Here is a 68,281-nt window from a genome sequence, read left to right as displayed (position 1 = left end):
CTCACTATGTACTCTGACAGAGAAATTCTCACAATGCATAGTCATTATCTGTTTACCCAGTCTTCTAGCTCTCTCTAGTGTATATGATCCCCAGACAGGGATTTAGTCTGCTTTACCTTGGAACTCATCAAATTTGACACAGAATGTTATGGGCATACTTACTTATTGAATGAATGAAGGCAAAGTTCAGAAATGGAAAGAGTACTGAGCTCTAAAAAAGTTTGCTGTGATCAAATGCATATTAGAAAAATAAAATATAGAGAAAAATGTTAAATAAGATACTGAAATTTTGTGTGTTGGAGTGTTTCATTTTCTTTGAGTATCTGTAAGCTCTTTTAGGAATGTTTCAAAAATTATTTTTCAGCTTAAAATACTTTTTGTTTATTCTTGATTTTATTCATTCAAAAGTTATTTATTGCAAACTATATATTAAACAACAGCATACTATCAGTACATTGGCTAAAAAGTTCATTTGGGCTCTTTTTGGCCAACTCAATATTAATTCAGGTTTATATAATGCTATTATTAACATATTATTATACTAAAGTTACCTGAAAATATTAATAAAGTACATAATATTCTGCTACTTAAGATAATAGTGAAAGCCACTGTGCATTAGGGCTTATGAAGAACTTGGCTAGTTCAGGTTAACTGTCTTGTTTATTATAGCTGTGTATGGCATAGATTTGATATCCTATATTAATTATTTTGAATTAAGTTGAAAACATAAATCTAGTGGGTTTGTAAAAAAGGTACACTCTTTCCTTAAAGGCTCTTTATATCAATTTTTTTGAATTTTCTTTTTTAAACCAAATCTAAGCACAAACTATATTAACCAAATAGATGAAAAAATTAGTGTTTTTGAATGAATATAAATATTTCAACATAAGCAAATTAGTACTTCATTTATAAGGAAAATGTGGACATTATCCTCTCATTGTGGATATAGGTACCATGATTAAATCATATTTGTTGATTAATAACTTATATGGGTCAGGAAGTTAACAGTAAGTGGTAAATGAAACTCTCTGATGCAGACATTCACTTAAAATTTTTTGAAAACATCAGAAGATTGGTTCAAGATGGTGGACTAGAAGGACAGGTGTGCATCTCCTCCTGCAAGAGCACCAAAATCACAACTAGTTGTTGAATGATCATCAACAGGAGGATGCTGGAACCCACCAAAAAAAGATACTCCACATCCAAAGACAAAGGAAAAGCCACAGTGAGATAATAGCAGGGGTGTAATCATGCTAAAATCAAACCCCATACTTGCTGAGTGGGTAACCCACAAGCTGGAGAACAATAATGCCAAAGAGTTCTCCCACTGGTATGAAGGTTCTGAGCCCCATGTCAGCTTCCCAGCCTGGAGGTCCAGCAAAGAGACTAGGAATCCCCAGGAAATCTGACTTTGAAGGTTAGTGGGATCTGATTACAGGATTCCCACAGGACTAGGGGAAACAGATTCCATTCTTGGAGGGCACAAACAAAATGTTGCATGCACCAAGACCCAGGGGAAAGGAGCAGTGACCCCACAGGGGACTGAATCAGATCTACCTGCTAGTGTGGGCGGGTCCCCTATGGAGGTGTGGGTCAGCAGTGGCCTGCTACAGGGATGGGGCCACTGGTGGTAGCAGTCTGGGGAGGTACCCCTTGGTATGAGTCTTCTTGGAGGTCATCATTAGCCCTACCATTCAGCCTGTAGACTCCAAGCCTGGGTTGCCACAGGCCAAGCAACTCACAGTAGACAACCGGATTAGTTTTACTGTGTGTGGCCTGCCCACATGAGCAAGACACAGGTTTTCCCATCAACAGTCTCTCCTAACAGGAAACTTGCACAAGCCTCTTAGCCTCATTCACCAGAGAGTGCACAGAAGAAGTCAGAAGTACAGCTCCACGGTCTCCAGAACAAAAACCACAATCACAGATGTTAATCAAAATGAAAAAGCAGAGTTATAGCCTAAACAAAGGAACAAAATAAAACCCTAGAAGAAAGCAACCAAATGCAGTAGAGATAGGCAAACTTCCAGAAAAAATTCAGTATAATGATGGTGAAGATGATCCAAGATCTTGGAAAAAAATGGAGAAAATGTAAGAAATGTTTACCAAAGACCTAGAAGAACTAAAGAACAAATAAACAGAGATGAACAATGCACTAGAAGGAACCAATAGCAAAATAACTGAGGTAGAGGAATGGATAAGTGACCTGGTAGACAACATGGTGGAAATCGCTGCTGCAAAACAATAGAAAAAAGAATGAAAAGAAATGAAGACAGCCTAAGAGACCTCTAGGACATCATTAAATGCACCAACATTCTCATTATACGGGTCTCAGAAGGAGAAGAGAGAGAGAAAGAATCCAAGAAAATATTTGAAGAGATAATAGCTGAAAATCTTCATCACATAAGGAAAAGAAACAGTTAACCAAGTCCAGGAAGCACAGAAAGTCCCAGGTAGGCTAAACTCAAGGAAGAGCACACATAGTAGACAAACTGACAAAAACTAAAAGCAAAGATAAAATATTAAAAACAACAAGGAAAAAATGACAACATACAAGAGAACTCCTATAAGGTTATCAGCTGATTTCTCAACAGGAACTCTACAAGCCAGAAGGGAAGGGAAGTAAAAGTTGCTCAGTCAAGTCTGACTCTTTGTGACCCAATGGACTACACAGTCTATGGAATTCTCCAGGCCAGAAAACTGGAGAGGGTAGCCTTTCCCTTCTCCAGGGGATCTTCCCAACCCAGGGATTGAACCCAGGTCTCCTGCATTGCAGGCAGATTCTTTACCAGCTGAGCCACCAGGGAAGCCCAAAGAATGGAATGGCACCATATGTTTAAAGTGATGAGAGAGAATAACCTACAGTCAAGAATACTCTATCTAACAAGGCTATCATTCAGATCTGATGGAGAAATCAAAAGCTTTACAGACAAGCAAAAGTTAAGAGAATTCAGCACCACTAAATTGGTTTTACATTCAATGCTAAAGGAACTTATCTAGGCAGGAAACACAAGAGAAGGAAAAGACCTACAAAACAAAACAAAACAAAAACAACTAAGAAAATGGTAATAGGATCATACACATTGATAAGTGGATTATGTGCACCAATCAAAAGACATAGACTGGCTGGGTGGATACAAAAACAAGACCCCATATACATTGTTTACAAGAGATCCATCTCAGACCTAGGAATACTTACAGACTGAAAGTAAGAATATGGGAGAAGGTATTACACATTAATGGAAATCAAAAGAAAGCTGGAGTAGAAATACTCATATCAAACAAAATAGACTTCAAAACAAAGACTATTGTAAGAGATAAAGTCAGTTCAGCTGCTCAGTTTTGTCCAACTCTTTTTGACCCCATGACTTTCAGCACACCAGGTATACCTGTCCACCACGAACTCCCAGAGCCTACTCAAACTCACGTCCATCATGTTGGTGATGTCATCCAACCATCTCATCCTCTGTCATCCCCTTCTCCTCCTGCCTTCAATCTTTCCCAGCATCAGAGTCTTTTCCAATGAGTCGGTTCTTCACATCAGGTGGCCAAAATATTGGAGTTTCAGCTTCAGCATCAGTCCTTCCAATGAATATTCAGGACTGATTTCCTTTAGGATTTCTTGGTTTGATCTCCTTGCAGTCCAAGGGACTCTTAAGAGTCTTCTCCAGGACACTATATAATGATCAAGGGTTCAATCTAAGAAGAAGATATAACAATTATAAATATATATGCACCCAAAATAGGAGCACCTCAACATGTAAGGCAAATACTAAAACATAAAAGGAGAAATTGACAGAAATACAGTAATACAGGCAGACTTTAACACCTCAATTTCATCAGTATAGAGATCATCCAGACAGAAAATTAATAAGGAAGCACAGGCCTTAAATGACACTTTAGAGCAGATGAACTTAGCATTCCATCCCACAGCAGAATACACATTCATCTCAAGTGCACAAGGGACATTCCCCAGGATCGACCATATCCTGGGCAACAAGGTGAGCCATGGTAAATTTAAGAAAATTGAAATCATATCAAGCATCTTTTCTGGTCACAACATTACGAGATTAGAAATAAAGTACAAGAAAAAAAAAGCTATAGAAACACAAATACATGACAGCTAAACAATATACTACTAAACAACCAATGGATCACTGAGGAAATCAGAGGAAATTAAAAAATACCTAGAGACAAGTGAAAATGAAAGCAAAATGGTCCAAAACCTATAAGATACAACAAAAACAGTTCTAAGAGGGAAGCTTATAAAAATACAATCATTCCTCAAGAAACAAGAAAAATCTCAAGCAAACAACCTAAACTTACACTAAAAATAACTAGAAAAACAGAAGAAAAAACAAGACATGACGTTAGTAGAAGGAAAGAATTCATAAAGAGCAGAAATAAACGAAAGAGAGATAAAGAAAACAACTGGAAAGATCAATGAAATGAAAAGTCGGATCTCTGAAAAGATAAACAAAATTGATAAACCTTTAGCCAGACTCATCAATAGAAGAAAAAGGACTGAAATCAATAAAATTAGAAATGAGAAAGAAGTTACAACTGACTCCACAGAAATACAAAGGATCATGAGACTACTATGAGCAAGTGTATGTCAATAAAATGGTCAGCCTAGAAGAAATGGACATATTCTTAGAAAAGTACAATCTTCAAAGGTTGAACCATGGAGAAATAGAAAATATCAACAGATGAATCACAAGGACTGAAATTGAAACTGTGTTTAACAATGAGCAAAAGTCCCAGACCTGATGGTTTCACAGGTAAATTCTATCAAATATTTGGAGAAGATCTTTCCTTTTGGAAGTGTTCCAAAAAATTTCTTTCAAACTCATTCAATGAAGCCACCATCACTCAGATGCTAAAACCAGACAAAGATACCACACACACACACACACACACACACACACACACAAAAAAAAAAAAAAAAAAGAGAGAGAGAGAGAGAGAAGAAGAATATTACTGGCCAATATCACTGAGGAACATAGATGCAAAAATTCTCAACAAAATACTAGCAATCCAAATTCAGTACATTAAAATGATCATACACCATGATCAAGTGAGGCTCATCTCAGAGATTCAAGGATTTTTCAATATCCACAAATCAAACAACGTGATCCACCACATCAAGAAATTGAAGAATAAAAACTATATGATCATCTCAATATAAGCAGTAAAAGTGTTGTAACCAAATCCACCACCTTTTTATGATTAAAACTCTCCAGAAAGTGGGCATAGAAGGAACATACCTCAATATAATAAAGGCCATATATAACAAATGCAAAGCTAACATCATACTCAATGGTGAAATGCTGAAAGCATGTGCTCTAAGATCAGGAACAAGACAAAGATGTCCACTCTCACAACTTTTATTCAGCATAATTTTAGAAGTCCTAGCTATAGCAATCAGAGAAGAAAAGAAATAAATGGGAATCCAAATTAGAAAAGAAGAATTTAAACTGTCACTATTTGCAGATGACAAGATACTGTAAGTATAAGATCCTAAAGATGCTATGAGAAAACTACTAGAACTCATCAATGAATTTGGTAAAGCTGCAGGTTAAAAAAATTAATACACAGAAATTTGATGCATTTCTATACACTAACAATGAATGATCAGGAGGAGAAATTTAAGAGAATTTAAGTAAACTCCATTTACTGTCACAAAAAGAATAAAAAGGAGGCAAAAGACTTGTACTCTGAAAAATATAAGATGCTGATGAAAGAAATTGAGGAAGACACAGATGAAAAGATATATACGTTTCTGGATTGGAAGAATCAATGTTTTCAAAATAACTACACTACTCAAGGCAATCTACAGATTCAGTGCAATCCCCTGTCAAATTACCAATTTTATTTTTCACAGAAGAGCAACAACAAAATCTCAAAATGTGTATGGAGACACAAAATATCCTGACAAGCCAAAGCAAACTTTAGGGAAAAAAAAAAAAAACTAGTTGGGGGAACTAGGCTTTCTGATTTCAGACTATACTGCAAACCTATAGTCATTTAAACAGTATGATACTGGCACAAAAATAGATATAGAACAAGATAGAAACCCCAGAAATAAACCTACACATCTATGTTCAATTAATCTATGATAAAGAAGGCAAGATTATACAATGTTGGAAAGACAGTCTCTTCAGCAAATGGTGCTGGGAAATCTGTACAGCTCCATGTAAAAAAATTAAATTAGATAATTCTTTAATACCATATACAAAAAAAATAGCTCAAAAAAGATTAAAGATCTAAATGTGAGACTGCACAAAATAAAACTCCTTGAGGAAAACAGAACACTCTCTGAATAAATTGCAGCAATATTTTTTTTTTTGATACATGTCCCAGAATGATGGAAATAAAAACAAAAACAAATGGGACTTACTTAAACTCAAAAGCTTTTGCACAGTAAAGGAAACAATAAACAAAATGAAAAGACAACCCACTGGTTGGGAGAAAATATTTGCAGATGATGTGACCAACAAGGGATTAGTCCCCCAAATTTACAAACAGCTCATGATACTTAGCAGCATCAAAACAAACAACCCCATCAAAAAAAACAGAGGACATAAATAGATATTTCTCCAAAAAGATATTCAGATGGTCAAGAGGCACATGAAAATGAAAATGTTCAACACTGCTATTTATTAGAGAAATATGAATCAAAACTACAATGAAATATCACCTCATACCAGCCAGAATGGCTACCATCCAAAAATGCACAAACAATAAATGCTGGAGGAGATGTGGAGAGAAGGGAACTCTCCTACACTGTTAGTGGGAATGTAAATTGGTATAACCACTATGGAGAACAGTATGTAGGTTCTTTAAAAAGCTAAAAATAGAGTTACCATACGTTCATATGCAGGGTCCCACAATCCCACTCCTGAGCATATATCCAGAGAAAAACGTGATCTGAAGGGATACAGACATCCCAATGTTTATTGAAGCACTGCTTACAATAGCAAGACATGGAAGCAACCTAGATGTCCACTGACAGAGGAATGGATAAAGATATGGTATACATATACAATTGAATATTAATCAACCATTAAAAGAATAAACTAATGCCATTTGCAGCAACATGGGCCTAGAGATTACCATAGTGAGTGAAATAATTCAGACAGAGAAGGAAAAATAGCATATGACACCCCTTATAAGTGGAATCTGAAAAGAAATTATACAAATGAATGTACAAAACAGAAAGACACTCTTAGAGAACAATCTCATGGTTGTAGGGGGGAAAGCATGAGGGAAAGGGATGGTGAGTTGGTATGGACGTGTACTCACTGCTATATTTAAAATGAATAACCAACAACAACCCACTTACTGTATAGCACATGGAACACTGCTCAACGTAATGTAGCAGCTTGGATGGAAGGGGCGTTTGGGGGAGAATACATACATGCATGTGAGAAGCCGAGCCCCTTAACTGTTCACCTGAAACTGTCACAGCATTGATAATCAACTATAATCCAATACAAAGTAAAAAGTTAAAAAAGAATTTCTTGAAAACATCGAAGTTAAGCAAATGTTGATCAAACTAAATTTCTCAAACTAGTAAAGCATAAACTGAACACTGTATTTAAAAAGTTGCATTGCACATATTGTTAAAAGCATGAACTGGTTTTTTAAAAAACTAAATTTAGTATTTCTTGCTATGCACATTTAGTGTTTCAACATATTGATTTATTAAACTTGTATCCACTGTGATTTCTTTATAAATAATTGTTGAAGTGAAAGAAAATTCAGAGGTGGTGGAAAATATTGAGAACAAGTTTAATTTACTAGTCAATGAATAATAAATTTAGAATTAAATTAGGATTAAGCTTCTTCTAAATTAAAAAAAAATAGTAGAAATCCTTGTTATTTTAAAGTCTTTAAAGAAGTGTCTTTTTCTTTTGTTTATTTTGTTAAGGATTACCTATGTTAGCTAAGTGCTGTTATTTTTGGTTACTTTTTCAGCACACAGCCTTCTTAGATCATTTTGTTGACTGATTTAATTTTTCTAGAATATCCACTGAGTACATACACAAAGCATTTACATTAAAGAAGCACTTGGGATGGCTTTTCAGCTCTGTGGACAAGGAACGCCTTCTGCCCAGGCCCTTGGTGACCATCTACCAAGGCCCTTGGTGGCCATCTACATAGAGTGCCATCTACCACGGACCGAATGCGATCCCAGGCAATCTTCCAAGTATTCCATCTGCATAACTTCGTTCAGTACTCACAGCAACGCTGTTAGCCAGGGCACGTCTGTTCAGTCACTCAGGGTCTGACTCTTTGCTACCCCATGTACGGCAGCACGGCAGGCTTTCCTGTCCATCACCAACACCCAGGAGCTTGCTCAAACTCATGTCGACCCACCCTGTCGTTGATGCCATGCCACCATCTCATCATCTGTGGTCCCATTTCTCCTCCTGCCTTCCATCTTTCCCAGCATCAGAGTCTTTTCCAATGAGTCGGTTCTTCACATCAGGTGTCCAAAATATTGGAGTTTCAGCTTCAGCATCAGTCCTTCCAATGAATATTCAGGACTGATATCCTTTAGGATGGACTGTTTTGATCACCTTGCAGTTCAAGGGACTCTCAAGAGTCTTCTCCAACACCACAGTTCAAAAGCATCAATTCTTTGGCGCTCAGCTTTCTTTATGGCTATTAAGGTTACTATTAATATTATTGTCTTCTTCTTCTTTTTAATACAGAAGCGGAAACTAAGGTATACAAGATCTTAACTTGCAGGAGATCACATGGACAGAGAGAGGTGCGCCAGGATTCCAACGTGCAGTTTGATTCCTGAGCCTGCCAACGTCATGATCTTGCCTTTCTGTCCCATCCGTCAGTGCGTTAGTCCATCAGTACACTACTCCGATTCACAGAACTTCATGTCTGTGACAACTGTGGCAAAACAAGGGATATGCTTTGCGCTGATGAAGCCCGTCACGCCACTGGCAGGCGCCAACTCTCGGTGCGCAGGCGCCAACTCTCAGGGAGCCGGACGGGTCCTGTCTCCTAGGTAACAACTGAAGCACAGGCGACAGGTAAAACACCCTTCTCCGCAGACCCAGAGGGCTGACGTCATTTCCTTCCTCTGGGCGGTGGCCTCAGTGACACGTAGGGCTGTAGGGCGGTGTTAGGTACCCGAGGCCTGGGGCGGGAGAAGTCACTTCCTCCCAGAGATCTTGTATCCTAGCAACCGCCCCCGTCTCTGTCCTTAGTCCCGCCTCCTCGCTCCCTGAGAAGCCAGGTCTCTGAAAGCAGCCAGGCGCAGGCCAAGTAGGGCCAGCCGCTGGGTTCTCGGGTCGCGCGCGGGCTTCCCTCCGCAGGAACGCCAGGTGAGTACAGAAGGCGGAACTTGCGGGTCTCGGAGAACTGGGGCCGGGGGCACGCTCGGCTGTGCTCTGGCCTGGCTAGTGGCGGCTGCTGGGTCGGCCGCGATGGGCCGAGCGGTCAGGCGCAGGGCGTCAGCTTGTAGGGCCTGAGCGGTCCCCGCGCGCTGCGCAGGGCAGCGGGCGGCCCGGCAGTCTCCTCCTGGAGCAACTGGAAACCTTCACGGGACCGTTTGACACTGATTTTGAAAAGCTTCATTTTGTTTTATCTAATTGTATTAACACTTTTGTGAGAGGGACGAGTGAAAGAAAAAAGAAAATTTAAATGATGCTCTTAGATGATCCTTTATGCTGACTGTAGTCTTCTTTTAAAAAGTATGGCTTTTAAGTAAAAGTAGACTTTTCATTTTTAAAATAAAAGTAGCCTTTTAAATAAGTATGGCTCTTTTGGAGGCAGTATTATACTTTTGAATGGAAGAGAGGTGGAAAAGTTTCTGTTTTAATTGGTAACAAGCCATTGCGCTCATTATTCAAGTGAGTGCAATCATTGTAAAACTTATTTAGGATAATAAAATAGTTATAAAACTATTTTAGGATAACTTAAGTTTGAATTTTCTTTTCTCTTTGAAAACCAGTTTGTTGGTAGAATTTGCTATTTATTTTCAAGAACTCTGTTTAAGTGAACATGCAGTTCAATGATGCTTTTCTTATTTTTGTTTGACTTTTCTGGGGGTCAGGGAAGCATTAAATGTAGTAATACAAATTCTCAAACATGCAAAAATGTCTGACTTGTTTTTTGTGTGTTTCAGCCATCATCAGAGGTTGAATTATTCCTATCATTTGTTAGCCATTTTATAAAGGTAGAGAATTAAAACACACTATGTCTGATGAAGTTTTTAGCACAACTTTGGCATATACAAAGAGTCCAAAAGTCACCAAAAGAACTACTTTCCAGGTAATTTTATTTTGAATGATTTTACAAGGTAATTCCTGTATTAGGAATATTGGACTTGAAAGTAATCCTAGAGCAGCCCTGTATAGAGCAGGAGTAAATCTTATGCTACTTTTGAGATTTTGCAGATGATTGTATTTGGGCTCTAGTATTACCAGCCCTTCTGTGTGGCTTTAAGACTACCAAACTAAATACTAGGTTCTTACTATAGTAAAAGTTAAATTAGCTTTTGAAAGTTAAATAGCAACTTCTAATTGCCATTTTCATATAAAGATTTTTTTTTTCTGGTTTAGCATAGTAACATTTAAGCTTTCTGTGTCCAGTTACTACAATTTTGAACTGAGCTTCTCCATTTATGGTATTGATTACATCTGTTAATAGCAATATGCTGAAACAAAAGATCATAAAGAATACCAGTTTCTTCCAAAATATCAGTTTATAATGAACCTGGTCCAAATAGAGTCCCTCCGTTAATTTTCTTGGTGTTGTCTGTCTTGTTTAATTTAACTGTAACTTCCATGAAAAAAGGGGTCGTCTGTGATGTTCTGTGTTGCCTCTTAGAGTTTGGGTGCATGGCATAAAGAAGGCTTGCAGTAAATATTTGTTAGATGAATGAAATCTGAGCTGTAAAGCAGTTATTAATCAAGCATTATTTGTTTCAATAATTAATTCTACATATGAGAGTACACATTTGGGTGGAGATTGATTTTAATTATCTCATTTCAGGACGAGCTAATAAAAGCAATTACAGCTCGCTCAGCCAGACAAAGAAGTTCTGAATACTCAGATGACTTTGACAGTGATGAGATTGGTATGTGAGAACTTGGGAAAAGAAATTTCTTCTTTTTGCTTCCTTAGTGATGTATAGCCCAAACCTGGGAAAAAAAAAAAAAAAATCACCATTCTAAATTCCAGTGAATTCACTGGTTTTAGGTCTCCAACTTTTTAGTGAATAAAAAGTCACTCTTAATTTTCAAGAAGTTGTATGATTGTCCTGGTTTCTGAATGTGTATACAAAAATAAAAATTAACTGATAGCAGATTTGCTTGTCAGTGGTAAATTACATTGGAGATGATGAATTCATCTTTAAGGTTAACCCTATGAGACCTACAGTGAAGTAATAATTAGGGACCATAGAACTGAACTTTGTGTACATCAGAATCACTTTTATAATGCTTTTTATAAATCAAGGGTTTTTGACTGTGAAAGGGAATCAGTTTTAAAAACCCAGTATATCATTACTGTATGATTAATTTGGTTTCTTTGGTTATGTAAGATATTAACAATTCACATCTCAAGAAAAACATACAAAATTCTGAACTTGAAATTCAGTGTTTTATTCTTTGATATTCAGTGACTAACTCTCAATGTTCTCTGTAAAAGTTACCAGAACAATAGTTAAATCATTACTGTATAGTTAAGTTATCATTCTTTATTATTCTTCTCATAATAAAATCTAATACTCTGGTATGGATGGAATAGCAGTTCCAAAATTTTAATGGTAAAACATTATTAGTTAATTCTTCCATTTACAAATATTCTTGATTTTATATGATGAAGTTTTTTAAAAACATTAATAAATAAGTTTTGCAGTCCAAAATCTAAATGTCTATGACTGATTGTTATTTTGAAGAATCTTTGAATGACTTCTCTCAGAGCAAACACAGTGCTTGACTTGATACACTATTCTTACTCAATAAGTATGTTTTAAATAAATGAAATTGAAATTTTTATTTTATAGACTGCCTAAGTTAGCAGTTTTCTTAGGGTTCCAAATCTATTCACGGTTGTAAGTTAATTTCTCGTCTTTAAGGTATTGTTTTTGATTGTTGTAACCTTCAAAACTTTAAAATGTACTGTTGAAAATATTTTTCTCTTCTATTTTTCAGTTTCCTTAGGTGATTTTTCTGACACCTCAGTAGATGAAAATTCAATTAAGAAAAAAACAAATAATTTTCACATATCAGATGATGAAGAAAATAATTCTCCAAAACTGTGTTTTTTGAAAACCAAGAAATCAAGCCATGATGTGAGGAAACATGAGCCAGTAGTCTCTATCAAAAACGATGACACTGCACTTGATGATGGTGAAGGCGTAGCTGTAAATCCCTTATCTGAATCTCAAAATGAACAACAGGAAGTTGAAAAAGAGAAAATTAAAATGGAAACTAAACCTAGAATTCTTCCAATCAAAAGTACACCTTCAGGTAATTTGTTGGTTTGGTTTGGTCTAGTCGCTAACTTGTTGGACTCTGCAGTCCCATGGATTATAGCCCGCCAGGCTCCTCTGTCCCTGGAATTCTCAGGGCAAGAACCCACTGGAGTGGGTTGCCAGTCCCTTCTCCAAGGGATCTTCCTAACCCAGGGATTGAAGCCAGGTCTCCTGCGTTATAGGCAGATTCTTTATGATGTGAACCACCAAGGAAGCCCATAAATTGGAGACCTGTCTGTGTAGAGGTTGGGTACCTGTGTGTGTACTAAGTTGCTTCATCTGTGTCTGACTTTTTGTGACTCTATGGACCATAGCCCACCAGGCTTCTCTGTCCATGGGATTCTCCAGGCAAGAATACTGGGTGAGTTACCATGCCATCCTCCAGGAGATCTTCCCAACCCAGGGATCGAACCCATGTCTCTTATGTCTCCTGTATTGGCAGGCAGGTTCTTTACCACTAGTGCGACCCTGGAAACCCAGAACCATAGAGGAAAGCTGTAATTCTCAGGAAAGTCTGGACGCTTAAATAATAAGAACAACAACACCTCTCCCTCCCCTCCTCCAAACCCCATTTCAAATATACAAATGTCAAACAAGTATTCTGGCAAATGGCTGCATGGAAATGATTGTTTTAAGGACTGCCCCAGTGCTGCTCTAACCCTAATGTCTGGAGCATGAGATTGATTAGAAAAGATTCCATTGTAGTTACACTGCTTAAAACAGAATTGAAGGTAATAGACCTAAGTGAGGCTGGATGTGGATGACTGAAAGTTCTTTGGCCTCCTATCAGGCACCAGCAGAGATGCAAGACTGAACGCAGGAGGTGGAAGAACTTTGAGCATCCACATCCAGCCTCACTTAAACCTGTGAGTTTGCTTTTAGCAGTGTAACTACAGTGGAATCCTTTCTAATCCAGCTCACACTCCAGATGTTAGGGTTAGAGCGCAGCATTGGGGCTAGTCCTTAAAGAATCATTTCCATACAGCCATTTGCTAGACTATCTGTGTGACATTTGTATATTTGAAATTGGGGTGGGGGAGAAAGGTGGTGTTACTCTTATCTTTTAAGCCTCCAGACTTTCCTTAAGAAAGGAGAATCTCCATTTGGTGTCTCTGTTCCCCAGGAAAATTCACTAAAACTCAGTTTTCTGTGGGGGAGATCCTGGTGTGACCATTATAGTAGTTTCTCCACAATTCTACTGAGCTCTGGACATAGCAGAGCAGAGATGGAGTGAAGCAGGTACCAACTGCCATGAGATCCCCTGGGCTGCCATGCAGGAACAAGGGCATAGAAGGTGAAGGATTTGGAATCTTCCAGTCTTTTTCTGTTTTATGGAACACAATAGTAGTTGATACTAACCTTCACAAAAACCTCTTTCCTTTATATCATCATTAAATACAATACTGGTAAGTATTTCATTCTTTATATATTAGATAGCACTAATAACCTCAGGCAAAGCTTTATTTCAGATAGGGACCCACTCCATTTTCCACCCCTGACAATTCTATCCACTTTTAAATGAGGAGAAGATATGAATCAGCAATGATACTAAGGAGAAAGCCACTGTATGTTAATTATGTATGACCTTAGCAATAGGGTAAGCCTGGCTGGATGGCATCACCAACTCGATGGACATGAGTTTGAGTAAACTCCAGGAGTTGGTGATGGACAGGGAGGCCTGGCGTGCTGTGATTCATGGGGTCGCAAAGAGTCAGACACGACTGAGCTACTGAACTGAACTGACCTACTGTCCTCATGGGAATTCCCTGGTGGCTCAGACAGTAATGCGTCTGTCCACAGTGCGGGAGACCTGGGTTTGATCCCTGGGTCGGGAAGGTCCCCTGGAGAAGGAAATGGTAACCCACTCCAGTACTCTTGCCTAGAAAATTCCATGGATGGAGAAGCCTGGTGGGCTACAGCCTATGGAGTCACAGAGAGTTAGACACGACTGAGCGGCTTCACTTCACTTTACTGTCCTCATGAGGAGGAGAGGAAACTTTCTCTCCCTTCCTACAGAATTGTTTGAACAATGTACCCAGGTGTCACAGTGGTAAAGAATCCAGCTGCCAATGCAGGAGACACAGGAGAGGTGGGTTTGACCCCTGGGTTAGAGAGATCCCCTGGGAGGAGGAAATGGCAACCCACTCCAGTATTCTTGCCTGGAAAGTTCCATGGACAGAGGAGCCTGGCAGGCGGGCTGTAGTCCCATGGGGTTGCAAAGAGTCAGACATGACAGCACACACATCACACTGAAGTATGTCTCAAGCTATAAACTTCTACAAAAGTGTAAGCACAAGGTCTAAGGAAATAGAATTTACTTGCTAAAATGTACCTTACCAGTGTACTGAGTAAAATAAAAAATGGAGAGAAGGGAAACACAATCAAACAGTGAATAATCCAATAAATCACCATTTCCCACAGTAGTTTCCACACTTTGTTCATTGTATTAAGGGGAAAACACAGTTATAGAAATTTTAAACTGATTTCTTTACGACAGAACTTCTTGCAACCATTAGTAAAGACATGCACAGTGAATCTTCATGAAAGATAGAGCATGTAGTATTCTTTAGTCCTAGATGAGTTTGAAAACTATTTTTATAGATTGTTTATCCTATTTGTCCTGATTCTGAAAAGCTTTTCATTAGGTGATAAGAAACTGTGAGCATACCACAGAAGCTAAAAGTTAGTCTGATATAGATATAAGTATATACTTAGAACTTTATGGTAATCAGCAATAATTCATCTAATTCCTTTTTAAAAACCTGTGACAAATTAAAATGAAAAGAGAAATGCTGTACTTTGACCACAAGATGGCCCCAGGATTATGAATGTGCAGTACTGAATTTTTGAACAATCATTAACCATTTGCAAATCAGTATATGTAGGATAAAAATAATTACTGAAATAAGTAATCATTCATATTTGATAATGAAATGACATTTTGATAATGTATAGACATTTTTTTCTCTTTCTGAAAACTTGATGCTTCTGGAAGTGAAATTTTGGTATAAAATATTTGAAATCATTATTCCAAGCTTACTCAAGTTGAAGGAAAAAGTTGAGTCTGCTGGTTAGTGCATGGCATGTAGAATTTCTTAAGTATTTGAATATATAAATGAATAATTTATTCATTAAAGAAGTAATGTGGTTAACAAATTTAGCTCTATCCTCTAAATTTTTAGACTTTTTTCTTTATCACGTTTACAACAATATTTTTAACATCATGAGATATTGCTGAATATCATTTAATGCTTTATAAAAATATTAGAACCTGAAAGTTTCTTTTGTTCTCGCTTGTCTGCTGTTCAGTTCAGTTCAGTCGCTCAGTCGTGTCCAACTCTTTGCAACCCATGGACTGCAGCACTCCAGGCTTCCCTGTCAATCACCAACTCCCGACAAGACCCAGTTTCTCCCTCAGTCAGTCAGTCTGTCCCATCAGGAAGCGTCCATAAGCCTCTTATCCTTATCCATCAGAGGGCAAACAGAATGAACACCACAATCACAGAACACTAACCAAACTGGTCACCAGGACCACAGCCTTGTCTAGCTCAATGAAACTGTGAGCCATGCCCTGTGGGGCCAACCAAGACGAATGGGTCATGGCGGAGAGTTCTGGCAAAACATGGTCCACTGGAGAAGGGAATGGCAAACCACGTCAGTATTCTTGCCTTGAGAACCCCATGAACAGTATGAAGAGGCAAAAAGATGGGACACTGAAAGATGAACTCCCCAGGTCAGTAGGTGCCCAGTATGCTACTGGAGATCAGTGGAGAAATAACTCCAGAACGAATGAAGAGATGGAATCAAAGCAAAAACAACACCCAGTTGTGGATGTGACCGGTGATAGAAGTAACGTCTGATATTGTAAAGAGCAATATTGCATAGGAACCTGGAACGTTAGGTCCATGTATCAAGGCAAATTGGAAGTGGTCAAACAGGAGATGGCAAGAGTGAGCATTGACATTTTAGGAATCAGTGAACTAAAATGAACTGGAATGAGCAGATTTAATTTCAATGACCATTATATCTACTACTGTGGGCAAGAATCCCTTAGAAGAAATGGAGTAGTCATCATAGTCAACAAAAGAGTCCAAAATGCAGTACTTGGATGTAATCTCAAAAATGACAGAATGATCTCTGTTCATTTCCAAGGCAACCATTCAATATCTCAGTAATCCAAACCTATGCTCCAACCGGTAATGCTGAAGAAGCTGAAGTTAAATGGTTCTGTGAAGACCTACAAGACCTTTTAGAACTAACACCCAAAAAAGATGTCCTCTTCATTATAGGGGACTGAAATGCAAAAGTACGAAGTCAAGACCTAACTGGATGAACAGGCATATTTGGCTTTGGAGTACAAAATGAAGCAGGGCAAAGGCTAATAGAGTTTTGCCAAGAGAATGCTCTGGTCATAGCAAACACCCTTTTCCGACAGCACAAGAGAAGACTCTACACATGTACATTACCAGATGGTCAATAGCAAAACCAGATTGATTATATTCTTTGCAGTCAAAGATGGAGAAGGCCTATACAGTCAGCAAAAACAAGACCGGGAGCTGACTATGGCTCAGATCATGAACTCCATGTTGCCAAATTCAGACTTATATTGTGTGCTGTAAAAAGTACAACAATCAAACGCTTTCATTTTATCAGGTAATGGTCACATAGATGGTGATTGTAGAAAGTAACTTTTACAGTGTATGCTGTTTTTAACTTTAAAACAGGAGCACCTTGACTCCATTAGCATTAGAGCCAGGGTGCTTCTGCTTTAATTCCACAAACTAGAGTTTATAACCATGGGTACATGAGCTCTTTGTTCCTCATTTTATTTATCTGTGAAAGGGGACATTAGTTGAACCACCACAAGGGGTTTGAGGCAATTAAATGAGTTTATGTATCTGAAGGGTTTAGAGCAATCTGGCATAAATTAAGCAAGCTCTAAATGCTTTTACTATTCACTTTATTATTCAGCATTTGTTCATAGGAAGATCATTTTATTTACCCACACATATTTGTTGTTTGTATGATACGTCTCACTGTTACAAGCACTGTGATGGTAACTACAACTGCAGCATGAGAGATGTAGTACCAGTCCTCCAATACTGTCTTAGTCATTTGGGCTGCTGTAATCAAATACTTCCCAAATACTACTGGGGCTTCCCAGGTGGTGCTAATGGTAAAGAACCCACCTGCCAATGCAGGAGATGCAGGTTCAGTCCCTGGGTTGGGAGGATCTTCTGGAGGAGGAAATGGCAATCCATTCCGGTATTCTTGCCAGGAAAACCCCAAGGACAGTGAGGCCTGGAGGGCCACAGTCCATGGGTTCTCAAAGAGTCAGACCTGACTGAAGTAGCTTAGCGGCACAGCACAACCAGAAGCTTCAAACTGGGCGAATTATAACCGATAAACATCAGTTTCTCACAGCTCTGGAATATGAAAGCCTGAGGTCACAGGGCTCATATGGTTGGATAGGGTCATTTTCCATGTTGCAGGCTACCCATTGTATCTTTACATGGTGAAAAGGGCGAGGGAACTTTCTAGAATATTGTTTTTAGGGCACTCATTCCATTCTTGAAGGTCTGCCTTTATGACATAATCACCTCCCAAAGGTCCTACTTCCTAATATATCAGTTTTGGGGTTAAGATTTCAATGTAAGAATGGTAGTTATGAGTGGCTGGAGGGAGAGGGAAATGGGACTTGCTAGTCAAAAGGTGTAAAGTTTCAGTTAGCAAGATGAACAAGTTCTAGAGTTCTGCTGTATGGCTTTGTGCCTTTAGGTAATAATACTGTATTCTGCGCTTAAAATTTTGTTCAGAGAATGGATCTCCTGTTAAGTGTTATTACAGTAAAAAAGACTCAAAACCTTTTATCAAGCTTTATATAATATTCTGCTTAAACTGAGATTTCAAAGACAAGCAAGCATTTGTCAGGAGAAGCCAGAAGTGGACATCCTCGGCTAAGGAAGAACTAGGGTAAAAGTTTGGTGGCAAGAGAGATGTGGCCCAACTGCAGAAGGACAGTGAGCCCAGCATATCAGGACAGATTACCAAGGGAGTATGCCGGTGACGAGGCAGCACGGGTAGCCACGGACAAGACTATGAAAGCTTTTATGTTGTTCAGAGGCAATGAGCTTGCAGGACTGGGTGATGGGGAGCCCCTGAAGGACTTTGTGGAGGGGGGTGATGTGATCTGATTTGTGCTTTATAAACGTTGCTGAGGCACTATCTAGGCAAGACTGGATAAGGAACTGACAGTGGGGATGTAGAAAGTGGGATAAATGAGAGATATTTAGGGGTAGAGTCAATACGGTATCATGATGCTTTGGATTTTGAGGGAAGAATCTAGGATAACTCTTAGATTTTAAATTGGACATTTGGCCAGAATTTAGGACATACCTAAAATTAGCAGTGAAACATTTATAGTGGTTCCAATTAGGTCTGACTGTAGAATCTTCAAGCAGGATTTATAACCTCAATTCCAGGTAAAAAAGAGAAAAGTATTCAATTTTGCAGCTTTGTCAGAAGAATACATTGGTAGGGCAGTGGAGAAATGGATATATATGTATATAAGGTGAAATTTAGGGAAAATCTCATGTAAAAAACTTGTATATTATGTTTTGAGGGCTGGAAGTATACCAGCATTAGAATGTTGTTTTAAACTTAGAAGTAGTGGAAACAGTAACTGAGGAATTTTAATAACTGCTGGAGAGGTTTTATGGACTCAGAACAGCAGCTCAGAAGTTGTCGAGTTCTCCATTCCTCTTTCCAGGGACGTTGGCTCTTCTACCCCTGTACCGACATCATCTTCATACTTGTTACAGCACTTACCTTTGTCTTATAATTTTATTTGTTTGCAGTCATCTTCCTCCCCAACCTCTAAAATCCTAGGACAGGGCCATTGCCAGTGTCTTGGTTCTGAGATCTGTTCATGTGAATGATGTGAACAGGGCCTGGCAGCAGACACTCAATAAAGGTTTGATGTATGAACTGCCTCATTTTATAAAGGCTGAAATCAAGACATGGTTTTGTTTGTTTAAAAAAATAATAATACTATGAGAGTTGATAAAATAGTTCACTACTCACAAGAGTAAGTATACTAGTTACTTTCAGAATGGCAGCCATTAAAAAAATTTTTTTTGACCTATTTTTACTTTCTGGAGCTCTTTGTAGAGAAGTGTGTGGGCTTCTTGTCCAGGACAGAGAGGCAAGGTGCTTGGAAACAGAAGGAAGTTGGGTGGCACCTGGGGTGTAGGAGAAGCCATGATCATCTTAAAAAAATATACTTTTTTACTGTATTAAATGTATTAAAGCATTGTATTTTTCTGCAGAAAATAATAGCAGCCTTGAAGCAGACAACCATTTTAAGCCTTCACCTCGACCAAGGAGCATGTTGAAAAAGCACAGCCATGGGGAGAGGAAAGATAGCCTAGGAGATGATAAAGAAACTGTCCCACACAAAGAATTAGAGGCAAATTCCACACCTTCGCTCCTCCCGAGGCTGAATGGCAGACAACCAGAAGCTGAGAAGAATGCATTCTCTGAAAACCTTGATCCTGAGGTTAGCACTGTTGCTGAATTGTGTTTTGAGTTCAGATTTTTGCATCTGGTTATAAGAGAAAGAGAGACTATTTGTGTACATGCATGTGTGTGTTTGTGTGTGTTTTACATGTTTTCTTCAGCAAATGACAAGGAACTTAAATTCTTTAAATATACTCTATTGGGTCTAAAATTGCATTGTAAGATAGAGCAAAAATGCAGAATTATTTCATGTACTGCTAAGAAAGAAGAAACCTGCTAATTAAGCTATAACACACCAGTCATTGTAAGATGCATCCAATATCAGAGAAAGTAAAATGTGAAAAAACAGTGCAGTCCTTTTGAATCTATGCAGCACTTTAATTGCAAGTATTTATTTACACGTATTTTAATTGTATAATTTATGGCCAGTGTCATTTTATTCATTTGGTTTTAATCACTCAACAAATGCATATTAAATGTTCACAGCAGTGTCCTATCTTTTTTGGGATACCACAATGGGAGTAGATATGATCCTTCAGGAGTTCATCAGGAGTTTACTGTGTATTGTCATTAGGGAAGAACACTTGGCCTTCTGTGTTAAATTTCACTATAGCTAGGAAACTTCCACCTCACATTTCAGAAGTGATAAGTATGGGAAGAACATTCCTGCTCCACAGTCTGCTTAAGCAGATCAGAGAAAACTAAACAGTACCTGGCTAAGCTTCTTTCTTCTGACTGCTCTGTGGTTCAGATGTGAGTAAGAGCGGTGGTACAAAGGAAGAAGAGGAAGTCCTTTGTATCGCAGCTAAATGAATGGATCTCTCCAGTTCAGACCAGAGGTGTGATTACAGTAGGTTCTTGTTCCACTATTGTCCTGTAGGTTAGCTTTACCAGTAAAGCAGCAATTTGATACAAACCTCTCTAACTTCAGTGTGCTATGTCCTAATTTGTTATAAAAATCAGAAGAGATGGTCTTATCAAAGCCAAACAATTATTATATATTGAATAAGATCATCTGACCACGTGGATATTGTGGTAGTTCACTGTAGCTATTACAACAAATTGCCACAAACTAGACTTAACACAACACAAGTTTTTTCAGTTCTGGAGGTCAGAAGTCCAAAATCAAAGTGTGGACAGGGTCATATATTCTCTGAAGACTCTAGAGAGAAATCCTTCCTTGCTTCTTCCAGCCTCTGGTGGTTGCCAGAACCCTTTGGTGGTCCTTGGCTGTCTGCTGCATCACTCTGATCCCTTTCTCCATCATCACATGGCCTTTTGTCCTTGGTCTCTGTGTCTTCCCTCACTTTCCTCTAACAAAAGACACCAGTCATTTGATTTAGGGTCCATCCTAGGCTAGTGTATCCTCATCTTAATTAATTCCACCTGAGATTCAGGATAGACATGAATTTTGAGGGACATTATTCAAACTGGTAGTGATGCCTAACTAAATCCTCTTTGTAATGCATGTTATGTCCCTTGATTAAAGAAAAAAGTATTCCTAAAGTTTTTAAAGTAACATTATATTATGACAGAAAGTTTAATTGAAAAATATCTACTCATAATCCCACCAGTTAATAACAACAATGTTCATTATTCTAATTCCCTTTGGGACTATTTTTCCTATACTTATTTTATCATATTTGTCATCTTAGCATTCATAATGTTTTGTATTATGCTTTTTTTTTTTTAAATCTCTTAGCACTGAGCACATGAAGTGTTTCTGGGTTGCTAGGTGATCTTGAGACTACATTCACCTTAACGATGATAACATAACCCATAATGTAGATCTATTGTTTTATTGTTGGGTATATTAGATACTTTTGTTTTTAATAATTTAAAATTTCCTTATTCCTCATTATAAAATTTTCCTGAGCATGCTGTGAATCTTCTTTAAGCCCGCCTTTTCAGGGATTTCCATTAATTTTTTGTCCTACCTTTCTCTCTCCTGTATCCATAATCTTTGCCTCTGGAAGGGTCTGTTATCATCCACATTCAGCTATGCTTATGTCCCTTAAACTGTGTGTGAATTCTTACATGACCCTGCACCTCTCTACTGCCTTACTTTCCCTCAAGTGTCACAGCTAGATGTGGAAAGGATGACACTTTTTTTTTTGCTCTAGCCTCACTTCCTACCTTTGCTTCGTGTGTGTGTTTGTATGATGATACATATCTATAGTTTTCTGTTAAATTAACTCAGTATTTCTGGGATAAAATCTGGTCAGTCATAGTAGGTTATTTTAGTGTGAGATTTCATTTCTTAATATTTTGTTAAGACTTCTACATCTGTGTTTATGGAGGCATACTATAATTTTTTCCTTATGATGTTATTGTCAGGCATGGGCATCATATGAATTGGCGAGTGTCTCTTTCTCTTTGTTTTCTAAAATTTGGTATGAAACCAAAAATTTGGTATCATTTTTTCTGTAATTGGGAGAATTCACCAGCAAAATTATCTGGGGCTAGAATTTTCTTTGTGGAGAGGTCTTTAATACTAAATTTGACTTTTTTCTTGTTTTGGATAGATACTTTGGTATTCAGATTTGCTACTTCATCAGTTTAGTAATTTATGTCTATTTAGAAATTTAACCACTCTATCTGAGATGCTGAATTTATAAAGTTGTTTGTGATATTCCCTTATGCTTTTAATGGCAATAAAATTATCATGACATTCCATCTTTCATCTCTAATGTATAGTTTGTGTTTTCTGTCTTTCTTGTTAAATTTTGACAGGCATTGGTCAGTTTTGTTAAAATTTTTTTAAGAACCAATGTTGACTGTTAGTTTTCTCTATTGTTTGTTTCCAGTTTCACTGATTTTTATTCTTTATTCTTTATTTCTTTTATTTTCTTTGGATTTTCTTTGGGTTTAATTTACTTATCTTTAGGTTAGAAAATGTGTCCCTTCGTTTTAAGCTTTTCATCTTTTCTGTCAAAATTTTTAAAAACTATGAATTTTCCTCTAATGCACTGATTAGCAGCACCATTTATGATGCCATTTATTTTCATTATCATTCCTTTAAATATGTTTTCTAATTTTTCTTGTGATCTCTTTTTTGACCAAATGGTTATTTTATGATGAATGATTTTAAGCTTTTAGTCTTAGACTTTTAAAGAACTAAAAGAGTAGAATAAACTAGAATAAATGTTTGTAGAAATGAAGATCCTTAGAATGGTATATTCTATTCTAAGGTATATACCATTCTAAGGATCTTCATTTCTTCCTTTAGTTTCATATTCCTTCTAGTGTTATTCCTCTTCAATCTTAAGAACCTATTTTTATTTTTCTTGTATTATAGATTTGCCGTGACAGCTTTGCTCAATCTTTACTTATCTAAAAAAATTCAGTTTACCTTCATTTTTGAAGGATGACAGCTGAATATGTACTTGGCTGACAGTTCTCTTTTCCTACCTCTAGCTCTTTATAGGTTTCCATTGTTCCTGACCTCTATGATTTCTGTTAGAAAATCAGCAGAAATTTATCTTGTTGTACTCATTATATAACATTTTGGGTTGTTTTTTTTTTTTTCTGACAGCTTTCTGAATTTTTTTTTTTTTTAAGACTTTGTCTTTTATCTTTGAATTACAATAATTTGACTACAAGGTACCTAGGTGTAGCTTTTCTTTGTATTTATCCTGCTTGGATTTCGTTGAAGTGTCAGGATCTGTAAACTGATATTTTCCATGAAAATGGGAAGTTAATTTTTTTTTTCTGTTTCATTTTCTTTTCTCTCATTTGTAATCTAGTGTATTGAAATTTTTGATATGTCTCACCAATCTCTCATGTTCATGTTTCTTCAGTCTTTCCACCCTTTGTTTTCTTCAAATTCTGTCTTCAAAGACTTTGAGTTCACTGCCTTTTACTACCATATCTGATTGACTGTTAAGTCTATCAGTAATTTTTTTTTTAATATCAGTATTATTCAACTCTGGAATTTCCAATTTTTTTTTTTTTATTTTCTGTATCTAATAACAAGATACCCATCTGTTCCACCACTATGTATATATTTTTCCTCCTAAATGCTTGAAGATATTTATGATATCTACTTTAAAGTTCTTGTTTGCAAATTGCAATATCTGGGTCATCTCTGGGTTGGTTACTATAGACTGTTTTTGTTGTTTGTTTTCATAGTATAAGTCACTGTTTTCTATTACTTAATTTTTTGATTGAATACTGAATATTATGGATGATATGTTGTAGAAATTTTGGGTTCTATTATGTTTCTCTGAACATGTGTTCTATCATTACTGATTTTATGGCCAGACTTAAATTTCTAACTCTGTCTCCCTTGCCATGGACATTGACTAAAACTTCTGCTTAGTTTTTTTACTTTCTAGCTACTACAATTTTACAGGGCCCTGTGAGGTCTTTTCCATGCCATGCATAGTTGAGCCAAGGGTTTGAGGTGGATTTTATATGCCAATTTTGGGGTTCTTGCCCTCTGCCCAAATTTACTGGCTGATCTTCTATTCCTAAACTCTATTCTCTGACTCCTCAAGCAAGTCTGGTAGGGTCGCAGCCTACTACTACTTAAGCTACACAGTTGGGGAAATTTTCTCAGGAGAAAAGCTACTAACTTGCAAATCTCCTTAGGTAAAGCTTCATCTCTTAGGGTAAACTCCAGTGTTTAGCCCTTCTGCCATCTTCCCAGATGGTTTGTCTTTATTGCTTTTGACATTAAATATATGGGAAAAAAATAAAAATTTTTATACAATAAAAATCAAACTTCCTATAGTATCATCACCCTTAGAGTATTATCCTATAAAGAGATGTTTAGTATAGGAACACAAATATAATTACTTCATTTCATATATAATTATTTTATTTCAGATATATTAATTTTGAGGAAAACTAAAGTGCATGAAATCTATGTACTTTCTAATCTAAAACATTTGGAAGTAGCTACTTGGCTTTTGGGCTTCCCAGGTGGCGCTAGTGGTAAAGAACCCACCTGCCAATGCAGGAGATAAAAGAGATGTGAGTTCTATCCCTGGGTCAGGAAGATTCCCTGGAGGAGGAAATGGCAACCCACTCCAATATTCTTGCCTGGAGAATCCCACGGACAGAGGAGCCTGGTGAGCTACAGTCCACAGAGTCACAAAGAGTCAGACATGGCTGAAACAACAACACACACACACATGCACTTGGTTTTATGATTTGCTTTTGTTTGAACAACTATTAATATTCATTTCAAACTAAGGGTTTTTGACCTACGATCTTTATGCTTTCTTAGAAAGTGTGTACTTAGAGAAAGATGTCGAATACTTAAGTATTTCTGAGATTTGATTTTAGAGCAGCAGCAATTTTGAAAATTGCTAAAGATGGATTTAGAAGTTTCAGTTAAAGAACTGAAAGAGCTCTTAACTTGAAAGTAAAGTATATCATAACCTCCTTTGACTTAACCCTTATGGTGTTTCAGTAGAAAACTAATGATGCATATTTCAGAGTTATGAAGTAGTCTTTATACTGCTATTGTCCTCCACAAATCTTGAGAACTAAACTTTCATAGTTTCTTTAAATAGGATCCATGGATAACAAGTATACCATCATCATCTGATAAAGAAAATCTTAAAGATTCCTTTTCACTAGGATCTGAGGAAAAAGCCTCCATTACAGGTGATTATATCAAATATCCTACCTTATTTTATTTGTGAACTTCTGTATTGCTTAGAATGCCATAGAAGTATGCCGAAGGAGTAATACTTCACATAGTTACAGGAACAATATATGTTTATGTTTGCCTGAGTTTTAATCTCAATGATGCAATTTACTAGCCTTGTATTATAGATGCAGAACTTAATCTCTCAGTTTAAGAGAAATTGCCTCAATCCCCCAAGTTATAATAATCAACCTCATTAGCCTATTGTGAAAATTAAGTGATGCCATGCATTTTAGCCACTAAGTCAATTCTTGACACAAGTAGAGTATTCACTCAGGGTGAGCTATTATTATGTATTTGTTGCTCCAATACTCAGCATAATGGTTAGGTGAACTTTTAAACTGAGACTAAGGTGGACTTAAATCCAGGTACAAGGTACATGAGAAGGTAACTAACCTTTCTGGCCCTATATACTGATCTTTAAAATGCGCATAAGAGTAGAGTGGTTGTAAGAATTAATTAATTAATACATGTAAAGCACATATAACAGGACTTTAGTTAACACACAGTAAGTGTGAGGTATGAATAAGTTAGCATTCTTTCTTTCCTTAGTCCTATGACATATAAAGGCATAACTGTTTCTAAGGTTGGTATGCATAACTCGCATTTATTAAGTGCTTACTGTATAGTGTAATTTTTATGATTTTACAGATGAGAAAAACTGAAGTGCAAAGATATTGGGAAACAAACCCAAGGTCAGTGATGGAGCCATAATTTGAATCTTTGGCTCCAAAGTCCTTGTTCTTTTCACTGAGTACACTGATTAGCAGAATCCATTATTGATACTTTGAATCATGAGTACTGTCCAAATATGAACATATAATTGGAATTATAAAGTGATATTATATCTAGCTTACCTCAAAATGAGCTCCCCAAAAATGGCTGTAACGAAAGCCTCAGCATTAAGACTTTGACAGTAAAGATACAGGTTTGGCCAGGTACTAGTAGAACTGAAAGTTGGTTATCAGCACAGAAAGCAGTGATTTTCTGTTGTACATTCCAAAGTGTGATAGAATCAAAATAGTAGAAGCAATTCTGTAAAAGCAAAGCTGAATCCTCTGTGCCAGAGCCTGTCCCTTGAGCACTGAGATGGTGAGTATTAGGCCTTCCATTCCTGCCCTTTTGTTATCAGAGGCAACGCTGCATCTTAGTGGGAGTAAAACTCTGGCAGATGACCTTATTCTCTGTGTGGTAGACTCTTCTAGAATTGCATTGATTCTTGGTTTTCTCTGTGTCTGTACAATTTCACAACTGATTGCTAGTAACTGTGGTAGCTTAGAGATCTATGCCTTTTGTTCCAGCTAAGAAACACAGGCTTTTAAATAGAATAGATATTGCTATCTCACTTACTTGATTTATACAAACATTTGTGACATTTCTATGTTTCAGGATGGTTATTCCATTCTACTTACTTATATGATATTTTCCTGAGGTGTACCAAATGCTTTAGTAGATTTAGTAGCCGTTTTCTCTGTTATAGATCACCTTGGAAAAATGTTTATTCAAGTTGAGTATGGTTGTTTTCTCCATTTCTATTTTGCGAGAAAGATCAGACAGTTTTCATTTAGCAGAAAGCAAATGAATCAGTTATCCACCTCATTAATTCAGAAGGGAGATTTAATTCTGTTACTTTGTCACAAAGTATATCAGAATGAAGAATGCACTGAAAGCCATAATTCCTTGAAATCAACCGAAAATGAAAAGACCTCATTTTTGATAGACTTTGTTACTACTGCACTTGAGAAACCCAAGGAAAGTCAAGTGACTGTTGGTGACGTTGAAGAAGAAAAGGAGAAAGGTGAACTGATTATGCATGATGGCTTAACAGCTGAAGAGCCACCACTACTACAACTTCAGAGTATCTTATGTACTGAGTCTTCAAAGGTATTTATATAAAATTGTACCTTCTATACTGCACCTTAAAACTCAAAATAAAACTCTTAAATATTTTATCTTCCATGGTAGGTACTTCTGAATTATCTGTGTGAGACTTGTCTTTTATTAGTGGTATTATACTGTCACGTGGTCCGTGTTCAGTAGAATTTTCACTTCAGAGAAGTGTTGAAGTGAGTACAGTAAAACCCAGCATTTCATTAAAATTTTCAGAGGTATATAGTCATAATATTCTTTTAAATGTTTCAGAAATACATAGCCAGAAGTGGGTTGATTTCTATAGGTCTTTATGTTATAAAAATATAGCTGTCGGGAATAATTTCTGACGGTTTGGGATTAGTGAAACGTATTCCTTTGGATATCTTTTTAAATACTTTAAAAAATTAAAAAGAAACTTTTAAGAAATATTTATCGGCATCCATGCCTATTTAAATGGAAGGACAGGGTCATTATCAGGAATATTATTATCATTACCTTGAGAACCAGATTTGTGATATTTAGGATTACTTGTCCCTATGCAATATTGCAGGCGTCCTTGGTGACTGAGAGGTAAAGTATCTGCCTGCCAATGCAGGGGACACGGCTTTGTCCCTGGGCTGGGAAGATCCCCTGGAGAAGGAAATGGCAACCCACTTGAGTATTCTTGCCTGCGAAATCCCATGAACAGAGGAGCCTACAGTCCATGAGATCACGAAGAGTTGAACAACAAACAGCAATATACTATATTACACTAGAGTACTATACTGTTAAAATTGATGGTGGAGCATTTTTAGTCTCTATTTCTCCTGAGTTTTCTTTATCCAGTTTCTCCTGCAGTTAACTGGTGGCTATGTATATTTACTATTGGGGAAAATAACAGTTATCTGAAAACTTGTGGTCGAACAGGACTTTTATAATACAGGGTATTAGATTTTCACTACATTTTAAGGAGAAGGTCCATTAAGACACATTCCAGGTCTATTTCCTTAACCGTTTTCCTTAGGGAAACACTAATGCCAAGTTAGGGATGTGTTTACAGCTGTGCTATCACCTTAGTGCTGGCACCCGTCTGCCTGTGTAAGGTAGAAAAGTCGTTCCTTAAAAGGAAGAAGGGTATTCTGGGATTTAAAGACAAGGTTTTGGAAATGTTTAACAGGCAATTTATATAGAACAGGCGATTTAAATTAGAACAGGCGACTTATATAAAACAAGTAAGATTATAACATGTTTCTTTTGATTGAATCTTTGGCTTTATTCTTACTCGTTACCAAGTGATTTTAAGTCTGAGTAAGGCATTCCCCTCTAAGCTCTCTTAGAGGGCTCTCATCGTGGAATGCAACGCAGACTCCTCCCCACTGCCTGGAGATCTCCCTTGGTATGCTCCTCAGCTGCCCCTGCCGTTCACTGTGTCTCAGCACCTTTCGCTGGTCTGTTTCTCACAGCTATCAAGTCCTCCCCAGAGTGTCACATGGCCCTTTTCTATCCATCATCTGTCTGAGCTCTGATGTCACGTCCTCAGGGGCCCTTCCCTGATCACCTGCATTAAAGTAGCTCCTCAACTCTACTCTGTCACTGCCATTACACCCTAGTTTATCACTTTCATGAGTCACATTATTTATGTGTTTAGTATCAGTCAGTTTCCCTGAAATGTGATATCCTTATTTGTTCCTGGTGACTGCAATGCTGAACACATAGTAGATGCTCAAAAAACATTGACTGTCTAGCAGTTGACCTCTAACTATAACTGTGATATATACAGTGAGTAATCTTTTGCTTTTTCTATTTAATAGAAAGCAGTTCAAGATAGAACTATGAAGAATAAAAAATCAACAAATGATAGAGCATCTAGTGCATCTGGCAGGTAATAAAGTTATCATTTTCCTTCAGTTATAGGTTTATATTTCAACAAAGCAAGTTTTAGTTTAACTTCTGAAAGTAAATTTCATTTGGTATTCTTAATTTTCTTCTTATGAGAAGAATGAATTAGTTACTTGATGGTCAATCCCCTTAGTTGCATATATTCTTTTATAAAAGGAATTGATTAAGGATCATCTATGTTCTACGTTGCTCATGAGGTGGAGTTTCTTTCTCCTATTTTTCCTGAGACAGTAGATATAAAGTAGTAATAAAGCTGAAGTCTAGCATTCACCTTCTTTGTTAAGTGTCTTTGTCCAACGAATGTAAAATTATACTTTAAACTTTGAGGTTCTATGCACTAAGTTGGTTTGTTAAAATGATAAGAACTGATCATCATTCACACTGATGCCTAACTCATAAGTGCTAATCAAAACCTTCTGCATCTTTTATATTATCATTACTCAAATAGAAAAAAAAAAAAAAAATTAGCATTACTCAAATAGAAGAGGGATCGGCAAACTTTTTCTGTGAGTTTGCCAGTTAGTACCTATGGCAGGTCTTATAGGCCATATGGCCTCTGTTGTAATTACTCTCATCTGCTATTGTAGTAGGGAGGCCACTGTTGGCATTATGAAAATAAATGAAATAGCTGTGGTGTAATAACTTTGTGTACCAGAAGAGATCGTGAGCCAGATTTTCCCATCAACCCTAAGTTAGAGGTTATTAGTCTAACTTTATATTTAAGATGGTTTATATAGCAAAATGGGGCTTCTCTGGTGGATCAGCAGTAGAGAATCTGCCTGCCAATGCAGGAGAAGGGATTTGATCCCTGGGTCAGGAAGATCCCCTGGAGAAGGAAATGGCAACCACTCCAGTATTCTTGCCTGGGAAATCCCGTGAACAGAGGAGCCTGGTGGGCCACAGTCCATGGGGTCGCAGAGCTGAACATGACTTGGCGACTAAGCAACAGCAGCAGCAGCAGCAATAAGGCAAAATAATGCAAGAAGCTATTAAAACCTACCTATTAGTATTGTTTTTTCCCATGTTACTTGAGTCCATGTTTTTAAAAATGTTTTAACTATAAATAACCTAAAAAGAAAAATTATTTTGAAGCTATATATAAATTAAAGTAATAAAATTTAAATTATGTTGAAGGGGTCTTTGTGTACTAAAAAATAAAATATCACATCCTTTTCAAATTAATTATAATTTATTAAATTATAAGTAGATTTTAGATATAGTAGTTTCAAAATCTAATGGCTCTTTCTTGTACCAGTGTAATTGTAATAGTTTATCTTGATTCATTTGGATCTTTTCAGATTAATGACCTCTGAGTTCTTAAAGAAGCCTAGTTCTCTAAGGAGGACTCCTTCGACAGCTCCAGCTTCTCACTATTTAGGGACTTTGAGAGTCTTGGACCAAAAGCCCTCACAGAACCAGAACACAGAGCCTGACAGAGCAGATAACCTAAGGGCAACTGTTTATCAGGTAAAAAGGAAAATTTTTTTTTTTAAATTAGAATTAATCACATAAGATTTTTTTATCAGGGAATAAAATGAACTGTCAGAAATGATTTATTAAACCATTTCCTTTATAATACCTGAGCAATCCAAATCTTCTCCAAGTTTGCTTATGTGTGTGTGTGTTCAGTTGTGTTCGACTCTTTGCGACCCCGTGGACGGTAGCCCGCCAAGCTTTTCTGTCCATGGAATTCTGCAGACAAGAATACTGGGATGAGTTGCCATTCCCTTCTCCAGGGGATCTTCCCAACTCAGGAATTGAACCCAGGTCTCCCTTATTGCAGGCAGATTCTTTACCATCTGAGCCACCAGGGCTACTTTAAACTTTGCTTAACTGATCATAATTGTAAAGAAAGATAATTTGCCATTGCAATTGATAAAAATATAACAAAAGCAAAATATAGTTAAGGTATATCTATGTTTTTATACTTTTTCAACTTAAAGTTTATATTGTTATGAGCAAAAGTGTTTTAATATTTTTTTCTTTCCTGAGATTTTTTGTATTTGAGTTAAACTTACTTAGAAAAAAGCTTTTCTAATTTTTCAAAATTCAAAGCAGATGTCTTTTTTGGTCTTATCTGTTATATAAAATACATTGTATTTTAGAATATTGTCCATGTGAATTTCAGAGAAAATGTTAATATATGCAGTCATCATATTTAGTCTTTGAAATCTGTTCCTAATACTGAGAAAGATAACATACATATGATTTTCTTAATTCTTGCTTGTTGTTATATATTAAAATATTATCAGAAAAAGGAATGGTATTAGCACATATAAAGTTTGTAAGGTATGTTTTGGGTTTTTTTAAGTTTTAATTATATATTTCAGAAATAAGAATTCTAATTCATTTGCAGAACTTTGCAAAACAAATTGCCTTTTTCTTCTCACAGGAGTGGTTAGAAAAGAAAAATATTTATTTACATGAAATGCACAGAATTAAAAGAATTGAAAGTGAAAACTTAAGGATTCAAAATGAACAGGTATTCTGAAATATAGAAATGAAAAATATTCTGGATTTTTAAGTCAGTAAAATAGTTCTGAATGCTTAATATTTTTAAATCAACTGTTTTTTAAATGGTGAAATAAATTGTATATAGAAAATGATTTCTGATTTATTTCTCTAGTACTTTATACATTTTTAGTTGATATAAATATAACTGGTTTACATGAAAGCATAGATACACAGATTTTCTTATATGTGTGCAATAGCTTTGGCACTATTGATTATGAACATTTTTTTTCCTGTGACCATGTACCTGTTGCATTCCTAAAAACTGAATTCACTATTACAACTTAGCCAAGAATGTAAAGGGTCTCCAGACATTAACCTTCAGTTGTCCTCTTTTCTGTCTTGAAATTTTTTGTGTCTTTAAGACCAACCTCTGCCTGAGTGATTGCCCCTGACCTTCGCATTGAATGGAGCTGGGCTCTCATTTCAGTCTCACTTGCACTTCACTTTCTGCCTCTATCTCCTGCCCCATAGCCTACAACATGCTCATTTGCTTCTCATCTTCTGAAGTAAAACCACTGAAGATAACAGAACACAACAAAACCAACCCTTCTTTGTGTTTTTTAATACTACCGTGAATATAAACAGTGCTGAGTGGAGCAGCCCTGCAGGGGGTGCCTGGACACTGGACATGTTTGAGCTTGATCTGCCGCAGTCAGTGCCAGACACCTCATTTGGTCTTCACAGCTCCGTGAGGGTGGCCATACTGCTCCTTCTAAATTATGTTATCTCTGTAATAAGACTTTATAGCATTTAATGCTGAGCAATATTATAAGGCAAGCAGAATATTATGGGGTTAGACTGAAGTAAGTAAAGTAATAACATTTTCCAGTCTGGCCCATGTTTTCAACATTTGGGACCTGTTTATGCAGTAAGAATTGTATGCTCCGATGTCAGTCAAAACTCAGGGTTAAAGCAAAGACCTGTGGCTTTCTGTGTGACTTGGCCAATTTATCTTACTTTGACTGTAATTTTAAACTGAAATAGGTTAAAGAAAGAGGTAAAATTAGTAATTTAAAAAAAATTTTAAATTACCTGTCTGGCCTGTAACTTTGCTGATGTTTTTCTTTTAATGCAATATTTCATTATGAGCGCTTTGCAGTACCAGTTAACCTGTTTCGGTATACTCTGAAAACATTTGTTCAGTGCACTTCCCAAAAAAGGCTCCTTCCCATGCATGGTAGTAGATCAATATCTGAGAAGTGCTTAGAAAAGGACATTTTAAAATACAGTGAATAATTCAGATACCGTTTTTTATAAATTAATTTTTCTAAATCATTTAAAATAGATTGCTTTGAAACCTAATTTGATGAACATTAAGGAAAATAAAGACACTTACTTACATGTATATCTATATCTATTTGTCAATTTATATTAATACATACACATATGACTATTATTTTTCCAAAATAGAAAAGAGCTGCTAAGAGAGAAGAAGCCTTAGCATCATTTGAGGCTTGGAAAGCCATGAAAGAAAAGGAAGCAAAGAAGATAGCTGCAAAAAAAAGGCTTGAGGAAAAAAATAAGAAGAAAACCGAAGAAGAAAATGCTATGAGAAAAGGAGAAGCACTGCAAGTATGCAATAGCTTTAATATCTTTCTTAATTTTAAGTATTTGAAAATTAGTGATTAACTGTACTTTTACTATTTTATTATATTCACATTCAATAAGAAGGTAGTTCTTAACTTTTTCAGGCTTTTGAAAAATGGAAAGCAAAAAAGATGGAATACCTTAAGGAGAAAAATAAAAAAGAGAAAGAATATGAAAGAGCAAAGAAACAGAAAGAGGAGGAAACTGTTGCTGAGAAAAGAAAAGATAACTTAACTGCTGTTGAAAAATGGTAATCTAAAATAGCAAATGTTTTGATAGATCTGAAATTAGTAACACTTTAGGATTTTCTAAAATTCATTTGCTTGAATGTTATTAATGTACTCAATCTTATCGCAGAGACACATTGGGGAATCTTTATTATATATTCTCCTTTAACTTGCCAATGTGTTATACTATCTTACATAGGAATGAAAAAAAGGAAGTTTTTTTCAAGGAAAAGGAAAAAGTAAAAATACATGAGAAAAGAAAAGAAGAACTGAAAAGAGCTGAGAAAAAAGAAAAAGATAAACAAGCTCTTGAGGAATATGAAAAATGGCTGGTAGGTGTTATTTGTTAATGCAGTTGTGTATCTTAAATGTACTTTTTGTGACTTTTCTGTCCCTAATTCCAGTTCTCTTTGTCTCATGCCTACTGACTGTTTCTGCCTGGAAGTTGTCTTGTTGAATTCATCCCCTCCTTCTATATATATCATAATTTCTTCAATCTACTCATTTCTATTAGTGATTGTGTGTGCTCAGTGATGTCTCTTTGTGACCCAGTGGACTGTAGCCCACCAGGCTGTTCTGTCCATGGGGTTTTCCAGGCAAGAATCCTGGAGTGGGTTGCCATTCCCTTCTCCATGGGATCTTTCTGGCCCAGGGATAAAACCCTGGTTTCCCGCATTGCAAACAGATTACCATCTGAGCCACCTGGGAATAATTAATGATTCTACTATTCCCTAAAGTACTCAGGCTTAAAACTTTAGTCATAATATTGTGGCCCACTTATTCTTTGCAATAATTCTCATATCTAAAATCATAAAAATCTAACAAGTGTATTACTGAAGATATACCAGGTTAGTTTATGTAGAACTTGGTCCTAACACAGTAAAATAGTATTTAATGAGAAAGTTATTTCATTTTTTATTTCCTTTTGATCTTTCTGATGACCATCTCAAGGACATGGTCTTACTTAAGTGGTTTTTTAATGAAAGAAAGCAAGTGTGAAGACTGGAGAAATGATAATAAATGACTTTATATTTTTTTGTTTCTTTTGATATTCTTATGCTTATACTTGCTTTTCATTGAGGGCAAGCAAAATATCATTTTCTATCTTAAAATAGCAATATAAATATGTATTTTATTAATTGATTTTTGAATAAGTAAATACATTTCATATGAATAAGTTTTTTGCATGCTAAGTTGCTTTAGGCATGTCTGACTCTTTGCGACCCCATCAGCTGTAGCCCACCAGGCTCCTCTGTCCGTGGGATTCTCCAGGCAAGGATGCTGGAGTGAGTTGCCATACCCTCCTCCACGGGATCTTCCTGACTCAGGGACTGAACCCATGTCTCTTTCATCTCCTGCATTGGCAGGCAGGTTCTTTACCGCTAGTGCCCCCCTGGGAGACCCAATTGAATACTTTACATTAGTCAAAAAGTGCAAAATTTCTCCATAGGGCTTAGGGTCCAATAGGGTTTCTGGTTAAAAAATTCATGTAGTTAAACATGATTTTTTTTTTCCTTTTTTTTTTTAATTTATTTATATTAGCTGGAGGCTAATTACTTTACAATATTATAGTGGCTTTTGCCATACATTGATATGAGTCATGAATTTTTGAATTCATGTCTATCAGCATGAATTAAAAGTTAATTCAAAAAGTTAATTCAAAAGTTAAAAGTATGTCATTCAGACTTTTTTTTGCACTTTTGCATATTTTTTGCATTTTTTGCATATTTGTATTTCTCTAGTTAAGATTGAGATTGAGCATTTTTCATTTGTATAAGGATTAATTGTATTTATTTTTCCTATAAAGAGTCCATTTTACACTGATCATAAACTAAACATTTTTTCATTGGTCTTTTTCTTCTTGATTTCTAGAAGCTTTTATATGTACTAGGGAAATTAGCCTATCATTTCTGATATGAGTTACAAATTTTTTTTTCCCATTGTATTGTCAACTTTGCTCATATTATTTAATGAAGAATTTAATTTTATGTTCAGGTATCAAATCTATTAGTCTTTTTCTATGACTTCTCAATTTTAGGAATAGTTGAAAGGACCTTCTAAAATCTGAAATCAAAAGCTCCCATTTTTCTTCTAACAACTTTATGATTTCAATATCTTGACATTTTAACATTTGCTCTACTTAGAACTTGTCCTGGTGTATGATGGAAAATATGATTCCATCTTTGTTTTTTCCAAATGCATCTTTCATGAAACAGCACATCTTTTTACCCACTGATTTGAGATACTGATTTTAGATACATTAGATCATTCACATATTTTTGGGTCTATTTTTTGACTTTCTGTCTCATTGGTCAGTCTCACTAGAAATATTCCAGTGCTATACTCTTCTGCTTATCAGGACTTTATATATTTTTATATGTTTGTGTTAATCTCCCTTCATAACTTCATTCAAAGTATTTCTGAGTAGTCTAGGTTTCTTCACATAAAGTTTAGAATCAGTAACTAGAGAAGCACACAGGACCCAAAGCAGACTATTTAAAGGTAGGATAAAGGATGAGATACCTAGGAATAAACTTAGGAAATGCACAAGACCAGTATGAAGAAAACTTCAGAATACTCCTGAAGTACACAAATGAAAACTTGAGAAATTGGAACAAAACTGCCTTCAGATAGAAGCAATATTATAATATTATAAAGATATCAGTTTTCCCTGAAGTAATTTGCAAATTTAATGTAAAACCTAATAAAAATACCAACAGAATTTATTCTCGTGTATGTGTTTAATACTGCTATAATGCTAAATCTATGCAGAGAAACAGTAATAAAATAAGGCAATCAAAATTGCTTCAGTGATTTGAATGAGAATAGTAATGTTCTATGATGACTTTCTTAGACTGAGCTTTTAAATGATGCTTTGTTCTAAGAAAAATTAAAATTTTTCTGATATTAAGGTGATGCATGCTAATTCTGCTAGTATCTCTTAGAGTAGTGCATATGTGCTCAATTCATTCAGTCATGCTGGAGTCTTTGGACTTGTAGCCTACCAGGCTGCTCTGTCCATAGGATTCTTCAAGCAAGAATACTAGAGTGGGTTGTCATGTCCTCCTCCAGGGGATCTTCCCGACCCAGGGATCAAATTCGTGTCTCTTACTTCTACTGTATTATCAGGCAGGTTCTTTACCACTAGCACCACCTGGGAAGCCCTTTAGAGTACTGATTGAATGTAAATGTCTCAGTTTTCAGTTTTATTTTCACATTGTCTCAAAAATTAGATAGAATTTCCCAAATGACTAAGTCATACATGACTAATGTAAAATACTAAGTTAGGTACATTATGTTTTATTATAATGGTTAGTCACTTTCTCATTCTAGTCAATCCTGTGGAGAACAAAAACTCTTCAAAGACATAAGACAAAATAACTGTTTTGATGTACAGTATATCCCTATAATATGGTGCTACCTAAAAAAAAATCTATGTACAACATGTTATAGATCTATTTCCCATCTTACCAATTTCTTATTGAAATTTGCTTGCAGAGAGAATGGGAAATTACTTCTATACAGAAGAACTAATTACTTTGATTTTCATATAAAGTAGCATATCAAAATTTTGATGTACAACCTAGCTTGGGGAGTGAACATTTGATGGGTCACTGTTTTAGGTGAACATTGTAGTCAAAGATCAAGTAAGATGCTTCATGCTGGTTCCCATATTAATTCATGTGCTTAGTGTGTCCTTAGTCGCTCAGTCGTGTCCGACTCTTTGTGACCCCATGGGCTGCAGCCAGCCAGGCTCCTCTGTCCATGGAGATTCTCCAGGCAAGAATACTGGAGTGGGTTGCTATGCCCTCCTGCAGGGGATCTTCCCAACCCAGGGATCAAACCAGGTCTCCCACATTGCAGATTCTTTACCAGCTGAGCAACCAGGGAAGCCCATATTAATTCATAGTTATGTTTAATAAAAAAAATAATAATAAACAAAAGATTCATACTCCAACAATGACAGAAGAACTTTTTTAACAAGCCTCTTTTAATTATTTCTCAAGATAACATCAGTTTATCTTAATTGATATTAAGGTTGATACTTAATTGCCCTTTTCCTGAGCTGAGTTTTTAGCATCTGCTGGTAATCTCAAGAGTTGCTTCAGGTTCCTCTCTCTCCCCATGTTAAATGGAATGGATAAAGAGGTTGATTTATTCAGTTTCTGAGAACACAACATGGTCACTGCTTTTCCCTCACCTAGCTTAGTGGGCCTCCCACTCTCTAAAGTATTAAGATGATTGGCAGTGGTCCAATTACAGCTTTTATTTTGTCAGTTAGTATTCTGAAAGGAACTTCTTTACTGGGAGTAGCAAGGATGCAAACATTCTCATGAGGAAGAGCAAAACGTTAAGAGAAAAATAAGTCTCACCTTTCTTCACTTCTTTTGTTGTCTATGAATAATTGCGTTCTAATGGACCCTTGTACTAACATATTCTTCTTGTGACATTATCAATTCCTTTTATATACTGATAAAAGAAGTATAGACAACTAATAATTTACCAAAGTGCCACTCTTCCCAAGCCATTCAGCAGAGATTGTCAAAGGGTTCCCTGATACCATGCTCTTTGGAATACAAGGAAATCACTTTATAGTTTTAGCACAGACTTAAAGAAACAGGCAGTCAAGGCTGCAGGATGAAAATACCAAATGCTATTAACATTTCAGATATTCCTATATCATTGATTGGATTTTATATTAATTCTCAGATACACAGTCATTTCTTGGAAGAGAGTATAGCAGGGAAACCAAATGGTTCTAAAATTCACCTGATATAATAAAAATGTGAGACTATGGAAGATAAATTTTCAGAATAATATGAAACAGGATTATACCAATCACACAGTGAAATATGAACTTACCATTTCACTCACCTATGAATCCACATTCTTCTACCTTCCTGGATTATTCCCATCAAGTCTCAGTGTATGTAATCTTAAATAAAAATAAACTCTCTTAATTCTTTTCTCTCCAGTTACAATTCCATATTTTGCTGCCCTTTTTTATAGTAAACTTCTGGAAAGTTTGTTTATACTCCATAGTTCTTCATATTCTTTCCATCCTTAATAAACTCCAAGCTTAATAACCCTTTCCAAGAACTCCATTTTGAGAGTTATGATTTTGCCAGACCATTTAACCTATAGGATGTATTCTTTTCTGCCCCATATCCTAGACCCTGGGCATTCAGCATACTCAATTTCTCCTTCCACTTATCGCTGTCTCCTCCTCTGTTGCCCTGGGTGCTGTTTACCTCTCAACTCTCTGTCTTCCTTCTCCAAATCTCCTGTTGACAGCTTTTTTTTTTTAACTTGTGTTTTCAATGTTACAATGACTTGCCACAGTAGATAGTAAATCTTACACATTCACCATGTCATTCTCATCAGGGACCCTCTCCCATGCCTGCCAGGCTGAGTTCACACTGGCACTCTATTCACCCATCTTCTCCTTGTGTGAGAGTCTCAGGCACACGCCTCTCCTCCATGCACGTCACCAGTGTCTCCTCTTACCCATCACATCTCACTGAAAGTGAATGCCTGAATCCACTTTGCTTTGAAAGTAAAAACTTCCTTTTATTTTTTTATCAATCACAACAGCTTATTTATATGTTTCATAAAATTTTACACAATTTGGAATTACCTGTTGTTTACGTACTTGTTATTAACCATCTATTTTGAAAGTTCCCTAAGGGACAGGGACAGTAATTTATGTGTTTGGATTTTATAATCACTTCATGCATGGCTTCTTGTATACTACTTGACCATGGTAAAGTCTTGGTGCTTAACAGAATGAAAGAGCACACTGTAGCCAAGAAATTGAAGGTGGTTCCTCCTTGAAAAAAACCTAGAGAGCATATTAATAAGCAAAGACATCATTTTGCCAACAAAGGTCCGTATAGTCAAAGCTATGACTTTTCCAATGGTCATGTACAAGTGTCAGAGTTGGACCATAAAGAAGACTGAACTGAAGAACTGATGCTTTCGAACTGTGGTTTTGGAGGAGACTCTAGAGAGTCCCTTAGTCTGCAAGGAGATCCAACCAGTCAATCCTAAAGGAAATCAACCCTGAATATTCTTTAGAAGGACTAATGCTGAAGCTGAAGCACCAGTATTTTGGCCATATGATATGAAGAGCTGACTCATTGGAAAAGACCCTGATGCTGGGAAAAATTGAAGGCGGGAGGGGAAGGGGATGACAGAGGATGAGATGGTTGGATGGCTTCACTGACTTGATGGACATGAGGCTGAGCAAACTCTGGGAGGTGGTGAAGGACAGTGAAGCCTGGAGTGCTGCAGTCCATGGGGTTGCAAAGAGTCAGACACGACTGAGTGACTGAACAGCAGCAGCAACAAGGAGAATAATAGACCATGGACTCCTCAGAACCTGTTACCTGTAAGGATGTACTATATAATAAAGTAGCACAAATTAATGGATGTGAGGCAGTAACAATTGGGATTATTCATGACATTTGGACATAGAGTCACTTTGAACAATTCTTTACTGTAATACATACTTCAAAAGATTTAAACATTAAGCTGGCTTCCTCAGTGTCTCAGTGGTAAAGAATCTGCCTGCAATTCAGAGGATGTGGGTTCAATCTCTGGGTCAGGAAGATCCCCTGGAGAAGGAAATACCAACTGACTCCTTTATTCTTGCCTGAGAAATCCCATGGACATGTAGCAGGGCAGGCTACAGTCCATGAGGTTTGCAAGGAGTTGGACACAACTTACTGACTAAACAACAACAATAAAATTCCAAACAATAGGATATATAACAATATAAACTAAAAAGTAAGTATAGATAAGTATAGGTCAGGGGCGGCGGCCAAGAGGAGCTGCCCAATGTCCAAGGTAAGGAGCGGCCACTGCACTTTGCTGGAGCAGCCATGAAGAGATACCCTATGTGCAAAGTAAGAGAAATCCAAGTAAGATAGTAGGTGCTGAGAGAGGGCATCAGAGGGCAGACAGACTGAAACCACAATCACAGACAACTAGCCAATCTGATCACATGGACCACAGCTTGTCTAACTCAATGCAACGAAGCCATGCTGTGTGGAGCCACCCAACACAGACAGGTCATGGTGGAGAGATCTGACAGAATGTGATCCACTGAAGAAGGGAATGGCAAACCACTTCAGTATTCTTGCCTTGAGAACCCCAGGAACAGTGTAAAAAGGCAAAAAGACAGGGCATTAAAGATGAAATCGCCAGGTCAGTAGGTGTCCAATATACTACTGGAGATCAGTGGAGAAATATCTCCAGAAAGAATGAAGGGATGGAACCAAAGCAAAAACAATACCCAGTTATGGGTGTGACTGGTGATACAAGCAAGGTCCAATGCTGTAAGGATCAATATTGCATAAGAATCTGGAATATCAGATCCATGAATCAAGGCAAATTGAAAGTGGTCAAACAGGAGATGGCAAGAGTGAATGTCGACATTCTAGGAATCAGCGAACTAAAATGGACTGGAATGGGTGGATTTAACTCAATGACCGTTATATCTACTACTGTGGGCAAGAATCCCTTAGAAGAAGTGGAGTAGCCATCATAGTCAACAAAAGACTCTGAAATGCAGTACTTGGATGAATCTCAAAAACGACAGAATGATCTCTGTTTGTTTCCAAGGCAAACCATTCAATATCACAGTAATCCAAGTCTATACCCCAACCAGTAACACTGAAGAAGCTGAAGTTGAACGGTTCTATGAAGACCTACAAGACCTTTTAGAACTAACACCCAGAAAAGATGTCCTTTTCATTATAGGGGACTGGAATGCAAAAGGAGGAACTCAAGAAATACCTGGAATAATAGGCAAATATGGCCTTGGAGTACAGAATGAAGCAGGACAAAGGCTAATAGAGTTTTCCCAAGAGAACACACTGGGCATAGCAAACACCCTCTTCCAACAACACAAGAGAAGACTCTACACATGGACATCACCAGATGGTCAACACTGAAATCAGACTGATTATATTCTTTGCAGCCAAAGATGGAGAAGCTCTATACACTCGGCAAAAAAAGCTCTGGTCAGGAGCTGACTGTGGCTCAGATAATGAACTCCTTATTGCCAAGTTCAGATTGAAATTGAAGAAAGTAGGGAAAACCACTAGACCATTAAGGTATGACCTAAATCAAATCCCTTATGACGATACAGTGGATGTGAGAACTAGATTAAAGGGACTAGATCTGATAGACAGAGCCTGATGAACTATGGATGGAGGTTCGTGACATTGTACCGGAGACAGGGATCAAAACCATCCCCAAGAGAAAGAAATGCAAAAAAACAAAACTGGTTGTCTGAGTCGGCCTTACAAATAGCTGTGAAAAAAAAAAAAAGAGAGAGAAGCAAAAAGCAAAGGAAAAAAGGAAAGATAGACCCATTTGAATGCAGAATTCCAAAGAATAGCCAGGAGAGATAAGAAAGCCTTCCTCAGCGATCAATGCAAAGAAATAGAGGAAAACAATAGAATGGGAAAGACTAGAGATCTCTTCAAGAAAATTAGAGATACCAAGGGAACATTTCATGCAAAGATGGGCTCAATAAAGGACAGAAATGGTATGGGCCTAATAGAAGTGGAAGATATTAAGAAGAGGTGGCAAGAATACACAGGAGAACTGCACAAAAAAGATCTTCATGACCCAGATAATCACAATGGTGTAATCACTCACTTAGAGCCAGACTCCTGGAATGTGAAGTCAAGCGGGCCTTAGGAAGTATCACACGAACAAAGCTAGTGGATGTGATGGAATTCTAGTTGAGCTATTTCAGATTTTAAAAGATAATGCTGTGAAAGTGCTGCATTCATTATGTCAGCAAATTTGGAAAACTCAGCAGTGGCCACAGGGCTGGAAAAGGTCGTTTTCATTCCAGTCCCAAAGAAAGGTAATGCCAAAGAATGCTCAAACCACTGCACAATTGCACTCATCTCACATGCTAGTAAAGTAATGCTCACAGTTCTCCAAGCCAGGCTTCAGCAATATGGGAACCGTGCACTTCCAGATGTTCAAGCTGGTTTTAGAAAAGGCAGAGGAACCAGAGGTCAAGTTGCCAGTATCCGCTGGATCATTGAAAAAGCAAGAGAGTTCCAGAAAAACATCTCTTTCTGCTTTATTGACTATGCCAAAGCCTTTGACTGTGTGGATCACAATAAACTGTGGAAAATTCTGAAAGAGATGGGAATACCAGACCACCTGACCTGCCTCTTGAGAAACCTATATGCAGGTCAGGAAGCAACAGTCAGAACTGGACATGGACCAACAGACTGGTTCCAAATAGGAAAAGGAGTATATCAAGGCTTATTGTCACTCTGCTTATTTAACTTCTATGCAGAGTACATCATGAAAAATGCGAGTCTGGAGAAAACACAAGCTGGAATCAAGGTTGCCAGGATAAATATCGATAAACTCAGATATGCAGATGATTCCACCCTTATGGCAGAAAGTGAAGAGGAACCAAAGAGGCTCTTGATGAAAGTGGAGAGTGAAAAAGTTGGCTTACAGCTCAACATTCAGAAAACTAAGATCATGGCATCTGGTTCCATCACTTCATGGGAAATAGATGGGGAAACAGTGGAAACAGTGACTGACTTAATTTTTTTGGACTCCAAAATCACTGCAGATGGTGATTGCAGCCATGAAATTAGAAGACGCTTACTCCTTGGAAGGAAAGATATGACCAACCTAGACAGCATATTAAAAAGCAGAGACATTACTTTATCAACAAAGGTCTGTCTAGTCAAGGCTATGGTTTTTCCAGTAGTCAGGTATGGTTGTGACAGTTGGACTATAAAGAAAGCTGAGTGCTGAAAATTTGATACTTTTGAACTGTGGTGTTGGAGAAGACTCTTGAGAGTCCCTTGGACAGCAAGGAGATCCAACCAGTCCATCCGAGAGGAGATCAGTCCTGGGTGTTCATTGGAAGGACTCATGTTGAAGCTGAAACTCCAATATTTTGGCCACCTGATGCAAAGAGCTGACTTTTGAAAAAACCCTGATATTGGGAAACATTGAAGGTAGGTGGAAAAGGGGGTGGCAGAGGATGAGATGGTTGGATGGCATCACCAACTCAATGGACCTGAGTTTGGGTAAATTCTAGGAGTTGGTGATGTACAGGGAGGCCTGGCATACTGCAGTTCATGGGATTGCAGAGTTGGACACTACTAATCAACTGAACTGACTGATAAGTTGTTGGACGGTAATTTGTTACAACTTTGGAAAATAAATTGTTGTCATGCAGCAAAGTCGAACATATTCATACCCTACAAACTGTCAGTTTCACTCCTAGAAATGTGTATGGAAATTCTTGACTTATAAGCACAAGGAATCAGGCATTTACAGCAGCATTGTCTTTGTGTGGGAAGAAAACATTAGAACATCATGTCTTCAACACCAAAATAGGTATATTGTAAATTGTTGATATACTAGGATTCTGTGCATCACTGAATTAGAACTATAGCTCTACATAGATATATCTTAGAGATATGATTATAAAGAAGATGGTTGCCAAAGAATATGTAGCATGGTATCATTTAGCATTGATTTAAAATTGATGCTTTCAAATTGTGTTGCTTGAGAAGACTCTTGAGAGTCCAACATAACACCTTTTAGCATGAATTTTAAAAATCTGCCTAAAAATTGTTATTTGGGGATGAATACATGTGTGATAAAGGTATTAAGAGATGTGCTGCAACTATAAGCACTACATTCAGAGTAATGGTTAGGTCTGGAGGGTAGAGAAAAAACAGATGCAGTGAGAGAATGGATGCAAGGCCTGCACAAGTATTGATCATGTTTTATTTCAAAAGGTAGGCAGTGAGTGTGCAGGTTTTGACTGTATTACTCTTTAAACAGTTTAGTTGTCTATGGTTGAAATGTTAATTTAAAAAAAAATTAAGGACTAAAAAATGTAGATAAAATGCTACAAAGATAATATGTGTTACATGAAAATATGCAAATTGCTAAAAATTGTAAACACTGATACCCATGCAGTTAGGTGAGCAAATAATTTGGCAAAAAAAATGCACAAGAAGGCTAAACAAATGAAAAGGTGCTCAAGCTCATTAATAAGAAATATGAGGCTCAGTATTCAAATATCTGTAAACACTGAAGTATCTTCTGCTGCCATCACATACTCAACCTTTGAATCTAGTAATTTATTTCTGAGATCCTGTTCTCCAAAAGTCATCACTAACTTCTAACAATTATTCTCTTTGATTTATGGAATTAAAGGTCTTTTTCTTCCTATTTTCATAATTCTCTTAAAATATTATCACTCTTAATATTTAAAAAATGTAAGTGGTGTGATAATGCCTGTTGATAGTATACTTATAATTCAGCAACATTCCCTAGCTGCTATTGCTTTCTAACCAATTAAGGGATTTCCAGAAATACATGATACGCAGATGATACCACCCTTATGGCAGAAAGCGAAGGAGAACTAAAGAGCGTGTTGATGAAAGTAAAAGAAGAGAGTGAAAAAGTTGATTTAAAACTCAACATTCAAAAATCTAAGATCATGGCATCTGGTTCCATCACTTCATGGCAAATAGATGGGGAAACAATGGAAACAATGAGAAACTTTATTTTCTTGTCTCCAAAATCAAGGCAGATGGTGACTGTAACCATGAAATTAAAAGATGCTTATTCCTTGGAAGAAAAGCTATGACCAATCTAGACAGCATATTAAAAAGCAGAGGCATTACTTTGCTGATAAAGGTCTGTCTAGTCAAAGCTATGATTTTTCCAGCAGTCATGTATGGATGTGAGAGTTGGACTATAAAGAAAGCTGAGTGCCAAAGAATTAATGCTTCTGAACTGTGTTGGAGAAAACTCTCGAGAGTCCCTTGGACTACAAGGAAATCAAATCAGTCAATCCTAAAGGAAATCAGCCCTGAATACTCATTGGATGGACAGATGCTTAAGCTAATGCTCCAGTACTCTGGCCACCTGATGTGAAGGACTGACTCATTGGAAATGACCTTCACTCTGAGAAAGATGGAAGACAGGAGGAGAAGGGGATGACAGTGGATGAGATGGTTGGATGGTATCACTGACTGGATGGACATAAATTTGAGCAAGCTCCAGGAGTTGGTGATGGAGAGAGAAGCCTGACATGGGGTTGCAAAGAATCAGACATGAATGAGCAACTAAACTGAACTGAACTGAGAAAAACATCTACTTCTGTTTCATTGACTCTACTGAATCCTTTGACTGTGTGGATCACTACAAACTGTGGGAAATTCTTCAAGGGATGGGAATACCAGACCACCTTACCCATCTCTTGAGAAATCTGTATGCAGATCAAGAAGCAACAGTTAGAACCAGACATGAAAGAATGCACTCAAAATTGAGAATGGAGTACATCAAGGCTATATATTGTCACCCACTTATTGAACTTGTATGCAGAGGACATCCTGAAAATTCCAGGCTGGATGACTCACAAGCTGGAATCAAGATAACTGGGAGAAACATCAACAACCTTAGATATGCAGATGATACCACTCTAATGGCAGAAAGCAAAGAGGAGCAATAAAAAAAAAGAGTCTCTTGATGAGAGTGAAAGAGAAGAATGAAAAGGCTTGCTTAAAACTCAACATTCAGAATACTTAAATCATGGCATCTGGTCCCATCACTTCATGACTAATAGATGAGGAGAAAGTGGAACCAGTAACAGATTTTGTTTTCGTGGGCTTCAAAGTCACTGGATAGTGACTACAGTTATGAAATGAAAAGATGCTTGCTCCTTGGAAGAAAATCCATGGCAAACCTATTAAAAAACAGAGACATCACTTTGCCAACCAAGGTCCGAATAGTCAAAGCTATGATTTTTCCAGTAGTCATATATGGATGTGAGACTTGGACCATAAAAAGACTGAGCACTGAGCAATTGATGCTTTCAAATTGTGGTCCTGGAGAAGACTCTTCAGAGTCCCTTGAACAGCAAGAAGATCAAATCCTAAAGGAAATCATTCCTGAATATTCATTAGAAGGATTGATGCTGAAATTCCAGGACTTTGACTACCTGATTCAAAGAACCGATGCTGGGAAAGATTGAGGGCAAGGAAAGAAAAGGGCAGCAGAAGATGAGATGGTTAGATAGCATCACCAACTCAATGGACATGAGTTTGAGCAAATTCCAGAAGATACTGAAGGACAGGGAAGCCTGGCATGGTGCAGTTCATGGGGTTGAAAAGAATCAGATGCAACTTAACAAAGCTAACAAATGACATTTAAATACCCTATAATGATTATTTTGTTCTTCAGTAAGCAACGTGATTTGAAAATAATGGTCATATTTGTATATACATTTTTAGTTTTTGTTTGTTTGTTTTGTTTTCTCTTTAGGAAAAAAAAGAAAGGAAGGAAAGAATTGAACGAAAACAAAAGAAACACCATCCCTTTCTTGAAAATGAGGCACTTCCTCCATGGAACCCTCCAAGCAGAATTGTGTTCTCAAAAGTGTTTTGATAATTCTGAAAACTAAGATGGTGGCATCTGGTCCCATCACTTCATAGCAAATAGATGGGGAAACAATGGAAACAGTGACAGACTTTATTTTTGGGGGCTACAAAAACACTGCAGATGGTGACTGCAACCATGAAATTAAAAAATGCTTGCTTCTTGGAAGAAAAGCTATGACCAACCTAGAGAGCATATTAAAAAGTAGAGACATTACTTTGACAACAAAGGTCTGTCTAATCTAAGTTATGGTTTTTCTGGTAGTCATGTATGGATGTGAGAGTCAGACTATATAAAGAAAGCTGAGCGCCAAAGAATTGGTTTTGAACTGTGGGTTGGAGAAGACTCTTGAGAGTCCCTTGGACAGTAAGCAGATCCAACCAGTCCATCCTAAAGGAAATCAGTCCTGAATATTCATTGGAAGGACTGATGCTGAAGCTGAAACTCCAATACTTTGGCCACCTGATGCAAAGAACTGACTTATTTGAAAGACCCTGATTCTGGGAAAGATTGAAGGTGGGAGGAGAAGGGGACGACAGAGGATGAGATGGTTGGATGGCATCACCAACTAAGTGGACATGAGTTCGAGTAAACTCTGGAAGTTGGTGATGGGCAAACAGGCCTGGGGTGCTGCAGTCCATGGGGTGGCAAAGAGTCAGAGACTCTGACTGAGTGACTGAACTGAAGTGAACTGATTCTTGCCTTATTTAATTATTTATTAGTTCAACAATTTTAGCCAAACTAACTTTATTCATTCAATTGTTTATAGTTAGAAAAGTCTGTTTTGATTAATGTTGATTATTTCTGCTGACAATGAAAAAGATGCTTTGGAGTTTAATCAGTGAAACCAGTGAAGGCATTTTTATCTCTAGATGTGTGTGTGCTTGTGTGCTCAGTCGCATCTGACTGACCTTTTGCAACCCCATGGGCTGTATCCCGCCAGGTTCCTCTGTCCATGGGATTTTCCAGGCAAGAGTACTGGAGTGGGTTGTCATTTCCTTCTCCAGGAGATCTTTCTGACCCAGGAATCAAACCCACGTCTCTTGTGTCTCCTGCATTGGCAGGCAGATTACTACTGTGCCATCTGGTAAATTGCCAAAAATGAAGAGCTAATAATCAGATTGCTTTTAACCATTGAAATATATAACCCTTTATCATGTCCTGATAATTCTTACAGTCTGATGATCCATGATGACTTGCACTAACCTGTGCATGTTATTTAAGTGTGTTTATTCCCCAATATCAAAAGAAAATCATCTGATACCTTAATCATAGAAATAATTAACTTTCTGAATGATTGACTGCACATGTAGATTCAGGTTTTAAAATGAATAATTACTGTGAAGTATACATATACTATTTCTTCTAAAACTAACCTTTAGCTCAAAGTAGTTCCTTTTACACTGTACAACTTAGAATTTTGGTCAGCTGAGGCAGTAGTTCAGTAGAATCACTCAAATCATCGAGGCATTTTATTTAAGAATGTTGCCTTATGTTTTTAATATGAATGTACTTTATCTGTTCCTGCTAAAATGACAATCATAGGCACTTTATAATGAGCAGACCTCTAAAATATATATTCCTAAATTTTGTCTCACTTTATCATTTCATTGATATCAAAAGATGTCCCTTTCATTGTAGTGGTATCCATTAGTTATGGAAATTTCACAAGAGTCCAGGGTCGCTATTACTATTATTTTCTAGACTAAAGCCATAACAATAATAGACAATTTTTGTCCTCTTAGCTAATCCAGAGTCATACAACTTATATTTAGAAGAAATTATGAAAAGATAATTTGTAAAAAATGTCCAAAGAGTATATATTTATTTGATCTCTGCATATCCTCATTAATCAGACTCATACTTGTCATCTAGTTTATCACAGACCAAGTGTATGCTCTGAGTTGAGGCAATGCATTAGTAGATGAGAGTAAAGTTGCTGTTTATTAAGCATCTGTTGTATACGCTCTACTAGAGCTTTATAAGTATTATTTTTTGTCTTTACAACAGCTATTCAGAGTTTGTGTTGTTACCTTCATTTTGCAGATAAAAGTACTGAGAGAGAAATCAAACAATCAAAAATGAAAAAAGGAATTCATAATATTTAAGGAGTTAGTTCAAATGCCCATGTCTATTAATTGAATGTCAGAACACCCAGTGGGTTATGAAACTTAGACTTTGAGACAGTTAGGAGGTTTCACACTCTGAGGAGTAGCCTGCTTGCTGCAGTGGATGTGCAAAGTAAGAAAACTGTCATGGATATCTCTGTAAGATCATATCAGTGCTACAGATTAAAAAAAAAAAAAAAAAAAAAAAAAAACCAGAATAGATTAAGTATTTATTGTATTGAATTAGCTATTTAGATCTTAAAAGATACTTGCCAATTCCATGGAGATAAAGAAAACTAGAAAAAAGTACACCTACTTTTATGGCTGTGAGATCTTCACTATGTGTGTGATAGATTTCACATCAAATATTTTCTTAAGCATTCTGACCATTTTCATCTAATTTATCATGCTTAGTGAATTAACTGTTATCACATCATAGTTAATTAACAAAGCATAAGGAAAGTCTTAATAAGTAAGTGTTCATTGTTTTCATTTTCTTCTTATGCTGAGACATGTGTTTCCCCACCTCATGTTTGTGACAAGATTAACATGGATGGGGCTGATAATGTAAATTAACATTACACATGACTAATGTACAAGGATAAATCTCTGCTTCCCTGGACAGTCTAGTTGTAGCACTAAAATATAGAGATGAGCTGCATTTGGGACCTTCTAATTCCATAGCATTCTTGTGAGGTAAATGAAAAGGGATAATGAGGTGTTTGCAAAGACCCAACAAGTCATTTCCCTCAAATAGAATTTTCACCTTACTATGCTAAATAAAATATTATTTCCTGTTTACAGCAAGCTGTACTGACTGAATGGTCTAACAGAAAGGAATAACCTCTTCTCCTGTAGCAGAAATAAAGCTGAGTTCTGGGAGCTGATTGAATTTACTTTTTGAGGTCCAAAGAGAAGAATCAAGCCTGGTAATATTCTCCTGAAGACGTTTGTCTATTTAAGGCATTTGACTTCCCTGTATTTCTTTTAAAATAATCAGATATCAATATCATTAACATTTATTAAGTTTTTCTTAAAATATGTGTGTGCTCAATCATGTCCAACTCGATGCAACCCCAGGAGCCCGCCAGACTCCTCTGTCCATGGTATTTTCCAGGCAAGAATACTGGAGTGGGTTCCCATTTCCTTCTCCTCCAGGAGATCTTCCCAACCCAGAGACTGAACTGGCTGTCTCCTGCGTTGGCAGGTGGATTCTTTACCACTGCACCACCTGGGAATATGAGGGAATATTAATTCGAATTAAAAACACTAAAATCCTACAGATTTTCAGATTAAACTTCTACTTTTGTAAACTGTATTGAGTACTTGGAAAATGCTGACACTTCAAAGTAAATAGCAATTTAATGAATATTTTAAAACATTACTGAGAACAATTTCCCTAGAAATTTTATTTTATTTCCATTTATTTTTATTAGTTGGAGGTGAATTACTTTATAATATTGTAGTGGTTTTTGTCATACATTGACCTGAAAATTTTATTCAGAACTGAAGTTTAATAATAACCAAGAAAACTGTGCTAAGTCACTTCAGTCGTGTCTGACTCTTTGCGACCCTGTGACTGTAGCCCACCAGGCTCGTCTGTCCATGGGATTCTCCAGGCAAGAATACTGGAGTGGGTTGCCATTTCCTTCTCCAGGGGAATCTTCCCGACCCAGGGGGTCGAATCCAAGTCTCCTATGTCTCCTTCATTGGCAGGCAGGTTCTTTACCACTAGCGCCACCATTTTATTCAAAATTAAAGTTCATAATAACCAAGAAAATTAGTGTTACATAAATAAAAAGAAAATGATATGGTGTTTTAGATCAGGAAGAGGTTAAATTTTTCTTAATGTAAGAAAATAAGAACTGGGGCTTCACTGGTGGCTCAGTGGTAAAGAGTCCGCCTGCCAGAGGAGCAGACATAGGTTTGATCTCCATTCCAGGAAGATCCCACATGCCCTGGAACAGCAAACCCTGTGCCCAACAACTCTCGAGCCTGTGTTCTAGGGACCTGGAGCCGCAACTACTGAGCCCGTATACTGCAGTTATGGACATCTGTGCACCCTGAAACCTGTGCTCCGCAACAAGAGAAGCCACTGCGATGAGAAGCCCAGGCATCACAGCTAGAGAGAGTAGCACCACACACTGCAACTATCGACAGAGAAATGCCTGTGAGGCAAGGAAGACCCAGCACAGCCAAAAAACAAACTAATAAAATTATAAAGAAAGAGAAAGTAAGAATTGTTCAGGGATGACAATATTCCAATGGTCTGCATTGCATCACATTTTGAAAATGTGAGTAGATCATTTACTGTTTTAAATAGTATTGACTGATGTTTTTTTCACTGTTGCCAAAGCAGTAGCTGTTAGTTACGTGTCCAAAGTTTGGTACAGTAGAGTGATATAACTATGCATCTGAAAGAGATTATAATAATTTAATAAACCTGACCCATATTCTTATTTCTAAGGTAAAGAAACTTATTTCCAAAGCCCTGCACTTGCCTGTTCTCACACAAAGGACCATAAGAAATCTAGAGTTACAACTCAGGTACCAGGTTTCCCAGCTGTAGATTGTCCACCATTCTACAGTTTTGATAACCTGCCATTATTTATGTCATCGGATTTTGTACTCTCAGATGTGTCCTTGCTCTTCCACAGCCTTCTCCATAACCTCAGATCAGAGCTGTTTGTGTACCTACATTTTCATGGAAAATGTGGGGAAATACTGTAGTTTTTAAAATGCTGAATCATGGGCTAAGATACAGTAGAGAAAAATAATTTTACAAAATAGGAGAAATTGATGTTTCTCAAAATTGTTCCCAAGAGTAAACTAGTACAAAAAAACTCACTGTCCTGATTTAATTTTGACTCTGCTTTCAATAATGCTCTATTAAAAATATTTAAACCCACATGCCACCATTCTATGCAAAGCATAGATGCTATCAATTATCCTGCTTCCTGGATACATTGGCAACCAGAATGCTATGTGATTTAACTGGAGGCTTCTCTGAATTCTTTTCTGTTAAAATTTCATGTTATTTGGTTATTTTGAAACATATGTATTACATGTAGTTGTATAATGTTGACTTACTGAACTAAATTCTTCCTAAAGGATGTTTTAAGAATTATTTTAGGACATGTGTTTAATGTCTGCTTTTTACTAGCATAATTTCATATGATGCATTAAAAGTGAATCATTCAAGATATATTTTATTGGGTGATATTTACTGAGTCCAAGTTTCATTTCATAATGATAGGAAATATGGTATGAGTTTTATTTGTGGGCTAAAGTGCTAAAATTAAGACCTGGAACTGACTGTGGCTCAAATCACCAGCTCCTTACTGCAAAATTCAGGCTTAAATTGAAGAAAATAGGGAAAAGTACTAGGCCATTCAGGTATGACCTAAATCAAATCCTTTATGATTATATAGTGGAGACAATGAATAGATTCAAAGGATTTGGTCTGGTAGACAGAGTGCCTGAAGAACTATTGGTGGACATTTATAACATGTGCAGGAACCAGTAATCAGAACCATCCCAAAGAAAAATGCAAGAAGTCAAAGTGGTTCTTTGAGAAAGGTTTACAAACAATTGAGGCAAGAAGAGAAGCAAAAGGCAATGGCGAAAAAGATATGTCTAACTGAATGCAGAGTTCCAGAAAATAGGAAGAGGATATAAGAAGGCCTTCTTAAGAAAACAATGCAAAGAAATAGAGGAAAACAAAAGAATGGAAAGACTAGCGATCTATTCAAGGAAACTGGAAATAGACAAGGAACATTTCATGCAAGGATAGGGGTGATAAAGGACATAAATGGTAAGTACCTAACAGAAGGAAAAGAAATTAAGAGGTGGCAAGAATACACTGAAGAGCTATACAAGAAAGGCCTTAGTGACCCGTATAACCAGTCCCACAGAGTCGGACACAACTGAAGCGAATTAGCAGCAGCAGCAGCAGCTTTGGACTGTATAGATAGACAGCAGTCTTTGACTGTATAGATAACAACAAATTGTGGAAAATTCTTAAAGAGATGAAAGTTACCAGACCTCTTTCAGTTCAGTTCAGTCACTCAGTCGTGTCCAACTCTTTGCGACCCCATGAATCACAGCACGCCAGCCTGCCTGTCGTCACCAACTCTCGGAGTTTACTCAAACTCGTCCATCGAGTCGGTGATGCCATTCAGTGATCTCATCCTCTGTCGTCCCCTTCTCCTCCTGACCCCAATCCCTCCCAGCATCAGGGTCGTTTCCAATGAGTCAACTCTTTGCATGAGGTGGCCAAAATACTGGAGTTTCAGCTTCAGCATCAGTCCTTCCAATGAACACCCAGGACTGATCTCCTCTCGGATGGACTGGTTGGATCTCCTTGCAGTCCAAGGGACTCTCAAGAGTCTTCGCCAACACCACAGTTCAAAAGTATCAAATTTTTGGTGCTCAGCTTTCTTCACAGTCCAACTCTCACATCCATACATTACCAGTGGAAAAAACATAGCCTTGACTAGACGGACCTTTGCTGACTAAGTAATGTCTCTGCTTTTTAATATGCTGTCTAGATTGGTCATAACTTTCCTTCCAAGGAGAGAGCAACTTTAATTTCATGGCTGCAATCACCATCTGCAGTGATTTTGGAGCCCCAAAAATAAAGTCAGCCATGGTTTCCACTGTTTCCCCATCTATTTCCCATGAAGTGATGGAACCAAATGCCATGATCTTAGTTTTCTGAATGTTGAGCTTTAAGCCAACTTTTTCACTCTCCTCTTTCACTTTCATCAAGAGGCTTTTTAGTTCCTCTTCACTTTCTGCCATAAGGGTGGTGCCCTCTGCATATCTGAGGTTATTGATATTTCCCAGCAGTCTTGATTCGAGCTTGTGCTTCTTCCAGCCCAACATTTCTCATGATGTACTCTGCATTTAAGTTAAATAAGAAAAGTGACAATATACAGCCTTGACGTACTCCTTTTTTCTATTTGGAACCAGTCTGTTGTTCCATGTCCAGTTCTAACTGTTGCTTCCTGACCTGCATATAGGTTTCTCAAGAGGCAAGTCATGTGGTCTGGTACTCCCATCTCTTTCAGAATTTCCCACAGTTTATTGTGATCCACACAGTCAAAGGCTTTGGCATAGTCAATAAAGCAAAAAGAGATGTTTTTCTGGAACTCTCTGGCTTTTTGATGATCCAGCGGATGTTGGCAACTTGACCTCTGGTTCCTCTGGCTTTTCTAAAACCAGCTTGAATATCTGGAAGTTCACGGTTCACGTATTGCTGAAGCCTGGCTTGGAATTTTTAGCATTACCTTACTAGCATGCGAGATGAGTGCAATTGTCTGGTAGTTTGAGCGTTCTTTGGGATTGCCTTTCTTTGGGACTGGAATGAAAACTGACCTTTTCCAGTCCTGTGGCCACTGCTGAGTTTTCCAAATTTGCTGACATAATGAATGCTGCATTTTCACAGCATTATCTTTTAAAATCTGAAAGAGCTCAACTGGAATTCCATCAACTCCACTAGCTTTGTTCATAGTGATACTTCCTAAGGCCCACTTGATTTCACATTCCAGGATGTCTGGCTCTAGATGAGTGATCACACCATCGTGATTATCTGCGTCATGAAGATCTTTTTGGTACAGTTCTTCTGTGTATTATTGCCACCTCTTCTTAATATCTTCTGCTTCTGTTAGGTCCATATCATTTCTGTCCTTTATCAAACCCATCTTTGCATGATATGTTCCCTTGGTATCTCTAATTTTTTTAAAGAGATCTCTAGTCTTTCCCATTCTGTTGTTTTCCTCTATTTCTTTGCATTGATTGCTGAGGAAGGCTTTCTTATCTCTCCTTGCTATTCTTTGGAACTCTGCATTCAAATGGGAATATCTTTCCTTTTCTCCTTTGCTTTTCACTTCTTTTCTTTTCACAGCTATTTTAAGGCCTCCTCAGACAACCATTTTGCCTTTTTGCATTTCTTTTCCATGGGGATGGTCTTGATCCCTGTCTCCTGTACAATGTCACGAACCTCCGTCCATAGTTCATCAGGCACTTTTGTCTATCAGATCTAGTCGCTTAAATCTATTTCTCACTTCCACTGTATAGTCATAAGGGATTTGATTTAGGTCATACCTTAATGGTCTAGTGGTTTTCCCTACTTTCTTCAATTTAAGTCTGAATTTGGCAATAAGGAGTTCATGATCTGAGCCACAATCAGCTCCTGGTCTTGTTTTTGCCGAGTGTATAGAGCTTCTCCATCTTTGGCTACAAAGAATATAATCAGTCTGATTTCAGTGTTGACCATCTGGTGACGTCCATGTGTAGAGTCTTCTGTTGTGTTGTTGGAAGAGGGTGTTTGCTGTGACCAGTCGTTCTCTTGGCAAAACTCTATTAACCCTGCTTCATTCCGTACTCCAAGGCCAAATTTGCCTGTTACTTCAGGTGTTTCTTGACTTCCTCCTTTTGCATTCCAGTCCCCTATAATGAAAAGGACATCTTTTCTGGGTGTTAGTTCTAAAAGGTCTTGTAGGTCTTCATAGAACTGTTCAACTTGAGCTTCTTCAGTGTTACTGGCTGGGGCATAGGTTTGTATTAATGTGATATTGAATGGTTTGCCTTGGAAACAAACAAAGATCATTCTATTGGTTTTGAGATTGCATCCAAGTACTGCATTTCAGACTCTTTTGTTGACTATGATGGCTACTCCGTTTCTTCTAAGGGATTCCTGCCCACAGTAGTAGATATAATCATCATCTGAGTTAAATTCACCCATTCCAGTCCATTTTAGTTCACTGATTCCTAGAATTTTGACATTCACTCTTGCCATTTCCTATTTGACCACTTCCAATTTGCCTTGATTCATGGATGTAACATTCCAGGTTCCTATGCAGCATTGCTCCTTACAGCATCGGACCTTGCTTCTATCACCAGTCATATCCACAACTGGGTATTCTTTTTGCTCTGGCTCCATCCCTTCATTCTTTTTGGAGTTATTCTCCACTGACCTCCAGTAGCATAATGGGCACCTATCAACCTAGGGAGTCCTCTTTCAGTATCCTATCATTTTGCCTTTTCATACTGTTCATGGGGTTCTCAAGGCAAGAATACTGAAGTGGTTTGCCAATCCCTTCTCCAGTGGACCGCATTCCGTCTGACTTCTCCACCATGATCCGTCCGGCTTGGGTGGCCCCGCATGGCATGGCTTAGTTTCATTGAGTTAGACAAGACTGTTCTCCATGTGATTAGATTGGCTAGTTTTTTGTGATTATGGTTTCAGTGTGCCTGGCCTCTGATGCCCTCTCCCAACACGTACCGTCTTACTTGGGTTTTTCTTACCTTGCACATAGGGTATCTCTTCACAGCTGCTCCAGCAAAGTGCCGCCACTGCTTCTTACCCTGGATGAGGAGTATCTCCTCAGGCCGCCCCTCCTGACCTTGAACGTGGACCCTATCCTGAGAAACCTGTGTGCAGGTCTATATGCAACAGAAGTGGACATGGAATAACTGGCTTTGGGAAAGGAAGATGTCAAGGCTGTACATTGTCACCCTGCTTATTTAACTTATATTCAGAGTACATCATGCAAAGTGCTGGGCTGGATAGACCACAAGATGGAAATCAGGATTGCTGGGAGAAATATCAATAACCTCAGATCTACAGATAACACCACTCTAATACCAGAAAGTGAAGAGGAACTAAAGTGTCTCTTGGTGAGGTTTCACAGAAGAGAGTGTAAAAGCTGGCTTTAAACTCAACTTTCAAAAATTCTTAATATTCATTGGAAGGACCAATGCTGAAGCTGAAGCTCCAATACTTTGGCCACCTGGTTCGAACTGCTGATTCACTGGAAAAGACCCTGGGAAAGACTAAAGGCAAAAGCAGAAGGGGACATCAGAGGATGAGATGACTAGAGAGCATCACTGACTCAATGACCATGAATTTTATCAAACTCGGGAAGATAGTGAAGCACAGGTGAACCTGGTGTGCTGCAGCCATGGGGTCACAAGGTGTCATACATGATTTACCAACTGAACAACAACAACAAAAGATGAAATAATCATGTGTGCATGAAGCAACTAATTTGCTTCAGTCATGGTCAACTCTTTGCAACCCTATGGACTGTAGCCCACCTCCTCTGTCCACAGGAGTCTCCAGGCAGGAAGCCCTTCTCCAGGTGATCTTTCCAACCCAGGCATTGAATCCATGTCTCCTTGGCCCCTACATTGCAGGTGCATTCTTTACCACTGAGCCACTGGGGAAGCCCCTGAAATAATCATATTTTTTGATAAAACTTTATTAAAATGGACTGAAGTTTTGGACATAAAGCTTTTTATTACTTAAAACACTATAGAGATTACAAAGGTAATGTAAATATATAATTATTACATAACTATAAAATGCACAAAGCAAAAATCACCCACACTCTATTTCCCAAAGACAATCATAGTTAACATATTGCATTTTCTTCCAGTTTTTATTTTCTAAAGCATTTTCCCACATACATAAAATTAAGCTGAGAGTGAATAAGGTACAGTCCCTCTCTCTATTTTTCTGTGTTTCTCTCTCTACCATGCTGCTATATGTCTGTATACATGTGTGTGTCCTTATATATATATAGTATATAAAATACAATACATGCACATACATGAATATATTCACACTTACACATTCTTATTCTCTAAAAATTATATCAGTCTGCATATGTGGTAACCAGATTTTAAAATATCAGAACATGCAGCAGGTTATGGAACTTAGGAGTTGAGACTGTTAATCAGGTTTCATGCTCTGAGGATTAGCCTTCTTGCTGCAGTACACGTACAATATGAGAAAACTATTACGGATCACTTTGTAAGATCACATCAGTGCTACAGATAAAGAAATTTCATTGTTGTCATTTAGTTGCTCAGTCTGTCTGACTCCTTGCGACCCCGTGGACTGCAGCACACCAGGCTTCCCTGTCCTTCACTGTCTCCCAGAGTTTGCTCATGTTCATTGAGTCAGTGGTGCTATCTAACCATCTCATTCTCTGTTGTCCCCTTCTCCTCTCACCCTCAGTCTTTCCCAGTATCAGAGTCTTTTCCAATGAGTTGGCTGTTTGTATCAGGTGGTGAAAGCATTGCAGCTTCAGCTTCAGCATCTGTCCTTCCAATGAATATTCAGGGTTAATTTCTTTGAGGACTGACTGGTTTGATCTCCTTGCTGTTTTGGGAGATAGAAAAATAGACTTTTCTAGTGCACTGAGTATGAGATATGAAGGATAGAGAAAAATCAACACTGATTTCAAGATGTCATCATAGCCTGGGCCAGTGGATGAATGGTGATGCCTTTTATTCAGATAAGTGTGAAGGTGAAAGATTTTGGAGTATGAGGGATGGTGGATGATAGATTTGAGAGAATTAGTTCCAGACATCTCAGAGTCTAGGGAAGAGATAGGAGAAGGGGATGCTGATTGACCTGAGTATATGTCTGATCCTGCTTGCTCCTTGACTGACACATACCATACAAAAACCCCACGACAGTCTTATGCCCAGGGCACTTCAAGCCTGAGCTATGATCTGTACCAGGAAGCAGTCATGTCCGAGGACAACCTATGCATGACTTAAGCCCAATCACAAGTCCAGTCACCACTTCTCTTGCTGTTTGGTGAGTATTTTCTGCCTTCTCCCATCATATTTAGTAAGGGCTACTTCAGTATATGTGAAAGTGTTACTCAGTTGTATCTGACTCTTTGCAACCCTATGGACTATACCCTGCCAGGCTTCTCTGTCCATGGAATTCTTCAAGCAAGAATGCTGGAGTGGGTAACCATTCCCTTCTCCAGGAGCTCTTCCCAACCCAGGGACTGAACCCAGTCTCCCACATTGCAAGCAGATTCTTTACCATCTCAACCACGAGGGAAGCCCTAGGAAGACACAGCCATGTGGTAATTGCATCTGCACCATTACACTGACCAGGCTACAATACATTTTCTCTACTCTCTAGTTACAGTGTGCAGGCTTCTCATTGCATTGGCTTCTCTCGTAGAGCATGGCTTCTAGGTATGCGAGCTTCATCAGTTGCAGCATGTGGGATTAGTTGCACTGTGGCATGTGGGATCTTCCCCGACCAGGGCTAGAATCAGTGTTCCCTGCATTGGCAGGTGGATTTTTAACCACTAGACCGCTAGGAGAGTCCTATTTTTAAGTTCTTGAGGAACTGCCATAGTTCTTTCTACAGTGGCTGTACCATTTTCTATCCCCACCAACAAGGGGTCCAATTTGTTCATATCTTTATCAACATTTGTTATTTTCTGGTTTTTTTGAGAGTAGTCATCCTACTGGGTATGACAGAGATTGAGATGATTGGATGGCAAAACCAACTTGATGGACATGAGTTTGATCAAGCTCCAGGAGATGGTGATGGAGAGGGAAGCCTGGCAGTCCATGGGGTCGCAAAGACTTGGACATGACTGAGCCACTGAACAGCAACAAACTTTGTTCATTTTTTATTAGTAATTGTTGTTGCCTATGCCTTTGGTATCATACCAGGGAATCATTGTCAAGTCTAATGTCCTGAAGTTTTTGTCCTAAATAAGAAGCTCAATTTACTGAAAGATGGGTAAAGAACTTGTATAAGGACTTTGAAACATTAATAAGATTTATCCTCAGGTTTCCAAGGAGCTAGACAAATGGAGGTTTGTCAAGTGAGTTTATACTCACTTGAAGGCTTCCTGCTCTTGTTCATTTGTAAAACCACTGTGTTGTTTGAAACACCGCCATGAGACTTCTGAGAGCAGTGCTGCTGGGCTTCATCAGAGGAAAACAGAACGACTGCAGACCTTGCCCATGTCCCCACTGGGGATGAATTTCATCAGGGCACCAGGGCTCACAGACTCCAGGGAATCCCGGCCCTCAGGACTGGTCTCCTTTCTTCCAGCCAACTGCAGGTTAGAGGCCCAGGTACCCCCATCCTGGCTCCAACCTTCAGGGCCTGGATTCTGGGACAGTGTAAGGGTAAGCAAGACCCTTATACTCCTTTATCAGCCTGGGGATTAGAATATCTAAAAAGTTGCAACTAACAGATCATGGAGGGCTGAGTGCTTGCAGCAGGTATGGGTAGAAAGATGGTGTGTGAGGTTCCTATGTCAGCCAGGCCTTTCCAGGGTGAAGATCTGTACATTTTTTCCTGGGCAATCAACTCCTCATGTCATCCTCCCAGGAAGCCCAGATCTATGATTATGAAGGCAGAGACTTTCCCCTTGCTTATCTGTAACTTCCCACTCCCACAGTGAGGAGCCTGGCTCCTACCATCTGCCATTTATCTGTGCATTGCTCCTTTCCAGGTTACATGAGCGGAGGTTTCAGCATCCTTAGCTACTACACCCTGGAAAAGAACTCCATAAAATAAAGCCCACTGTTTATGCACAGTCCATTTTGCCTTTTGTCTACAGATTCTGTTCATTTTCGGGGTTAACTTAGGTTAGCACCTTTTACTCCAACCCCTACAACTGAGTTTTCCCATACATTTCTAATATAGTCACATTCTGCCATATTATGTATTCCATCCTGTGACACTCACACAACCTAAATAACTAAATTTGAATAAATTATGACTGACCCTGCGGGGAGCGGCTTGAAAGAGCTGACTCTGGGAGCTGCCTTGATTATCGAGGGTTCCTTCAAGGACATAGCTCTCTGTCCCGCCACCCCTCTGAATTTACTATCCAAAGATAAACACAACACTAGTAAGCCTTGAATGCACACAGGACGCAGACAGACAGCCTTTTTACGATTACCCCTAATCTAAATCAGGATGCCATTCCTGTGCTCTGGCGCCTAGTGAGAGTTCTAATTACTGTTATCTTAAGATGATGTACATGGGGAAGAATTTTCTTTGTGATGCCTCCTTCTTGGTTTAAGTATAAATGAAGCTTAGAGAAATAAAGGAGCATCGTTGACTGCAGCGATCCTCTCGACCCCATCTGTCCTGTCTCTTTATTTCTTAGCCTAAAGGAACGCGTCGTGTTGCTCGCTGAAATCTCCCGGCTGGTCCGGCAAGTGGCGCCCAAGCGTGTGGCTAGACGAAAGTTCCTCTCGGCCGCTACCCATTGGAAATTTTGCAGTAAGTAAGTAAAAGAATATTTGCTTGAATATTGTGGGGTAGGAAGGTTTATTGTCGAGAGTATAAACTATGGGGCAAGATCATAGTCGTCAGTTGTTTGTGCATATGTTACAGATAATGTTGAAGCATCGGGGAATGCAGGTTACTAAAACAAAATTGCAGACTTTTCTTAGTTTTGTTGAGGAAGTATGTCCCTGGTTTCCACAGGAAGGGACTATGAGTTTAGAGATATGGAAAAAGATAGGGAAACAGATTCAAACATATTATACTCTCCATGGACCTAATAAGGTTCCTGTGGAGACATTTTCATTATGGTCTTTAATAAGAGACTGCCTTGATTTTGAACATGAGGAAGGGAGTAAATTAAAAAACATGCTCTCACCTGAAGATCCAATTTATGCTACTCCTAAAGTTTATGCTACTCCTGAAGGGAAAAGACCCACAAACTTTGAATTAGAATCTGCCAAACCTTTGAAGGAAAATGAGGGAATGTTGACTCCAAAGGATGAGGAAAGTTTAGAGGAACAGGCAGCTGCTTACCATAAGGATGATCATTGGAAATTACTTGTAACTGATGATTCAAATGTGCAGGCAGCAGCTGCCCCTCCGACAAAGAGTCTGGAGGCACTCGTGCAGCAATTATTAATAACAATAAAGGAAGACACTGGGCAAAAGATTGTAAATCAAAGGTTAATGAAACTATGGAAGTCATGGGAGCGTTACAACCTGGCTTACCTTCCCCCATGGCTATTCCAAGAAATGCTCATATAATAATCATAGACCTAAAGGATTGTTTTTATACTATTCCCTTAGCACCTCAAGACTGTCCTCGATTTGCCTTTAGTGTTCCATCTGTTAATTTCTCTCAACCAATGCGCCGCTATCAATGGAAAGTTTTGCCTCAAGGTATGGCTAATAGTCCGACTTTATGTCAAAAATTTGTTGCAGCAGCATTAGAAGAGACTCGAGTAAAATACTCTGATGTTTACATTTTGCATTACATGGATGATATACTGCTGGCACATTTTGATGAAAAACATCTGTTAGCAGCTTATGCCTTCATGGAACCAACTTTGAAGGCTGCAGGGCTTATAATAGCCAAAGAAAAGGTGCAAACTTTTCCTCCTTATTCCTATCTTGGCTTTCGTTTAGAAAGGGAGACATTTGGAGTTCAGCCCATTGCTTTGCGAAGGGATAATCTAAAAACACTTAATGATTTTCAAAAGTTGCTCGGGGACATTAATTGGATTAGGCCCTATTTACACCTTGCAACATATGAATTAAAGCCTCTTTTTGATGTCTTAAAGGGAGATAATAATCCTACCTCCCCACGCAGCCTTACAGAAGCTGGAGAGCGAGCTCTTCAGAAAGTGGAAACTGCCTTATCACAGCAGCATTCCAGTTACTGTGACTATGAAAGGCCTTGGGGACTTTATATCCTTGCCTCAGAACATTCACCTACAGGTGTCCTGTTTCAGGATAACCCTCTAAGGTGGATTTACTTGCCAGTTTCTCCTTTACGGGTGTTAAGTCCTTATCATGTTCTTGTAGCTAAAGTAATAGCCAAAGGCAGACAGGAATCGGTTAATTATTTAGGGAGGGATCCCCACTTTATTTGTATTCCTTTTTCAACTGAACAACAGTTATGGCTTTCTCAATTTTCTGATGATTGGGCAATTGCGCTTGCACAGTATGCAGGGGAGATTAAACAACATTATCCTGCTAATAAATTGTTACAATTTGCACAGCTGCATCAGTTTATTTTTCCAAAAGTTGTGCAGCAGTGCCCTTTGGAAAAGGGGATAACTGTCTTTACTGATGGATCTTCCAATGGCATGGCCAGTTTGGTGATTGAAAATGAATCTTATTATTGTCAAACCTCATATTCATCAGCTCAAGAAGTAGAGCTTTTTGCAGTACTCCAGGCTCTGCAACGTGTTCCTCAAAGTTTTAATTTATACTCTGACAGTCATTATGTTGTCAGAGCTCTCTCAGTCATTGAAACAGTACCCCTCATTGGAGCTGCAAAGCCCTCTATTCAAACCTTGTTTTTGAAAATTCAGAATCTCATTCGAGCCCGAACTCATCCTTGCTTTTTTGGGCACATACGTGCTCACACTGCCCTTCCTGGACCTTTAACGGCCGGGAATGCTCTGGCGGATGAAGCCACCCGTATGGTATGTTATTCTTCCTTAACCCCTATCTCTGCAGCACAGGCCTCTCATGCAATACACCATCAGAATAGCAATTCTTTACGGCTGCAATTTGGAATTTCTCGGGAAGCCGCTCGTCAAATTGTAAAAGTTTGTCCTACCTGCCCGCAGTTTTTTGTTCTTCCCACTTATGGAGTCAATCCTCGGGGTTTACTCCCCAATGATTTGTGGCAAATGGATGTTACACATATTTCTGATTTTGGAAAATTGAAATATGTGCATGTTACTGTTGATACCTTTTCTGGTTTCCTCATGGCCACACTTCAACCTGGAGAGGCTAGTAAGCATTGTATTCAGCATTGCTTACGGAGCTTTTCTGCTATGGGCCTACCTAAATGCATCAAAACAGACAATGGCCCTGGCTATACTGGTCGCAATTTTCAAGCCTTCTGTGCCCAATTACAAATTGTGCATAAGACTGGTATTCCATATAATCCGCAGGGCCAAGGAATTGTTGAGCGAGCACATCAAACCCTTCAGCACCAATTGAAAAAATTAAAAAGGGGGAATTTGTATACTATTACTTCTAACAATCTCCTCAGCCATGCCTTATTCATTTTGAATTTTCTAAGTCTTGACCGGGATGGCAAATCAGCAGCTCAACGTTTTTGGCACTATGACAATAAAAAGGCTCGGCCATTAGTCAGGTGGAAAGACCCGCTGGAAGGCAGATGGCATGGGCCGGATCCAGTTCTAACATGGGGGAGAGGTCATGTTTGTGTTTTCCCGCAGAATGCCGAAGCGCCGCGCTGGCTCCCGGAAAGGCTGGTACGCACGGCGGAGGAGGTCACTGGTGGAGCGAATGAGACAGCTCACAATCCAGGAGACGGTCCCGCTGCCGACAGCTCAGCAGATACAGGCCCTGTTACAGATGGCATGTGAGAATGCTCCAAACCCTTCCCCCGCCTCTCCTACTAGTATATTAATTTCTTTATTACTCCTTTTAAACCAGATAAGTTCCATGAATGCTGATGTCTTCTGGGCATATGTTCCTGATCCCCCTCTTTTGCAGCCTGTTGGATGGGAAATGAGTTCTGTTCCTGTGTATGTGAATGACACAGTACTTTTGGGGGGGTTTTCTGATAAACATATTTTTCCGCAGAATGCCAACATTTCTTATACTGGATCCTCTTCACAATTACCAATGTGCTTTTTCCGAAATCATAATGTTTCAGGTTGTCTCACTGTTACAGATGTTGGATATTCTGATTACAGCACTGGCTGGAGTGTGGATATTCCTGGTGTGACCAAGCTCCCAGGGCATGCACAGCGACGCAACGGAACGGGACCCCAGGATATCCCATTCTGTGGCCTGGGGCAAAAAGGGAAACATATAGCGGTGCCATGGAAACTCTGCCGGAATGAGACTGCTACGGTGTGTTCTATTCCTAACAGCACACACTCACTGTGAGACTGGTCGCCAGACTCAGAGAGAAACCCCGGAAAGGAAAGTAACAGACAGTTTGCAGCGAGAATTTGGAATCTTGGCGGCACCCTTGTTTATCAAACTGAGGTCTGGAAGTTGCTGGCCGCTTTTGAAACAAGCGGATCCTTCCTGCAGACTGGAGAAAAGGTTAAAGGTGGACTTTTTTAGAATGCAACCTGGAGATATCCTCGGACTTGTGTACCTTATCCATTTATGATTATTGCTGGTTCTGTAAATCTTACTAAGAAAAATAGTCAATATTATATTCATTGTTTTAATTGTACCCTAACCAATTGCATTCGAGGAATAAGAAATAATTCTGGAGTCTTAATAGTTAAACAACCACCTTTTGTTATGTTGCCTGTAAATCTTACTGAGCCCTGGTATGAAGAATCTGGGCTTGAACTATGGGAAAGAGTGCGTACAGTCCTTGCTAGGCCACGAAGGGGGATAGGATTAATAATTCTAGGAGTAGTAACTCTTATAACTTTGATTGCTTCTGCTGTTACTGCTTCTGTATCTTTAGCTCAATCTGTGCATACTGCTAATATTGTAGATGATTTGGCAAAGAACACTTCAAAAGCCTTAGGAGTTCAAGAAGATATAGATAGAAAATTAGAAAAAAAAAAAAAGAAAATTAGAGGATAGGCTAAATGCGCTTTATGATGCAGTAAGATTTTTGGGAGAAGAAGTGCAAGGGTTAAAGCTGAGAACAAAAATTAGATGTCATGCTAATTATCGTTGGATCTGTGTAACTCCAAAAATTTATAATAATACTGAGACCCCTTGGAATAAGATAAAATTACATTTAGATGGTATTTGGTATAATGAAAACATTTCCTTGGATCTATTACAAATTCATCAGGAAATTCTTGATATAGAAAATGCTCCTCGGACTAGTATGGATTTGGCAAAAAATGCTGAAGAGTTTGTTAACAGTTTGTTTTCCAATTTTCCTTCGATTACCTCACTTTGGCATCTTTTTTCAGGGGTCATGGCTGTGCTCCTAGTGTTTGCGCTTTTTGTGTGCATTGCTCCTTGTATCATAAAGAAATTCATTACAGAGTTGTGGGACATCAAGGCTGTCCTACACAGTAATTACTTACGCCAAAAGAATCAGGCGTGCCCTTTTACTAAATAAAAGAGGGGGAGCTGCGGGGAGCGGCTTGAAAGAGCTGACTCTGGGAGCTGCCTTGATTATCGAGGGTTCCTTCAAGGACATAGCTCTCTGTCCCGCCACCCCTCTGAATTTACTATCCAAAGATAAACACAACACTAGTAAGCCTTGAATGCACACAGGACGCAGACAGACAGCCTTTTTACGATTACCCCTAATCTAAATCAGGATGCCATTCCTGTGCTCTGGCGCCTAGTGAGAGTTCTAATTACTGTTATCTTAAGATGATGTACATGGGGAAGAATTTTCTTTGTGATGCCTCCTTCTTGGTTTAAGTATAAATGAAGCTTAGAGAAATAAAGGAGCATCGTTGACTGCAGCGATCCTCTCGACCCCATCTGTCCTGTCTCTTTATTTCTTAGCCTAAAGGAACGCGTCGTGTTGCTCGCTGAAATCTCCCGGCTGGTCCGGCATGACCCCTTGGGCTATACAAATCTATGGTCTTAGACAAATGCATAGTGACAGTTATCCATTTTATAGTATCACTTCAAACCCCCCACTCCAGGATTGGCTTACCATCTATGTAGCTTTGCCTTTCCCAGTATGTTATAAATGGGATCATACTGTGTGAAGCCTCTTCATACTGGATTCTTTTACTTAACGGTATACGCTGAAGATTTATCCAGGTGTTTCCATTGGTTGATAGTTCACTGCTTTCTATTACTGAGTAGCATTTCATTTTATGTGTATAGGAGGAAAAACAATATTTACTCTGTCCTAGGTTCTCGGTTGAGAACCCCCTTGTATTAAAAGATTACTAAGAGAAAAAAAGAAGTTAATAGCATGTACAAGGAAACTACCCAGAAAAACTGAGTTACTCCCAGAAATAGCCAGCTATCACCTTAAATATAAATAGTCAGATAAAAACAAAAGAAGACCTTGGGAAAGGGGGGATGCCAGTTGTGGTAGTATATTATGCAAAGCAGGGTAAACAAGGGTATGATTGTTTACAGATTTAAGTCAGGGCTTCTGCAGTGATGAGTTACTTGAGATTTAGTCCTTCTTCTATTTCTGGTGCAAAGAAGGACATGTGTGCATGTTCAGGAATATCTGACTCTTCATGAACCTAAGGACTGTAGCCTACCAGGCTACTCTGTCTATGGGATTTCCCAAACAAGAATACTGGAGTGGTTTGCCATTTCCTTCTCCAGGGGACCTTCCCAACCCAGGGATTGAGCCCATGTCTCCTGTGTCTCCTGCCTTGGCAAGTGGATTCTTTACCACTGACTCAAGATGCTTGTTCCTTGGAAGAAAAGCTATGACCAACCTGGACAGCATATTAAAAAGCAGAGACATTGCTTTGCCAACAAAGGTCCATCTAATCAAGGCTATGGTTTTTCCAGTAGCCATGTATGGACAATAAAGAAAGCTGAGCGCCAAAGAATTGATGCTTTTGGACTGTGGTGTTGGAGAAGATTCTTGAGAGTCCCTTGGACTGAAAGGAGATCAAATCAGTCAATCCTAAAGGAAATCAGTCCTGAATATTCATTGGAAGGACTGATGCTGAAGCTGAAGCTCCAATACTTTGGCTACCTGATGCAAAGAACTGACTCATTGGAAAAGACCCTGATGCTGGGAAAGACTGAAAGCAGGAGAAGGGGATGGCAGAGGATGAGACAGTTGGATGGCATCACCAACTGGATGTACATGAGTTTGAGGAAGCTCCAGAAGTTGGTGATGGACATAGAAGCCTAACATACTACAGTTCATGGGGTAGCAGAATCAGACTGAACTGAAGGAGGGACATGCTGTTATGAAAGATATTCCTATTGTAAATATCCTTCACAGAAGAGCATTCTCATATTTCTAAATTTCTTTTTTTTAATCAGATTAAAACAATCCTTATTATCAGACAAATTTTGGGGTGGTATATTCTAATCACCTTGAAATCGATGTACCCCACTTTGCCTATGCATTCACCTAATGAAGGATATCCTAATTTTGTCAAGTTTTTAGCAATTATGAATAGTACTACTGTATGTAATTGCATCTTTGTTTGCATTTGGACATAGATTTTCAGAGAAGTTGCCAGAATACTGAAAGCACGATTGTTGGATCTGTTG

General features: G+C 38.1%; 2 protein-coding genes across 9 annotated transcripts; both read left to right on the top strand.

Moving 5' to 3' along the window:
• Nucleotides 1–9,232: 9,232 nt before the first annotated feature.
• Nucleotides 9,233–60,890, top strand: MAP9 (microtubule associated protein 9). 8 transcript variants are annotated; one of them, XM_065904121.1, is made up of 15 exons: nt 9,233–9,350; nt 10,154–10,299; nt 11,023–11,107; nt 12,186–12,503; nt 19,837–20,066; nt 25,549–25,642; nt 27,406–27,569; nt 29,348–29,418; nt 30,734–30,902; nt 31,828–31,917; nt 33,360–33,521; nt 33,641–33,786; nt 33,963–34,095; nt 39,149–39,320; nt 47,108–52,536. In XM_065904121.1, exons 2-15 carry the CDS (start codon nt 10,225–10,227, stop codon nt 47,134–47,136), a joined length of 1,938 nt encoding a protein of 645 aa, XP_065760193.1. In that variant the 5' UTR covers nt 9,233–9,350; nt 10,154–10,224; the 3' UTR covers nt 47,137–52,536. The 8 variants fall into 8 exon arrangements, with proteins under 8 accessions (XP_065760193.1, XP_065760190.1, XP_065760194.1 ...); XM_065904118.1 differs by having other exon boundaries at nt 27,328–27,569; XM_065904122.1 differs by having other exon boundaries at nt 27,328–27,569; nt 39,172–39,320; nt 47,108–47,239.
• A 3,686-nt stretch (nt 60,891–64,576) lies between these two features.
• LOC136145501 (endogenous retrovirus group K member 13-1 Env polyprotein-like) lies at nt 64,577–66,260 on the top strand. Its single transcript, XM_065903810.1, is given in 3 exon segments — nt 64,577–64,990; nt 65,210–65,671; nt 65,673–66,260. Coding segments are annotated over 3 exon segments (1,386 nt in total). The 3' UTR covers nt 66,183–66,260.
• The last annotated feature ends 2,021 nt before the right edge of the window (nt 66,261–68,281 follow it).

The sequence above is a fragment of the Muntiacus reevesi genome, chromosome 13 (genome assembly GCF_963930625.1).
Source record: "Muntiacus reevesi chromosome 13, mMunRee1.1, whole genome shotgun sequence".
Classification (NCBI taxonomy): domain Eukaryota; kingdom Metazoa; phylum Chordata; class Mammalia; order Artiodactyla; family Cervidae; genus Muntiacus; species Muntiacus reevesi.
This window is presented reverse-complemented; position numbering and strand designations above follow the sequence as displayed.

Bases quoted from the DNA above. Each gene is read 5' to 3' on its own strand.
- MAP9 (XM_065904118.1), top strand. From the start codon at position 10,225: ATGTCTGATGAAGTTTTTAGCACAACTTTGGCATATACAAAGAGTCCA. The intron at 10,300-11,022 runs GTAATTTTATTT...ATCTCATTTCAG, and splicing joins CCAAAAGAACTACTTTCCAG to GACGAGCTAATAAAAGCAAT. The intron at 29,419-30,733 runs GTAATAAAGTTA...GGATCTTTTCAG, and splicing joins GCATCTAGTGCATCTGGCAG to ATTAATGACCTCTGAGTTCT.